We start from the raw sequence: 72089 nt of genomic DNA on the forward strand, positions 1-72089 counted from the left end.
TAAAGTTACCATCAACCTCAGCACTCAGGGCTAATCACTAATGTAGTGCCTTTAAAGTTTAAAAAGTCTGTGCATCACCACTCCCTCGCTAAGTTGACAATATGTTATGAACATTTTTCTAAATTCATTAGATTTTTTAAAGACATCACATTCCCTATTGTGGTATTAGTCATTTTTTAATTATTTATTTCAGTTATATCTTGTTTTCTTCATTCTATTTTAAGCTCTCCAAAATAGGATCTACTAAATTTTTCTTAATTCTTACATAAATGCTATAGAATTTTATAGAAGTTATTCATCAAATAAAGATCTACTTGTTTAGACTAGAAGACAAGCAGTGATTTTTTAAGATTTTTATTTAAACCAAATAAGTATCATTTATATGGACTCATCACATCTGTATAGGGAATTAAGGTTATCTTTTAAGATGCCTGACTGTCCATCATTATAATCAACTTAACTGAGTATAACATCTACAGAAGCTCATATAAAATAAATAAAACAGAAGTTACAGGTCAACACACACCTCTGTCTTAAGAGCTATATTTCCAGATTGCTCTTTATAAAGGGGATACAAATCTGGGATCCCTGGGTGGCGCAGCGGTTTGGCGCCTGCCTTGGCCCAGGGCGCGATCCTGGAGACCCGGGATCGAGTCCCATGTCGGGCTCCCGGTGCATGGAGCCTGCTTCTCCCTCTGCCTGTGTCTCTGCCTCTCTCTCTCTCTGTAACTATCATAAATAAATAAAAAAATTTATTAAAAAAAAATCTATAAGCTCGTAGCAGTATTCAAAACCAATTGTCTTCCATAGGCTTATCAATACTAGAGATGATAAAATTGTATCTGTTGTATAATAGTAAAAATGGAATCCCATTGTTTTAATTTATGTTTTTCTGCTCAAAAGTGAAAATCAGTATTTTCTAATTATGGATAGTCAATCAATTCTTGTGTTATTTTTTATTGAGGTATTTTTATTGAGGTATTTAATTCCTTGTTGATTTTTTTTAATATATGAATGACAAATATTTATATTTAAGAACAAATGTATTTCCTGTTTTCTGATTTCCTGCTTTGGTGTCATGCTAAGAAAATCATTTCACACTGTATAATTATAAAAATCATCACCTGGAATGTATTTGCATATTTTAATGTTTAACAGATATTTTATCTTTAATACATAAATAATAAATCCATGAGGAATATATTTAAACAAATTAATCATGTATAATGTTGGGATATGACTGTCTGTATTACAGAATGGCTCTTCTCAAGTGGGTAGCTTATTTTACTGGGCATTTCTCAATAACTTGAAATATAATTTTACTATATGCTAAATTCAGACTCAGTATTCTGCTCATTGTTCTATGCCTATGCCTGCAATAATACCATAATTCTTTAATAAATGTAGTTTTGTAATACACTTCATATTGAAAACTCCTTGCTATAATTACAGATTCACATGTATGAAATTATATAGCATGATTCCACGTACTATTTACTCAGTTTTCTATGGTGATAACATCTTACAAAACTATAATCCGGTATCACACCCAGGATACTAAAATGTTTACCATCCATGAATCTTATTCAGATTTCCTCTCTTTTACTTGTATTCATTAGTATATCTGTCTGTGTGTATTTATAGGGCTATCATAGGTATCCATTACCACAGTCAAGATACAAAACAGTCGTATCACCACAAAGATTCCTTATGTTTCCTTCTTATATCCATACCTATCTTTCTACCTCTGAACCCCATTGGTGTCTAACATCTGTCAATCACAATTATGGTTCCATTTACAAAATGCAGGTGAGGATGCAGAGAAACTGCATCACATTCATTGCTGGTGGGAATGTGAAATGGTACAGCCACTCTGTGAAACTTGCAGTTATCCTACAACCTAGTAATTGCTCTTTGGTGAATCATCAAGGAAATATGCTGAGTAAAAAGAGCTAATCCCAGAAGATTACATACTACATGATTCCATTTATGTAACATTTTGAAATTTAAAAAAAAAAATTGAGAGACTATGCATAAAAACCAGGGGGCGGGGATCCCTGGTTGGCTCAGCCGTTGGGCGCCTGCCTTCGGCCCAGGGCGTGATCCTGGAGACCCGGAATCGAGTCCCACATCGGGCTCCCTGCATGGAGCCTGCTTCTCCCTCTGCCTGTGTCTCTGCCTCTCTCTCTCTCATGAATAAATAAAAATGTTAAAAACAACAACAACAACAACAACAACAAAAACAGGGGCACCTGTGTGAGCACAGTTGATTAAGTATCTGACTCTCAATTTTGGCCAAAATCATCATTTCAGGTGATTATCTCAGGGTCCTGAGATTGAGCCCCACTTCGGTTTCCACACTCAGCATAGAGTCTGCTTGAGACCCTGTCTCCCTCTGACTTTGCCCTCCCTTCAAATAAAGAAATAGATCTTTAAAAATAAAATAAAATAAAATAAAATTTTATAAATGCTATATTTATATTATAATATATAATACTTATTATTGTAAAAAATAAAAAAATTAAAGATTATGCAATTTAATGTTAGTGCATGACCCTTATCACATTTTATCTAGAATTTTATTGCCTAATCTCACAATTATTTCAGATTAAATTTTTTAATTTAAATATGAATTTTATTTAAATTTTAAATACATTTAATTTAAATGTTTATTTAAATTTTATGTAAATCACCACTCCTAGACCTGCAAGCCTCAGGCTGGCCTTGCTGCCAGAGTTTGATGCAGTGAGCCCTCTTTCTTCGGGAGAGCATGCTGAAACAGGGAGCATGCCTTCCCTCCCATACATGTCCTGTGGTGTGTCAGCCACTATAGGAATTAGCCTGCACCCACTAACCTGAAAGGGGTGCCTGTCCTGCTGTTACCTGTGAGGCATAGTTGTTCTAGCAATTAACCAATGTAATAAATTTTGATGCTATTGCTTGAAAAGGCAGTTGTAGAGCCTCTCCTTCCCTAACTGCACTGTCTAGCACTTACTTATTTGCTATTGGCCCTTGATTCCAGGCCCACATTTTTCTCAAAAAGGCCTTCTTTTGCCCCTGAATTGAGATTTCCCTTTTCCATGTTACCTTTACATAATGAAAATTTTGAATGAATAAAATTAAAATGTTGACTTCAAAAAATAATAATAAAATAAAATAAATAAAAATAAAATTTAAATTTCTTATTTATTGAATTGTGATATAGAGTTTAATTACTCCATTAAAATCAGTAATTTGACCCTGTAATACCAAAGATTGTTGTTTAAGATCTAAGGAATATTTCCAATTCATGTGTTCTTTTATATTTCTCAGTAGAATTCATGGATTCACCGATGATGGTCTTGTACAATCTTACATAGATTCCATGTCACTTCATGCAAAGTTCCTCTTTATTATTTCCTTTGCTACTTCTTATGTAAGTGAAGGCCACTGATTTGTGTACATTTGTTTTTTAAAAATATATTATGCATAATATATGCTAGTATTTTTTCTCAGTACTTATGATTACTGGAGCACCAAGGTTAATATATGGGTTACATACACATTTATGGAAGATTAGATTTGTCTGGTTGCATTATTAAATAGTCCTTGAAACATCATTTGTGTGATGGATAATTTTTATTTATATATATATAATATATTAAAGATTTTATTTATTTATTCATGAGAGACACACAGAGAGAGGCAGAGACACAGGCAGAGGGAGAAGCAGGCTCCATGCAGGGAGCTAGACATGGGACTTGATCCCGGGCCTCTAGGATCATGCCCTGGGCCGAAGGCAGGTGCCAAACCACTGAGCCACCCAGGGATCCCGATAATTTTTATTTATATGTGAAATTATAAAATCCATTGATTATTTGTTTTTTTTAAATTCACATCCACAGAGACCAAATTGACATAAAATATTTTGTTATCTGGGTTAAATCTTTCTTTGGTCTCTTAGAGAAGACATTAAAAAACACTTCAGAGCTCTTTGGGAGTTTGAAGCCAAGATTTAGAATCAGACAATCTGACTGGATATCTCATTTCTGTCACTCATCAATTATGAGACCTTGGTCAAACAATAACTTTCACCAAGTCTCAGCTTCCTCATCAGTGAAGAAAAAAACATCCATTTTAGAATGCTGTCATACAGATTAAATATACATAAATATTTGGCACACTGCCTAATATAGAGTTAGAGATCAATCAGTAGAACAGTGTGGGTGCACGTAGGTATATTGGTAAAAATGTATTGGTGACATATTTCATATGGGAAGACCGATAGTGATGATCTGGATTCTTATTTTAAAGTCATGCAAAAGATATAATATAGATACCAAAGATGAAATCTTTAAAAAAAAAAATTTTATTTAAATTCAATTTGCCAACATATAGTATTAACACCCAGGGCTCATCTCATCATTTGCCCTTCTTAACTCCCATCAACAATTACCCCATCCCCACACCCACTTCCCTTCTGCAACCCTTTGTTTGTTTCCAGAGTTAGGAGTCTCTCATGGTTTGTTTTCCCCTCTGATTTTCCCCCAAAAGATAAAATATCTTAATGGAATTGTGTTTCAGGGATGTTTAACTGTATGCACAGGGCCACCAAGAAATGCCGTGGAGATTGTGCACAACCCAGCTCCCACAGAACCTTTCACACACAGTAAAATGAAGTGGTGACCTTTGTATTTGTGCCGTGTATAATCAGCAGGGCCAAGATTAAGCTGATGTGAATGATGCAGTTAAATATTAAATGATGTTTAATATTGAAAAATAAAATATTAATTTTTTTGTGTAATATTTTTAAAATTCAAGCAGACATATTTTCCTTTTGCTTCAGACTGGCATGATTGCATAGTTAGCTCTGTTACTGATTATTTTAAATTTTAGAAGTTTTGTTCATGATTAATTTTTGGATTCATTTTATTTTAAAAATACTTTTAAAATATTACACTAAAATATTATTCATCTTGATGGCTGGGATTTTGGTGGCCCCTTAAATTTTGCACTAAGTCAAGTGCCACACTCACTTCATCTTAGTTCCAGCCATGACAATCAGCATAACTTTACTTGGTGGTCCTACATACACAACTATCATATTATGATAGAATTGATAATCCCAAACTTGCTTTTCTTCCAGCCACTCCCTTCTCAGTAAATGGCACCACCATGTGCTCAGTCACTCTAGGCCAGAGACATCCAGATATCTGTAACTAATCCTTCTTCCTTTACACCTCATATATATGGAATTTACATATAAGGCACACATGTGCAACTCACATGTAAGCTAATTTAGTAGGTCTTCAAAATATATTCTACATCTGCTCTTTATCATTTCTGCAATACCACCTTAAATTCAAGCCTAAATTAACTGGTTTCATTTTTCTCTGAACCCTCACTCTTCTAGTCAAAATGCACCAGAAGAATATAAAATGCAAACTCAGATCATGTCATTTTTTTCATGATCTGGAGAAACATGATTTGTGGCTAACTATGCAATTAGAGTTCATTTTTTACAAATTGGCTCTCACAGTCTAGATTCTTAATAAACACAAAAATGTTTCTAGCCCGATCATCATAGCTCTGAGTGATTTCCCATTCCAAATGATTCTCGACCTTTATAGATTCTGGCTCTAGTCTACCACTCTTGTCCCCTCTGACTACTGTCAGCTGCCCTCACTCCCAAGTCAGCCACGCTAGCTTACTTCTGTTCCACAACCTTGAATCATTCTTCTTCAGATCAATGAACAGTTTTTGGTATTTTAGTGTTAATTATCTCTCTATATATTTATTATTTGACTTCTACAAGGAAGATAGCATTATTTAAACCATGTAAACTACGAGGATTGCAAAAATGTAATTGCCACAAGATAGAAATTTGTCCTATGCTCACTATGTTCTTGGTGTCTAAAACCCAGCCAGACACGTAGAAGGAGCTCAATAAATATTTTATAAATATATGAATAAATATTGATAACAATGATAATTAGTTCAATAGAAATTAAGCAGAAGACTGTAATCAGCGTACCATTTTTCCCCAAGATAATAGATAAAAATGAAACCGCAAAGTCCTAATCCAGAGGCACTAAACATCTATTGATATGGGCTTTAAATTATTTATGTTTGCTGTAACTAATCATTGTCGAAATTTTTCAGTAAATTATGTAAACCCTGCAATGTTTTTCTATTGGTTCTAATATACAGAACTATTTTTCCCTACAATGAGCAATGGAGAGAAAATAGATACTTATAAATTTTCACTGCTATTATCATCTAAATCAGTTAAAATGCTTGGAAATGCTTGTATCATAATGATGGTAAATTGTCAAGAGGATTTTATAAATTTTACAAGCAACTTTTTATAATTAAGTTGCAAATTTATCCACCATTTCTGTGTCATATTTACAAATACGGAGTTAGAAATATAAAACATCTTCTCATGTGCATTGTTCTTAGAGGAGTAGTAGTTCTTAGACTTATAACTCATCCATCAGAGTGCATGAGTACAATAATAAGAAAAAAAAATGTTGTAAAAAAAAGTTCTTAAGTCGAACAGGCAGAAAGAAGTATTGTTATAATAATGAAAAGTCATAGAAGCAACTTATTTCAAAAGTTTTCAATGTCACTTCACATGTATTTACCTTAAATTTTAGCAGAGGCAGAAGCACCACATATCATCCATTTTACCAGGACAGAGGATGGTACCAGGACAGAGGATGGTTCCTCAAGTATTATTACAGATGATGATTCTTGAAGTTTTATTATACCGTCCAAAAAGCTCTAAGTCTAGACACTAGTTTTATTGACTTATAATTCTGTTCCATCTTCTGGATGAAGTATAAATACAATAATTTATTTAGTATAATTGCCATTTTTATGAAATATCTGTTGCTATATATTTATAGCTATAGTTTATATAGATTGATAAGATATACAACAATACAGCCATCTCTTTAGATTTTGTTCCTATTGGCCTTTGAGATGAGAGGTTGATTAAAAACGTAATTAAGTTTTCAGTTAAATAATTGATCTCTTACTTCCATATGTATTTAGTTACTACATTAACTATTAACCTGCCATTATTTTTTCCTTACTTGAATTAATTACAACCTTAGCACCATCTTTGGGTTTCTTTTGTGTCTTACCTTTAAAATAAATATACTATTTAAGAATTAAAAATAATATATGCCAGCAGATTATTAAAACTGGAACTGAATTTAATAGATAATTTTATAGGTTTTAAATTTCTCAGAACACTACAAAATTGAATAATTTTTGGTTACCCATTTAAAGGAAACTCAAAGTCAGCTGCCACATTTGTTCTAGGTTAGACCGTGCAGAAACTAGTAAAGGCAGATGACCCTCAAAGAGATAAAGCAAAATTGACAACAACAATAAACTTCTATAATTCACAGTTGAACAGAATACTAGATTTTAAATATATAAATTCACAAAAATTAAGGTTACCTCTCAAGGTATGTATTTAGTCTCTTATATGTAATTAGCTTCAATTCCATAATAGTTTTATATTCATTTTGTTTTGTTTTATAGATTGTCATAACTTTAGTTCAAAAATAATGCTATCAGTCCTATAGTGTGTTCTTTTGCTCAGTTTTGGAATAAGGTTAATTTAAAATCAATCATATATATGTATGTACATAATTGGACAAATACTGAATGATCTAATATTATGGTATTTTTAAGAGTTATTTCTGAATAGTGAGGTTAGATCTTATCTTTTGAGTGTTTAGTTTATACATATTGTTTGAAGGTTTAATAGGTTATGTTCATATAATATAACCGTTTATTATCCAAAACAAATTCTAAAATGTGTCATAAAGTCTATGCATAGTACTTAACATTTAAGACTTCATAGGAAGTTATCCTTTGAAATTTTATGAAATTGTAATCATTTATGTTTAAAGATATTTTAAAAATATGACTAGTTGTAGGAAATTTGAAAATGATAGAGCTACTTTGCTTTCTAGTAAAGGTATTATGTGTGTCACAAACATCATTCAAATTTGCTAATAGTTTCATTAAAAAGAATAAATAAACAAGCAAACTTATATTTAATGTATCCCATTTAACCCAATATATCCCAAACATTATCATTTAATATGTAACCAATATAAAATTGATAACAAGAGATCTTACCCTCCATACGAAGTCTTCAAAACATAGTGTATATTTCATATTTGAGAAACATCTTTGTTCAGACTATCCACGTATCAATGAGATATGTATAATAGCCACATATAGCCAGTGGCTACCCTGTTGTACAACAGAGAATGAAAGAGTAGAGAATTAAGTTTTATGACAATTATTTGCACATTCCCAGAAGCTTAGTTAAACTGTTATTTACCTAAAAGTTTAAGAGGGATTTTTTTCCTCAGTTTCAAAATTTCAGATAGAATCTGTCAAAATCATAATTTACTTTTTAAAATAAAAAAAATCTACGATGAACACTGGATGTTATAGCAAATGAAGAATTATTAAACACCACATTTGAAACTAATGATGTATTTACTATATGTTGGCTAATTGAACTTAAATTAAAAAATCTTGTCATGGATGCAGTGTTTTAATTGACATTTAACTTTAATATAAAATAAAACTATTATTTAAAAAAGAAAATTAAAGAAGAGTAGCCTTTAAAGAATACTGGACTATATAGTTTGAAGAACTTTCCTATGCAATATGACCATATGGTAGATAAATGACAAGAAATAGACTTGGTGATGAAATGCTGAAAATTATGAAGGACAATCTTTAAGGAAAGCAGAGAATGAACATGAAGTCGCAGCATACTGGAGACAAAGGCCATACCAGTTGGTCTAGGAGACCCAACCAACCATGGCACTACCTCAGGTTAAAGAATGCAATCCTGAGATTTATTGTTAAGCCAAGATACTCAGTGTACATTGTAGTCCTGATGCAATAATATCCCTTGGCTCCCAATAAAAGCAAATACTATTTCTTTTTGGGAAAAATGCATCATCCATTTGGGTTTTCAGGTTACCCACAGATAAAGTTTAACCAAACATGAGCTCACAATGAAAAAATAAAAGGCCTGGAATGGCTGGGTGGCTCAGCATCTGCCTTGGGCTCAGGGCATGATCCCAGGGTCTGGGATTGCATCCCACATTGGGTTCCTTTCAGGAAGACTGCTTCTCCCTCTGCCTGTGTGTCTACCTCTCTCTCTCGCTCTGTATGTCATGAATAAATAAATAAAATCTTAAAAATAATAAAAATAAAAATAAAAAATAAAAGTCCAAATAACAAATACCATGATTTCATGATAGCTACAAAGATAATTAATTTGAGCCCCAGAGACTTCAGAGGATGGAATTGTTAGAGATGTAACATATGAAAAAATTAAGAAAATAACAAATACATTTTTTAAATAAACAAAGAATAAGAAAACATCCCTCTCCTGTGTGAAAAAGGCATAAGAAGAATAACCACATAGACATTTTTTTAATGAAAATATAATTATTATAATTTTGAATTCCAACAGCAAAGAGAATTAATGCACTGGAAAACATATCTGAAGAAATGATCCAGTGTGTAACCTAGAGAAATAAGAAGAAACATATTGTGGCTCTGATCATCAGTTCTTTAGTGCTATGCCAAGATCTGGCACATGGTAGAAACTCATTCAAGATTAATTTAACCAGTTATAAGATAAAACTAATAAATAGTTTTACATTCAATGTATTTAGGTGGTACCAATTTAATATTTGAAAAATACTCTTCCTCATAATAAACACTGCATGTCATTGTGAAAACATATTCTCAGCCATCTGGATTCACCACCCTGCTATGATATCTAGCAATTGCATCCTTGGAAACATTCAATTAATGAAACATTTCCATAACAATATAACACTTTTTATTATATAAAGACACCTCATGATTTCTATAACTAAGTAAAAAGCCAATATAGTAATTTTTATATAATCATTTGCAAAATCTCTGGAACTAAGCAACAAATATGCTCAGGTATAAAAAACTAAAGAAAAAGCATATAGACTTTCACTGCAATAAGCTCCTGTCTTGCAAGTACAACCAGATGGTAGAAAAGAAACATGCCCTCATTTGAGATTTAGACCTCTGCCTTTAAAGCAAATGACAGAGTTAGAATTTTACTCTGCTGGTAAATTTTGTTGCAGTTCATATTTAAATAAAATTGGGTACCTTCTCAACATTGGCACAGAGCCGGAAAAAAAAACATGAAATTTACAAGTTCTGAGCACAATGTTTTGGGGCACATTTCTACCTATAAAAATACTGATAACAGAAAGATCCAATTTGGCGTCAGTCTTTTGCCTCCCTGTGTTTTTATGTGTTTATTTTCATGTTACTATTCAAATAGTGCATACTTGTAAGACGATATGATCATTCCTCAGTACCGTGCTTACAGTAATATATAATTAAATACATATTTTTGAGATTCCCTAATGTTCAGTTGGTTTACCAAAAGCCTTGGTAGGGCTAGAATTAACCCCACTTGGGAGAGCCTAGAAAGGGAGGGGGTAAATGCCAACAAAGAGCTCCTGAAAAATAAAGCTCTGGAGTTCTGCTTCTACTTCGAAGCAAAGGTCTCATGGAGTCAGGGAATTTGAAATCTTAAGGTATGACCCGAATGAAGCCCCAGGCTCTGGCCTCATGGCCAGTGGGAGCACATTATGAGGGGCACCTCTTGAAGTGCAAGAATGGAAGCCAGGACATTTACATACAGAGTACAGATTCCATTGTGTGAGTAAAAGCTGCTCTTGCTTTGCTTCAATCCCTGTAAGGATCGGTCCAGCCAACTGTGTTTATATGCTCTCCACTATGTTGGTGTTGGCTAGGAAAGGACTGTTGCAAAGAGGTTTTCGTTCAGCTTACACTCTGGGAAACCGTGGGCGTTCATCAGCTTGACAAACAGTTGGACAAGCCTGGCTTCTCTTTCTAAGAACTAAGAGAGGGACCTGTGGTCCATTGAGAGATATATGATAGTAAACAAGGATGTATGGCCTGAACCGCATCTCATGAAGTTCGGTTCTCAAGGGAGGGAGAGGGCAAAGCAAAACAGGGCAGGAGAAGAGAACAAAGTCAAGGCCATGGTATTTAAGGGAGCAGTGCTATAATTATTACTTTGTAGATCAATGGGGCCTCAGTGATTGTTTCAAAAGACCTTTCTAGATTCATCGTTTTGTTATTGAAATCCACTTCTCTTACCTGTCTAAACTAGGAAGATCTCTACTTTAAAAAGCTAGAAGTCAGCAGGTTTGGATAATTGCATGCTATGATTTCTGTTGCCTAAAATATAAGCTTCAGCCATAGCACTACTGTCACAGAATCAGAAAATAGGGTGCCCGGTTAACTCAACTGGTTACAAAACTGGTTCAGATATATTAAGATAAATGTCATTCTTCAAAATGTAAATAACTCAATGCAAGAAAGATGCTCATGTAGGATCCATGAAAATCTTCCCCTATCCCATGTATGTGGAATTTATGTGATTTTTTTTTTCTAAGGTTTAAGTTTGATGTGGTCAACCAGGAGGAAAACCCAATTATATAGCATAAATAAATGTCAAGAGGTCTAAGTGTAATTAGCACTAATAATGCATTTGGTAGTGTCACATCGGCTGTGAAGTCTTAAGGTGTAAATTCACTTTTGAAGTCTCATCTCCTATTCCCATAATCCAACCAAACACAGAGTTTTATGGTTTATCAAGAAATAATTATTCTTACTTGAAAGGATTTTGTTATAAAGAAAAGGCAAAAATAAGAATTTGTTTTTAACATTTTGCATAATCATTTTAATGTTTTCTGCTCATAAAATTGGAAGTCAAGAGAGAATTTAGAAATTACAAGAATTAAATTTGTCAAATGCAAAATAACTAAGACGTTAAAACCAAGAAGCAGGGTGGGAGTATTGACTTAAAAAGTGTGCAAGAGGCTTCTGGACCCTTTTAATGATATTTTTCTTTATATGTGCACTGGTTATCTAGGTTAGTCTCACTTTGTATTTAACAGTAATCAAGTTGCACACATTGTTGTCATATTATTCTGCTACATGTACTTCGATGAAATTATTTTAAAAAATCAAACTCCCCAAATATCCTTTTCTCTCTCCCCAAATCACCCATGAGCATATCCATTGTGAACATTATCATATAGGCTCAGTATCTTCCCCTTTCTCTTTCTGGGAATCATACCAAAGAGACAGGAAACAAAAATAAGCAAACAAAAATAGTACCACAAACTTCCTTTTTAGCAAAATTATGAGATTGGCATGTGACAATTGTCAGAGATTAGTTCTAAGGAAACATAAGCAAAACTACACTGGAAGCTGAAGTGTTCACTCTGAAGTACAAAAGTTATATCCCTTTTTAAAAGAACCTTAGTTAGATCTTGGCATAGAGGACTGATTTCTGGCTGAGAATTCACAGAAGGACATGGAAAGGGAAGTAGCGTAAAGTCTCAATGGTACCCAGGAGGAACAAAATGCAAAAGGTGCCAGGAAATATACATTTCCTAAATAGAAGGGGCTCACTCTGTGATGCAGAACCAATGTCTCCTGTCGGCACCAGCTACTGTGGAATCTGGAAGACCGTGGTTTAGCATTAGAATAAATTATCGTGGCCCGTGTGGTTGAGAAGCAACTGAAGCAAGACACTACACAGGTTCACTGGAACCTAACATCCCTGGTTCAGGAAAGTCCAACTCATGTAATTATGATTAATAAAAATATCACTGGCAGAGCATTAATACAATCATACATTTGCAAAAAGTAGTGGAAAAGGAGAGCAATAAAGAGAAAAAGACCACTTTTTAGAAAATGATGATGCCACAAATCAGAGAAACACAGTTAACAAATCATCTATCATAAATTAAAAAATAATATAATGCAACAGTCTCTTCTCCAGTGCAAGAAAGTACAAATGTGAGAAATCAGAAAAAAAGATGCCCCGACACAGTAGACTCCAAAATGCAAGCGGGCGGAATTAAGGAAAATAGAAGCAAGCTATCTCAGAAATAAAGATAAAATTGGAAAAAGAAAAAAAGGAGAACAGATGATACAGAAGAGAGAGAAAAACACATAGAATATAGAAATAAGAGAAGAAAGCAAAATGAAATGGGAACAAGGAAAGAATGAAAAAGAATTGATATAAAAATGGTAGCTACAGACAATAAGCCAAAGAGATACAACATACTTTTCCTTAACGTTTTAAAGAAGGAGAAAGAGAAGGAAGAGGAAAGAGAGAGAGAGAGAGAGAGAGAAGGAAAGACAGAGAAAGAACAAGAGAGTGGAAGAGATAAATATTTTAAAGTACAATTCAAGAAAACTCGAATCTAAATGTAAGAATGCAACATGTGCCATATCCTGTAAATTTTACTCCCAAAAGTCAGTCCTGAGGCACAAACTCGTAAACACATTGGACATTAAAAGCAGAGAACGAATCCTTTGGACAGGCAGGCCAAGGGATCAAGGATTTATTTGTGAGAAGGAGGAGGCTGCCCACGGACTTTGTGCCAGTGACACTCATTTCAAGACAGAGGAGCAACTCCTCCAAGATGCTGGTGGGAAGGAGGTATGAGATTCATATCCCGTCGGACTCTCAGGTCAGCACAGGGACCATTCTGAACATGCAATATCTGAGGAAATATCCCCCTAAATCCCACGGAGAACACCTCAAAAGGGTGAATGAACTTCAGCCGACCAAAGGGTCACTGAAACCCAGTGGTGGAATTGGTCTCATTGAATCTCAGGCAAGGAAAATCTAACTTTCTTTTCCTTTTTTTTTTTTCTGAGACTCACTTTTAAAATAAAGATATTAAAAAAAATTTTAAACACTTATTGTTTTTTTAAGGATAGGTAAATGTGTACCAACAAAGGCAAATATACAAACAAAGATGTAGAAGCTGCAGCCTTAATACCAGACCAAAGAGTACTTCACAAAGATAAAGGGAATAATTCTCATTGAAGACATACCTCTCTGTGTATTCATGCACCAAATGTCAGGAGCAGGGTCCATGAAATCAAAATGACAGGGGGTGCAATGAGACATAGGAACAAGCTAGCAGGAGAAAATGCTTATCCACTGCTCTCAGCCCATCACAGCAGGAGTAAACAGTAAATAAAGATACTGGATGAAGACATTTAACATTCAGTGAAGTGACTTTCTAGCATCTCTGTATCTATCCACTTGTCCAAATATCCACCTATCCATCTCACAAACTCTACTGAGAAAATAGAAAACTCCCTACACCGAACAGGGAACACGTGGATGGCCCTTAAGGCCTTTGCAAACGCTGCTTACGTGAGTCCATTAAAGCAATCAATCAATTTGAACTTAAGAAAAATATATACAAATACGTGGAAATTCAATTCAAAACACACATGGTTTGTGTAAGGCCATAGGTGATCTGCCATCTTCCTCTTCTCCTGACACCCTTCCACCTGCCTCTCCAACCTGCTGGGGCCACCACCATCCTGCCTTCGACTCCTCATGGCTCACTGAGGTTCTGCCTCCAGGTTTATGTCTTATTCTTTCCTTGGAGGGTCCTCACCTCTAGCCATGTGACTTGCTTCAACATTTCGGTACAATTTTTATCAAATGCCATTTGGGTGAGATCTTTCTTGGCTATTCTAACTAAAATTTGAAAATTTCAAATCATACCTTGTCACTCGTTACCCTCTCCTGATACTTTTTCCTTAGAACTTCCTTTTTTTTTAGCACCCTTGGTATAGGTACTAGCATTCTTGGGTTATAAATATTGATTATTTTCTGACTCCCTCACATAAAAATCATGGAAGTTCAGGGATTGCTCTTGGCGCCACTCACTTTTGTATCTCGGCTTCCTAGAATAGTTATTGGAACTCAGCCAATGCTTAATGAGTGTTTCTGAAATGGATTTCTAAAAGAACAACCACTTGGAATACATGATCAATTAAAGATCACATTTAAGATACCAGGGGAAAAAAAAAAAAAACAAGAATCTAGGAATAAACCAAATGAGCAACGATCTATATTAAATAAAAACAGATAACAAAACTTGAAGTGGTTACTGAAGGAAGATTGGAACAGGTAGTTTTGAGAAGCAGAATCACCATTATGAACACTTCAATTTTCTGAAGGAAAAGGGATATACTTCATCCATTTCACACACACAAAAAAAATACTAATAGGCTCGTTTTTTAAAACCATATCATTCTGAAGTTTGTATAGAAGGAAGTAACAATAGACTATATCAAGGAATAATATAAAAAAGAAGAGTAATAAATATTGATGGCATTACCGGATGTTAAAACTAAAAAGCATCTATTATTTTTAAAAAGTTTTGTACAAAATTTATTTGCCATTTAATTCTCCTGAGTTATTAAATCTTTTGAATTTTCCTTTATAATTTTTGTACTTGTAGAGAGAGAGAGAGTGGGGAGGAGCAGAGGAAGAGGGAGAGGGCCGGGCAACTCTGTGCTGAGGTCCAGCCCCAAGTGGGGCTCAATCCCAGGACCTTGACATCATGACCTGAGCTGAAACCAACAGTCAGCAACTGAGTCATCCAGGCACCCCAGAAAGGTGGGATTTTTATTTCACTGTTCCAGAAAACAAAAAAAGAGGGCCTCCCTTTGATAGAATATCTTTACACTCTACATAAAACTTAGGTTTTTCACACCAGTGGTACCACTGAATAAAAGACAGATCTTTGTCTTTTATTTTGTTTTATTTTCATTAAGCACTTATACCTGTAAGATATGAACAGTTTCAGGATAGAATAAACAATAAAAAAAAGATTTCAAATGAAGTCACTTGACTTTTCACTTGAAATAATTTATAAAATGCTGGTGTGTGCATCTTTTATTTCTGGAAGCCATCAGTTTGATCTCTGTATTTCTGGGTCTGCTTCTGTTCTTTGTTTTGTTTTTTGGGTTCCACATACAAGTGAAATCACATGGCATTTGTCTTTCTCTGCCTTATTTCACTAAGCATAATATGCTCTAGTTCCATTCACATTGTCACGAATAGCAAGATCTCATTTTTTCTTATGGCTGAGTAATGTTCCAATGCATATATACACCACATCTTCATCCATTTACTTGTTGATGAACACTCGCGTTGCTTCCATAGTTTGGTAGCTGTAAACAACGCTGCAATAAACATAGGGGTGTGTGTATATCATTTTGAATAAGTATTTTCAGCATTTGGGAAGCTTTAAAATATTTAAGACTCTATGAAAAATAATTTCACATGGGTATATTAAGCAAACAACTCATTTATAAGTTTGTCATTTATATTTTGCACAAATATTTGATTTAATAGTCATTATAGAAAAAGTGTTTTTTATTGGGCATATACATATTGTTTTCTAGCAATGCTGACAATTTTACATGTTTTAAAGTAATATACTTGTTGATCGAATATTATTCTTCATTATTTGAATGAGCTATTTTCTATATGTGGGTATTTCTAGTTAACAAATTTTCTTCAAACAGTATAAGCTATTAATTCAACAAATATCAAGTGAAATAAAGCTTTTAAAATGGCAAGTCACTACACGATTGTACTTTTAACAAAATCACATAGTTTTCAAGTGATAAGAAAATTCATTCTTAAAAATAATAGGTAATACCTCGTTTTCTGGATCATACAGCTTTACCTTATTTTCCAAGTAGAGTAAGATAAAAAGAATAATAAAAAAAGAATTTGAAAAAAAAAAAGAATTTGAGCAATAAAAGTAAAGAAATAAATGAAAGAAGACTGGAACACAAAGGAGAGGTTGTGAGTAGAAGAATAGAAGAAAAGGAAAAAAATTACTTTTACCAAAGGCTCAGAAATATTATTGGACTATTTATACCTCAATATTACATAGATGATCTGAGGTTAAATTAGAATCAGGAAATAATGCCATATCACCTTTTCTGTGTTCACAAAGATATGACAATTGAAAGAAGATGAAAAACTTCTTTTCTAAACAATAGGTAAAACAAAACTGCCTCTGAAATTGCCAGAGAATAATTCAAAGCATAAGACTTAAATTTAAGATTTTATCTCAACATTGGGATGTTATTTTCCACTCAAAAAAATACATGTTTCGGGGCACCTGGGTGGCTCAGCAGTTGAGCATCTGCCTTTGGCTCAGGTCGTGATCCCAAGGTCCCGGAATCAAGTCCTACATCGGGCTCCTTGTGGGGAGCCTGCTTCTCCATCTGCCTGTGTCTCTGCCTCTCTCTCTCTGTGTCTCCCATGAATAAAAAAAATAAAATCTTTAAAAAAATACCTGTTTGTTCAGTGCAGCAATAAAATATAAAGATAAAAATTATGACAATATTTTAAGCAGATCTTAAAGTCCCTAAATTTAGTCTAAAGAGTCTATATGTATATACATCCAGGGGTGTTGTGGTTCCATCTTCTATTTTATTTTTGTTTCCTTGGAATCCTATAATTATATTTGGTAGTAACTTGAGAGGCAGAGTTAATCCCAAGCAGTTTTTTGTTTGTTCGTTTTTAGCAATGGTAAAGGTATGATTTGTTGATGTGCCATTGTCCCTTGTGTGGTCATTATTACCAGACACAGTATTCTTTCTTTTTCTAAGGAATTAAGACTCTTTTTGGTTTTCCAGGCATTGTCCCAGAGAGCCTTCAAAGTTCAATAAGGGTTCACAACCCAATGGGTTAGATGGGGATCTTCTTAGATGGAAACTCCTTGAGAAATGTAGAGAATAAGGCAGCATGACCAGGTAGAGAGAGCATATATTTTTTTAAGATTTTATTTATTTATTCATGAGAGAGAGAGACAGGCAGAGGGAGAAGCAGGCTCCACGCAGGGAGCCCCATGTAGGATCCCAGGACCCCGGGATCAGGCCCTGGGCCAAAGGCAGGCACTAAACTGCTGAGCCACCCAGGGATCCCTGAGAGACCCTATTAGATGTCACTTTGTAATTTGATGAGCCAGAGGTCGAAGGTCTTAACTTCCTTGACCTACTATTGCTTGTATTGCAAATAACCTTCACAGAACCTTCAGGAGCTTCTTAACTTTCTAGTCAATAAATATTAGCTATTCTTAATATCTTTTTATTAACCAAGCAGCTGTTGAGTCCTAAGGATATAATGGTAAACACAAAGGCATAATTTCTACCCTCATGGAAGAGAAAGAGAAATTAGTTATCCATAGTTTGGCATAAATAAAATCAATTTTTTTACATTTTCAGTCCATTTTTAACTACCATATCCTGGTTAGTATGCTTAATTTCATCATAAATGGATACTTTTGCAGAGTCTCCATTGGTCTTTTGATGTTGAGACCATAGTCTTGTAAAGTAAGCCTCCCCACCTCTTCTTTCTAGGTAACACTAGGTTAGTAGCATATTCTAAGTAACACTCAATATGTTGATTTATGTTAGATTTTAAAAATCTTTGCTGTAGTCCTGAGAAACAAATGCTATTATTTCCTCTTACAGATGAGGAAACTGAGGCATTGAGTGGCATACTGACGTGCCCAAGGTCACAGAGCAAGCATTCTGACCATAGGCCATGTACATATAGGGGAAAGGAAAGGAATCAAACAGCTTCTGTCCATCACAGATAGGTGGTACAAAAAGTTGAACTGATTCAGAAAATGTCATGAGACAGGATTATAATTATTTTATTGTTTATAAGAGTCAAATTTTGGGAATAACCTAAATCTCCAAAAACAAGGGTAAGTAAATAAAAATATAGCCTAACAATAAAACGAAGTAGCATACAGCTATTAGGAATAATTAAGTAGACTTATGCTAAATGACACAAAGAAGCCACATGATATACGGTGGAGAGAAGAAAAAACAGATCACACAGAGCAGCACATAGAATGTTATCCCATCTGTGTAAAACTGCATGTGTGTAGATGCAGAGAGAAATACATGAAAATGCATTTACTAGGGATGATTACATGGAGATGCTGAGAACTCATCTGACATCATGTTTTCATTTGTGTGTTTTTGACATGTGAGCTTATTTTTACTCTAATCATGCATTAATTTTACAAAATTGAGACTATATAATAAATAACACAGAAGAGTGTATATGGTCCTGGCTTTGCATCTAGCTGTTGGTGTGACCTTGGGTAAGTCTCTTGAATTATTTCTCTCTCGGGTCTATCAAGTTGGCTTTAACAATAAGTTTGATAGTCTTACTTTCTAGTGACTATGTCTCATTCATTCAGAAGGCACTTGATTTCTTGAAGAGTCGGACTGGACCACCAGCGTGGACTGAGAAGTACCAAAGACATGTCTCGAAACAACTTTCCCCCTCTTCTACTCTTTCTCCTTTTTCTTCTCTTTAGATTGTTATGTTGACAGTGAACCTTGGATATACAGATAAACAGAATTCATTCATGGTGGCTAAACCAGGACAGGAACATCGTTGTGGTCAGACCCCCACATCTGATGTCTTGGTGGCAGAGCACAGGACTGGAGAGTAAGTTGGAAGGATAAGTAAGTAAGAGCTGCAGGGTTGGACCTGGACTCTCCACACACATGGGACCAACTTTGGCCAGAAATCTTTACAGTTGTTTCGATGATAAAATGGCTACATGAAAAGAGGCTTCGGTGAGTTAGATACAGGAAGTTCTCAGGACCCAGACATATGTCAGAAAAAGCTATTAGAGAATAGTAACCAAATGTAGCTTCTTTGAGTGTTTTATGGGATTCATGAGTAATACCAAATTGTACTACTAAATCTTAAAAAAAAAAAAAAAAAGCCCCAGTAGTCTTGGTATCACCCATTCATTAGTTTATTTAGTCATCAAATGCATATTAAACACCCACTTGTCAGGCACTGTACTAATTGCAAAGATGAATAGTTTCTAGACCTCAGAGTTGGAGGTAAAAGAACTATGAATGTACCGATATTACCATACACTGTGATCCATATAATGATAGTAGACAAAGACTGCTACATCTTTAAGTCCTAGTAAGAGCAGAAAATTAAGTCCTTTGTCTTACCAAAGATTATTTAGCCCTCCCATGTATTAGGAGGATTTCCAGAACCCTATAGGATAGAAGCTTGCCCTGTGCATTATCGTTTACGAGAGAGGTTCTGTAATCTATAATCAGATTCTGTTCATTTGCAAAAAATCTATTACTCACTTTTTCAAAATCCTAAACAATTCCTTAAATCCCAGGTAAAGATCTACAGCTGAAGGTTAAAAAATCCTCAGTTCTCTCCACATATAAACATACAGTGGGACCTGGAAGAAAAATTCAGTCTGGCCGCTGTGCTTCGGTGGCACATGTCCCCCCCGTGTTAGTTTCCTAGGCCTGCCATAGCAAGTTACCACAAACGAGGTGGCTTGAAGCAACAGAACTTTATTCTTCACAGTTCTGGAGGCCAGATGTCTGAAATCAAGGAGTTGGCCGGGTCACACTCCTTCCAGAGGCTACAGGGGACATTCCATTCCCATATTCCAGACATTTTTGCAGAAACCAGAGTTTAGTTGATACCTTCAAGCACATCCGTGAAGGCTCGAAAATAGCCTTATGTGCAACCATTATTCGCTGCCTATAATTAACACCTTTCTAATCCACTGACAAACACCACTAAATATATGACAACCCAAGCCTGATAGTAACTGCAATTTTAAAATGTATTGACTGAGAGCTGTTATACGTTATTTCTCATCACACTCTGAAAACTAATTAAGATTTAGCAGCCTCTCATAATATTAGGTTACGTGCAGTCACATATAGACTTTGAATTTGCTCAAGCATTTCTAGAAGCAAGAAGATATGATCACATAAAGCAGTTATTTTAATAAGGCACTAACAATTAAAGTCATAGCTGAATCCGGGTTGATACTGCCTAAGTCACCCAGTGCGTAGCAGCAATGGACTGTAGAGTTCGTAATATTTTTAGGTCACATCCTTGGCTTATTTAGCCATTCTCATTTGCTAACATAGAACTGTTATTCTTCATTTAACTTTTCCAAGATAGATAATGCTTTGATCTACTGAAAACACAATTACATTTAATCTACTATTACTATTATTATTATTATTATTATTTGTAATTGAGAACCTATTTCCAAGGAAATTCTAAAATGATTTATAGTAATGAAAAATGTTTAAGAAGGAGAATCTTTATCTATTTCAATAAAAAAACAAAAAATAAATAGGAGCCTAGAGACACAGGAGACCTGGGGTAATACTATTATTACAAAGGAGCTATGTCCTTAGTTTTAAGCTTCTTGGGAAAAGGACAACCATCAGTCTATAACCTCTGCACCATCCCCAGCATTGAATGCTGGGAGATGTTGAGCTATTTTTTTCAAGAGTATCCTTCTATTTATTTTTCAAGAGAATCCTTCCTGGCAGGAAGGCAAGGAGAGAATTGTCAAGGAAACACAGCCCAGGCTGTCCCTCTATAGTTTTGCATCTATAAACATACTTCATTTAAATAAGGAGATACTTGAAATCTCTGTATATTTCTTGCAAAACTATAGGTGGACTTGTCCAGTGTTTCCTCAAAGATTTATTCATTTCTTTTTTTCCATAAAGGTCATCAAAATGAAGATATATCCACTGAGACTTAAAACAAAACAAAACAATAAGCTTTTTGTTGCTTCCTGAAGAGGCATTTAAAAATAGTCATCAAAGAGCACCTGGGTGGCTCAGTCAGTAGCGCATCCAACTCTTGGCAGCATTGATTTTTGCCAATGTTAAGTCTGTTCCTTTGGGGAAGAACATCAATCGCAAAACATTGGTTCAATTTTAGGAAAGCTGCATTGTTTTTTTCCTCACCGGGTAAAGTGACTTATTACCAGCAAGCACCGACTGTGGACAAACATAACTGAAGGTTCCCATTAATAACAGTTTGGGGGCACCTGGGTTGGCACAGTTGGTTGTGCATCCGAGTTTTGGTTTTGGTGCAGGTCATGATGTCAGGGTCGTGAGACTGAGCCCGGAGTCCGGCTCAGTGCAGAGTCTGCTTGAGTTTCTCCCTGCCCCTCCCCTCCCCTCACTCTCTCTCTCTCTCACTCTTTCTCTCTCTCAAACAAATAAATGCTAAAAAAAATAAAAGTTATTGAGTTCAGAAAACCACATGCCTTTTAAATAGATGCATAAATGAGATTTTGTTCACTTTGTGGCCATAGATGTGTGAAAAGCATTGCTGATATTGTCATAAAGGTTTCCCAGCCACGCTTCTTCCATTGTGTTCTTTAAATTACCATCCTGCCTTACTAAGGAAGTAGCTCAAAGGAGGGCCATATTATTTTACTTGAAAATTGTGTTTGTATTTATGTAAGCTCTCTTACAGATATTTAATGTTGCAATGTTTCCTGCCTTAAATTGTGGACAGTTTGAGACCTGAAATTCCTGAGTATGATCCCTGAGGAATGCAAGACCCTGAATAGAGCTATACCCGGATAGACACATGAACAAAACAGCTCAAAAAAAAAAAATCCTTTAAAGGGTATTTATTACATCATCCAACACTATAATAATCTATGTTAAGATCCCACTGAAGCCTGAAGACACACAATAGAAAAAAAATTTATAAAATATGTTTCCCAAATGAATTACTTTGGAAAATATTGTCATCTCAATAGTGTTTAGGAAATTTCCAAAATTCTCTTGTACTCTCAGAATATAAAACTATTTTAGATCATTATTTTGGCTATATATGTGAATTTCAGCTATAGAATAATGAGGTGTATTTGAGAAGTTTGCTAATAGAATTAATCTTATTAATTTATACAACTGTATTTAGTCAAATGTACCAATGTTGATTGGTACCCTTATTAATACTCTCTATCATTTAGGTTCATAACTTTAGGTTGGATTATTTTCAAGTAAAGATATTATTAGTTCAGGAAGTTCCAAATAATCATGAGAATCACAGTTTTATTGCATGCATGCCAAAAAAAAAAAAAAAAAAAAAAGATCCTGGTCCTTATATCATCATTGAAACATATCTGGCAAACGTATTGGCAACTGACACATTAGCATCAAAAGTGTGACTAAATTAATTACTAGTATTTCTGTTCCCTTAGGATCATGGACTCTTCATTGGATGCTAAAAGAATATAAAATACTATTTTGGTCATTCCTTAAAATACTTGGTTATGGGGAAAATTGAAGCTTGTTCACCATGAATTCTTTTTACATGAAAATAAAATTTTTCCTGAGTGATTAAACAACATATGTTGGCTGAGTTATTTCCTCTTATGAAAATATTTCATGTCAAGGCCATCAAACACAAATTATTCATTAGTAAAGTTAAGTTATCCTACTCTTCAAAAAATGACATTATCATGTTACTTAGATTTTTCTTGTGATATACATGTCATTACCTCTCACCAGAACACAGAAAAGACTTTTCTGTGGTATTTATTTGACCAGAAAAATCAAGGTTTCTTTCTCGTCTGTTAGAAAATAGCCATATTAATAAGAGTTTACAATTACAGTCTCAAATGGGCACCATATGGACATTTAAATTATGGCATCTATTTTCTTTGGGTGCTTAACAGAATGATATATCATAAGTATAGCGCTTTTACAAAACTATGCAGGCAATCGATGAACGACGTTATTTGTATGTACGATTTTTCATTTAAGCAAAATAACTGGTTATTTATATTCCAGTTTGTACTCGATATAGATTTGATTGTGTGCCATTGTTCATGGGCATTTTGTCATACCTTGATATAATGTTGTTTGGAATCGGTTGTCAAAGAGTTTATAACAACTAATTTTTATCTATCACAGTTCCTACCCAAGGCATAAATTAACAATGAGTTTTAAGACAACAGCCCCTAAAGCTCCCCCTTGAATGTCTTTCAAAAATACAATGGAATTTATGTTGTAATGCAAAAGGCCTGGAAAAAATATATTCATGAAATTTTCATTATAATGTCGGACTCCATTGTTTGGCTGATAACATTTTTAAGGTAACTTGAAAACTCTGTATGTTTTCAGTAATGTCTTTCTTACCTAGTAATTGTTGAAGCTTTTCTGACAAAAATTAAGTCTTTGACTAAGAGACGTTAGTAACTGCTTCTCTCACCCTCTCCTCCCTCCCCCTCTCTATCTCTATGGAACTACTGGTATCTATCAAACAGAATAATAAAAGAAGAAGCTAAGAATGAATTAAGCATAAAATTTTACCCAAAGGGGCTGAAAACAAGGCAAGAAAATTAAGAATCTGCATAAATCGCACGCAATAACATAGTGGGAATAATGGGGTGTGAGTAGAGGAATAAGGGGAAAAATCCATTAAGCAAACCCCAAACAAGAAAATTGAGAAAAATAATAGTGTCAGCCTCTTGCAGATCAATTAAAGAACGGGAACTGAGCCAATGTTTGAGAGGGAAGAATAGTACTATAATTTCTTTTGAAAGCAATGGCAATGGGCCATTTATCATGTTGGTTTTACCTTGGGTTGGTGCCCAGCCTGGACAATTAATAAAATATTCTTGTTACCGCACTGGCAACTTTATCTTGCCACCATTAAACAAAGTGTCACCAACAACTATATGCACAGATCTGATACATATTCTAGGTTCAAATGAAATGAAAAAAAAAATCAATAAAGAAATTCAAAGTAAAGAAACAAATCAGCAAAGGAGACCAATATCTGCTCTTTCTTGCGGTAACCATGTTGAGTAGAAGCACACATCAACCTGAATAATTTTATGATGAGGCTCATGTTTATACTGAAATATCCACGTGATGTCAGAGAATTTGACTGAGTCAGCAAGATAGATTATTTACAGGATTCCAAGCAACTGGATATTTGGAGGTCCATATCCATTAGTCCTCATAAACACCCAGGTATAATAACCTTATGTAAATGTGTTTCCAAATGTATAGCGCATGCTGTCTTTCCCCCAATAACATTTCTAAATTAGAATCTTCATTTGATATTGTCTCTACTTCTCTAAGTATTCGGAAAGGCAACTGACCACAAATACATTAGATTCTTTAAGCTACAAAGGAATTCCCCAGTGCTTTCACTGTTCTATGGTTTTATTCCAATTTATTTATTTACCTCCCAAAGAGTTTTTATGAATAGTGACATTGTCATTATAAACAATGTATTTTATAATAAAATTCAGATAATTAAAAGATTTAATATATTATTTGATGCAATAAATTTTCTTTCTTTTTCTGGTTGTAAGAGTGCTGTAGTTGCTTATTTCTGAAAATTCTTATTTCTGAAAATACAATGTTAGCCACAACTAGGCCAATTTAATGTCTTTCAAAATTAGGATCTTATCCAAGTACAATAAATCACTCATTATTTTAATCATGCTATATAAACATTAGAGAAATGTTGAAAATTCGACTGCTGTCTTTCAGAGCTCTTTTGGTTACCAAAAATAAATACCAAAAATAAATACACTGAATGGAGTCTAAACAATATGATTGAAGAATCCTGATAAAGACACATTTATTTTCATTATCCTAAATCTTACAGTTTTCATATAGCATGACAGTTCACCAAAAACTAAAGATTTGGTGAGTGTGTTGAATTTTAGTGAAAATATTATTTCTTTTCTATATTGTTTTGTATTAGAAAATAAAAAACTTTAAGATGTTAACTCTACAAATAATACCTTGTGTTGTTTTTATTTCCTGATAGAAAATTTAGATACACTCCCCTGTTATATATGGAATTTTTATAATGATGGAAAAAATGTTTTGTTTGATTATCAAACTTACCATTTATACCTGTGAATGTGCATATCTGGTATGAAAATGAGAATAAAAAATCTTGAAGGTTTTAGTTTATTGACATAACAGATTAGACTATTCTTTGGAGATTTAATTATGTCAAAAGCACAAGAAACACCACACATCCCCATATACAGAAAATACCTGAGGCAATAATTAACCACTGAGGTGTAGCTTGATTATTTAATAATTTGATAAAGTATATTTCTATTACGATAGCTTAGATAGTACATAAAGTATGGTCTGCCCAGGTGGTGTGTTTTACTTATACACCAATATGGCACTATCATTTCAAAGTAAATTTTTAAGATAAAAGTTATTTAAAAATCTATAGCTTGCATCAAGGGTTTGAAGACAGGCTGCCAGTTTTCTAAAACTTGCCTCTCTGCCTACTGTAACTCTGGTAGCTTTACTATCACTTGCATTAAACAGCTTAAGTAAAATATTCACAGAAAGATAAATATCACATGATTTCACTTATATTTGTAATCTACAAAACAAAACAAAGGACCAAACAAAACAAATGAACAAACAAATAAAACCACAGAAACACACTCATAAATACAGTGAGCTGGTGGTTGCTGGAGAGGGAGCTGGGGAAGGAGGGTGGTGGTGGGAATGAATGAAACACATGAAGGAGATTAAGAGGAACTAACTTCCAGTTAAAAAAATAAATAAGTCACGGAGATGAAAAGCATAGTATAGGGAATATAGTTAATGGTATTGTGATTATGTTGTATGGTGACAGATGATGAGCATTGAGTAATGTATTAAATTGCCCCATCACTACGTTGTATACCTGAAACTAATATAACATTGTATGTCAAGTATCCTTCAATTAAAAAAAAGGGGGTAATGAGACTGTGCATGAAAGTAACATTCTTAATAATGTGAAATGATAGCAAATCCTCAGAATAGTGGAGGGTGTTTTTTTTGGCTCCTTTATTTTGCATGATTATTTTATGCACTGTTTATTTTAACCAGAGGTTTTTAATTGTTATTGGAATTGTCTGGAATCATGAAAACACCTTTGATGATTTAAATAGGTAAATTCCTATATACCATTGGACCAACAGTAGTTCTTTTAGCAATTGTGTGATGAAACAAAGGACATTTCCTTTATTTACAAAAGCTATGTTTTAATCCACAGATTATTGTTCCTTCCAAGATATTAGGTACAAATATTCAGCTTATCCTCATAAAATATTCCCACTGAAATTAGGTGGGGTTCTGATTGGTTTAACGCTGAAGAGTTGTGGCTCACTGTAATACAGGCATTTGAAAAATTATGTGAAATAATTGAAATTGGAATGGGACACACCCATAATGCTCACTAGAAAACAATATAATTAAAACCACACTGGTATATCATATGACCTTGACCTAAATGGAATCAGTCTTGGACGATGCAGCAAGGCCTGTTTATCTTTGCTTTTTAATATTTTTGCTCATCTTTTTTCAGTACTGAGAAGAAAAGCAAATGGCTTATTTTTGTTGGAAAACATCCAAACATCTGTATGTGGGTTTTTATTCTCTCCTAACCATCCAGCCAAAGCATAGGTCATTTCCTTCTCATGTATGTAGAACTCTGTATACAGACTCTACAAAGTGGAGCAGACCATCCCTGAATTTCGAGTATGGGCATATGACTTAATAAAAAAAGATCATTCCCAAACATTGTATATTTCAGTTTCAACTATTCTCCCATAGTTTCTAATGTTTAATGATTATGTATTTTTAATCTAAAATATATATCTTGTATCTGATATTAATAAAGATAATTCATTTGCTCTTATTAAATGCCTCTCTTCCTTCTCATGCCATCCAGTCTGTCCTAAACCACAAGAGGTTCTTATGTACATACGTGTTGATACCCCAGCCTGCATACACAAGTTCTAGCCAAATCCCAGTAAATAGCTACCCTATGGCCCACCCTCCAGCCTAAAGGTGCTTCCACTCTAGAGTCTGATCTGCCCTCAGAGTGTGGATCTAGTGAAGAAGACTACAAGATCTCTGGAAGTGAGTCTAGCACCTGTGCTGGAGTCCCTAGGTATGGTTCAGAAATGGTTCAGAAATGGTGACAGGAGGCTAGAGGCTCTGGATGAGCAGGTTTCCTTGGTCTATCAGTTTTCTCATTCCATGTGAAGTGGTACCTGGAGGAGGAGCAAAGGAGACACTTCTAAAGTATGGAGGCCCAGGGTAGGGGTACTAACACCTGAAATATAGACATTCTGGAAATGAGAGTTTCAGACAAAGATGGCAAGCCATGTTGGCCCTTTAGAGCTTGAGCAGAGGCAGTTGTAGCAAGAGGTAGAGTGAGCCAGAGGTTGTGCACTCAGCAGGTACCTAAAGTGAGCGAGACCAGACACTTGTATTTTATAAGTTGGATCCCTTACATTTCATATATTCTCTGTGTTTTTTCTTTGAGGCATTTGTTCTCCTTTGTATTTACCAATATGTTGTATATCTTCAACCTATGGTAGCTTTGCTATAGAGCATGCTAATCTATACTTGGTTCATTTAGAGCCTTTAGAGGAGATAGCGTCTACACATGTAAGCAAAGCATAAGAGGAGTAATCAAAAGAAGGGGGAAATTTAGGGAAAAAAATGTAACTAAAGAGAGCAAGGCTCAGATCACTCAAACTTTGTACAAATGTAACCTTGAAAATACTGAGTTTTATTTAAAGAGACAATTTCACTTCTCTCACTTAACTTTTATTTTTTCTTATCACTAGATTAGTCTGTCTAAATTAGTGATACAGCATATGATTTCCTAGTTTAAAAGCTACACATGACTCCCTGTTTACCCACTATCTCATATCTAAAGTTCTATTCACTCATTTAATATTCATTGATCATCTACTATGTATGTATCAATCCCTATGTCCTAGGCATGGGGTACATAATGACAAACAGAAGAAACATGATCTTGGGCAGCCGGGGTGGCACAGCGGTTTAGCGCTGCCTTCAGCCCAGGTCCTGATCCTGGAGACCCAGAATCCAGTCCCACATCAGGCTCCCTGCATGGAGCCTGCTTCTCCCTCTGCCTGTGTCTGTGCCTCTCTCTCTCTCTCTCTCTCTCTCTCTGTGTCTCTCATGAATAAATAAATAAAATCTTAAAAAAAAAAAAAGAAATGTGATCTTAAACCCCACTCAGAATGGGGGAGAGATGATAAGCCCTAAAGGAAAGAGAATAAAGCATGGGGGGCAATGCAGTGAAGGAAGGAGACTACTTCAGATTAAAAGGTCACAGAAGATTACATTGAAGTACCCAAGAAGAGAAGGACTCAGACATTCACAAAGGAAGAAAAAGAATGTTCCAGCAAAACGGGGTGGGCAGCATGTGCAAAGGCCTTGAAGTAGCATTATTTGCCTTTTACTGAATTGAAAGAAGGGCAGTATACCCACAGTGGAGCAAGGAAGAGAGAATGGTTTTGGAACATTAAAGAGGAACCGTGTCAAGCAGCAATATTCAGGAGTTTGATTTTTTTTCTTTCCTTACAGAAGATTGCCACTGAAGAATGTTATAGAAGACACTGGCATAACTGATTTTATGTTTTACAAAACTTAGGTCGGCTGTTTTGTGAAGAGTGAACTGGGATGGGTCAAGAGTTGGTCCTGAGATACGACGAGAGGCTGCAGTGGTCTAGTGAGAAGCCACAGAGTTTAGTTTTTGTTCACAGTAGAAATAGCGTTGGGCAAATTTGCACCTGGTCAGAATCTGACCAGTGAGGTGGAATTTCTCCAGAAAGTCACATTTCATGGATGCAAACCTGGAAAAAGTGAATGGGATTTTTCTGGAAAGATGACAAAGGCAATGAAAATATTTACTGGACAATGGTCACAAAAATAGTCTATGGAATCTAAGTTGGAGAAGAAGGTCTGATAAGAGAGAGCTTACCAGATGGAAGGAGTATGATGGAGTGAATAAATTTGAAATTTAAAGTTTACAGTGTTAATAGAAATCTATTAGGTTTTTACTTTTGTTTTGTTTGCAAACCAAGAAACTAACACTGACTCCCTTAAAACATTAAATAAAACCCTTCTGATCAAGCCCTGGAAAATGCAAGGCAGACACTCATGGAAAGTCCTAGGTGGATAAGATGACTCATTGAAACCACCATTCACCCCTGTTTATCTTTGATGATTTATATTTTCCAAATTTCCAAAAGAAAGAATTTTTGGATGACTTTAAAGTCTATTTATATAGTTGTACTCGTTGACCATCCGTCTACATTCAGAAGACAGGGCTGATACACTAATTCTACAATGAGGGAAATAACCATTACCTACTAAAGCCCTACCAGTGTGAGCAGGAAAGTTGGAAAGTACAGGAAGTTGTGGTCAAAGAGTAGAATATTAGAAAGTGTGATTTCAGAAACAGTGCCATTTCTGGTGACAACAAGGACTGATGAGGGGTGGTGCCTGAGGACCGCAGGAACAGTCCGAGTCAAGGAATCAAAGTCACTAATGACATATTGAACAAAGAGAGAAGAAAGAGTGTTTCTGGTCTGAGGTATGGGAAGAAGTGAAGCAGCCATAATCAAAATAAAGATTATGTACTATATAGAAGATGATTGGGGGCATGAAAAGAATGGACCGGGAATCACATGGGTAAACATATTAAACAAGGAGCAATGCATTAAATGGAGCAATGGGGACAAAGAAGGGAAGATGAGATGCACACCACCGGCTCAACCTTGCATGGCTCCAGTGACCTACTGCTCCCTGTATCCCTTCAGGTCTCTGCACTATCCCTCGTAGATCTCCTACACCCTCTTATACCTTAGTTGCAAGTTCTTGGATATATGAACCCTTCTCAAATTATTCCAATTTGAGTCTATTATTGATTTTCCCTTAGGACCCTAAAGGATGTGTTGGCTAATCCGAAACTTCTTGTCTCATTTTTTTCCTATGTATTATGATTAGTAATAATGATCAAATTTTGAGTAATCACTAATAACCCACCATTATATATATATAATAATAGATATGATATTAATTAATATTTTAACAATTCTGTGAAGTGGGTTGTGCTATCTCCATATTACAGGTGAGAAAACTAAGATTCAGAGATGTTGTTAGTCAGTTGCAGAGCCAGTTGGTTCCAACATTTTTAATCTTTCTTTCTTTCTTTCTTTCTTCTTTCTTTCTTTCTTTCTTTCTTTCTTTCTTTCTTTCTTTCTTTCTTTCTTTTTTCTTTCTTTCTTTCTTTCTTTCTTTCTTTCTTTCTTTCTTTCTTTCTTTCTTTCTTTCTTTCTTCTTTCTTTCTTTTTCTTTCTTTCTTTCTTTTTTCTTTCTTTCTTTCTTTCTTTCTTTCTTTCTTTCTTTCTTTCTTTCTTTCTTTTTTCTTCTTTCTTTTTCTCTCTTTCTTTTTAAAGAGGGAAGGATGGGCAAGGGAAGGGCAGAGGGAGAGGAAGAGAGAGAATCTTCAGCAAACTTCACGTCTAGCAGGGAACCTAATGTGGAGCTCAGTCTCACAACCCTGAGATCATGACCTGAGCCAAAATCAAGTCTGACACCACTGATTGAGCCATGCAGGCATCTCCAGTATTTATGATCTTAAATACCAGGATCCCTCTTTGTGACTCCCACAAGAGGGATACTAAGATGGGTAAGCCTTTTCTCTCCACTTACAGCAGCATCTACACACACACACACACACACACACACACCACACACCCATGACTTGTGATAAAGGCAATGGATCATGAATTTCTTGGACAGACATAAATGCGATGGGAGTTTTAAAAAGTTTATGTTCACTGGGCACCCGGGTGGCTCTGTTGGTTGATTCCACTCAGGTCATGATCTCAGGGTCATGAAATCGAACCCCATGTCAGGCTCTGTTCTGGGTGTGGAACCTACTTATGATTCTTTTTCTTCCTCTCTTTCTGTCCCTTCTTCCCTCCTCAAAAAAAAAAAAAAAAGTTTATGTTCACTACAGTCTGAGGAAGACAAAAGAAGAAATTGTAAAGACTCTAAAGAAAGGGTGTTATTGCCTTGATCTGCATACAGGATGATTTGCATTCTTTGTATATGTAAATTACTAAAATTTTCAAAACATTTAGTTTTAGAGACTGCATATGACTGTTCTTCAAACAATAAACTGAATAGTTGGCATTGGAGAAATACACTTGAAAATCTCCCTGAAGCCCATCAAAGTGGGTCATAACTAAACTGAGGAGTTAGTTGGATGGAAACAACATTTATTTGAGTAGGTGTATGTGGTGGGGAATTTAGGCCACTCTCTGCACCCAGACAGCCATCAAGTGAAAAACAGCTCAGTAAATCCAAAGCATGAAGATCAAAGGTGTTGTAATCACATTCTCTTTCCATTTCACCTTACTTCCTGTGCATGCTTATTACTTTATGCTGTTTATTCAGCCCCTTTACCTATTCCCTCTGGTTCTGAGGTCAACAGAATGGCATTTCCCCTTTAGAGCTTTCCTACCTCACACCCTGTAATTGGTTGGTGGAATTAGAGAAGTCGTGGTTATGGGAACAGAAGAGTCTCCCTTCAGTAAAAATGGAGGATTGTCATGGTGGGATTTACTCTCCCCCATACAAACACTATGCAGACTCATAGGGTTGTTGTTCTTTCTTTCTTTCTTTCTTTCTTTCTTTCTTTCTTTCTTTCTTTCTTTCTTTCTTTCTTTCTTTCTTTCTTTCTTTCTTTCTTTCTTTCTTTCTTTCTTTCTTTCTTCTTTCATTTTTTTTAATTGAGATGTTTGCTATTAAATTAGGCTGGCTAACAACCATTAGACAGGGATATTTACAACTTGGAGGAATTCCAGACACAATCAATTCAGACACTTTTGTTTAAATAAATAAATAAATTCCTTAGACATCATTTACAATTCACAGGACAGTTGTTTTCACATAGGGAAAGTTGTTATCTGCCAAAATTATATCAAAGATAGCACACAATATCTGACAGAACAGAAAATTAGAGAAGAAATGTTCTTTGAGTTTGGAATCTTCATTTTATTTTTAAAAATGCAAGTATGTGTTTGTAAAATACTTTATCTATGATTTGGCATTTCTGTTGTCAATAATTTATAGAAAGTGAGAACAGCGGTTGGCTTATTTATTTCAGAGAAAGTTTTGAATCTTTTCTGAAACAACAGAACTTAAAAACTAAATTGAGAATCTTACCATTCCCAAAGTTCATATCTTCGGAGCAGAAGCCCAGCCAATCTTAAACTATTAAGATTACCCAGGCCAGGTTATCTTAATAGTAACTCTTGGTGCACCTGGGTGGCTCCATGGTTGAGTTTCTGCCTTCAGCCCAGGTCATGACCCCGGGGTCCTGGGATCGAGTCCCACATTGGGCTCTCCACAGGGAACCTGATTCTCCCTCTGCCTGTGTCTTGGCCTCTCTGTGTGTCTCTCATGAATAATAATAATAAAAAAAGTGACTCTTAACCACTGATGACAAGGGAACTTTTTCATTCAATGCCATCAAAAACAGTTGAAATTAAGGAAAAGGAAAATGAAGGAGGTGGGTCGGGTGGAGGGAAGCCACTGTTTTAATCTAATCCACATTAAATCAGACACTGATTTAAAAAATGTTTTAATATTCATATAAATTGGATAGTTCATATTGGCTTTTTTGGGGGGGTCGTATGTTGGAATTTTAGAGATTTTTGTTACTTCTCCTAGTTGTTATGATGTTGCACGATGGAAATAGGAATTCTATGGGTTTGTGATGTGTGTTTGCAAGCCTGTGTATGCCGCGCAGGTGAGAGAAGGAGGGAGAGAGGGAGGAAGGGAGAGAGGGAGGGCAGGTGTGGTGAGTCTTTCTTATTCCTCCACCATGGGGCCAAGAAGCTTTGATGGTTGCCAGACCCAGAAGTTTCTCAGAATCCTCCTCAAAGTAATGGGCTACAAGTAACCATCAATTGATTGGAGCTTGTGTGCAAGGTGAAACCAAGCCACTACTCCGGGCCAGACTGAACGTTAACATCTGAATCTGTGAGTCCAAAATGTGTGGTACATGGTCTGCATTTTTCTGTAGAGCAGAAAAATAATCAAAAAGTGACAGAAAAAAGGTCTCAAATTATAGCTCTTTATGAGTAATTTTGAATTAAACCTATCCTAAACCAACTGATTTCTCAAGTTCCACTATGCATCAACATCACCTGGGAAGATTTTTTAAACTGGCAATGCTCAGGCTCGATCCTCAGGGATTCTAATTCAGTTGTTATGGGGTGAGAACTAAATCTTACTTTTTTAAAAACACCTCTAATGGATCTACAGACAGCGTGGATAACCACTGAACTGTTAGAAACAAAACAGTAGCACCGAACACCACTCCTCTCAGAAGAGCACAATCAACAACAGCAGCAGCAGAGAGAGAGAGAGACAAAGAGAGAGAGAGAGAGGGAGGCCAGTGTAATTTGCTGCAGTAAGGGTCCATGTAGGAGGCAAGAATTTTGTCGGGCTTTGAAGACTAAGCAGGATCTGAATAAATTTTGAGGAGAAAAGAGAAAAAAATTCAGATTGGGGAAGCAGGATAAGTAAAAAGCACAGAAGTACTAAACACTCGCATGAGGAGAGAAGATGCAGGTGGCTCTGTCATGTTGGGGTGTTGGGAAATTAGATGGCCCAAGTGTAGGGAGCTGTTGAAATTGGTCAGCTTTTGAGTGGTGGTTAAACTGTTCTACACACCCACAACGCCAGCGCTACAAAAGTATTCAATCTCAATATTAGTGACTGAATAAATAATCACTTTCCTACTTTTAAAAACAAAATAATTCAAGTTTTTTTGACCTACCCAGCAAGGTAGAGAAATGCATAGTCAAGTAGGAAGAGCTGGTAACTGTAAAGTTTCTGCCCTTTCTTCTTGTTTAGAGTCCAGAAAGAGCTGCCTGAAAATGTTTTCTTATAAAATCAATGTAAGAATTCCACAACCCACGGAAAATAATTTAACTTAGCATTAATGTTAGAGGAAATGCATATCCTAAGGGTCACTTTTCTATCACAGTAGAACCCATTGGGACAGATGATGAAGTGGTTTTATACCTCATGTCATCATAAAATGCCCCAAATAGAGCTTTGTAGAAGTTGGGTACGGTAGTCTCCCCCTACCTGAGGTTTCGATTTTCATGGTTTTAGTTACCAGCAGCCAACTTTGATCTCGAAGCAGATGATCCTCTTTCTGATACATGGTCAGCAGGAGCCTAAACGCTAAGTCACGATACCTGTGCCATTCATCTCACTTCATATCATCACACACATTTTATATTTCATCATCACAAGAAGAAGCAGGGTCAGTACAGTACAATATGATATTTTGAGAGAGACCACATAATTTATATTAAGTATTTTGTTACAATTGTTCTAATTTAGTGATTATTATTGTTAATCTCTTACTGTGCGTATTTATAAGTTAAACTTTATCACAGCTAGTTATATGTAGAGGAAAAAAGATAGGATGTATATGGCTTGGTAGTATAGTTTTGGCATCTATGGGGGTCTTAGAACGTATCCCCCATAGATAAGGGGGGATTACTGTATTCAGTGCATTTCTGAAATTAGGAAACACAAATTTATGGTCCTCCTTTTTTGTTTTTCTATTATTTCCCTTTTGTTTTCTTGCATTTGGGTTCTTACAGTCTTTCTCCTAATTAAGATCTTTTTGTTTTCTTCAAATTTTCCCAGCACAACACACCCACACAGCAAGCCTCTTAGTTCAGGATGCATTTCTAAAGTTATACATAAGAAAATGGGAGCCGTAAATAACTTGAGAACAAATTCACTTAACATGAGGGAAAGTTTAATAGATATAACTAGACCATGAAGAAAGAGCTTTGCATTCAATTTCTTTGCTATTTAACTTTGAGTTTTGTAAGCAGCTAAAAATAACCCAAACACACCTGTGCTATTAAGTGATTCTTTATTGCTATGGACTTTAAGCTATACCATGTTTCCACTTACGTGTTGATAGCTAAGTAGTTGCTTTATTTATCTGGTGCCTTTGAATGGTTTCGAGTTAGTACGATTTTTCCATGATTAGCAAAAATATTAACACGAGTAACTTATGAAATGTGAAACTCTTCCTTTGGTTCTGTCAATGATAAGTGACTGTTTTTAGTCATGGCCTTTCTGCTTCACTGGTAAACAAAACGAAATTGCATTAGGTAACAAAAACTGAAAATAATAATAATAATACTTCACCAAATAATCGCTATGCATAATCTTAGAGAAATGATTTGTTAAGCATTTTTCTCCCTTTTATCAATAAGCTGACCATCAGATATTTTCCCACAGTCTATGAAAATTCCTAAAAATCTCTATGTCAGTGAGTGTCTTCAATTATGTATTTTCAAAAATCACATGCCTAGAAACCATAGGCAGAGAGGACATCAAAAGTTTTACCTTAGATGGGGAGCAGGACCAGGAGAGACTCCAGGAGCTAATGTCAGGTTTGAGTCTCTCTTAAAGGAGGCACATTTGAAAGATGGGTTTGTTAGCATTGCCTGGTGAATAGATGCACTTATATCAGAGCCTCCTCAGTGTTACACTAAGCTGAAATTTTCTACTTCTCATCTAGACTTCCCTTATATTTTGTTTTTAATTCATCCCATAATCCTACTGTCTTTTATAGCAAAATTTTATTTTATTATATATTGCCTTCTAGTCTTAAAATGAATAAAATCTTTTCTAGAAATATGTAGTACGTGTATATTTGAATATATTGTACACACAAAATCTTGTCTTCCCTTGTGTACTTAAGAAAAGTTTTAGCATCATAGCCATATTGCAAAGAGGCTTAGAATGTCCAGTCCAACAATCCATCTGATGGTAGAATCCTCTCCTACTACATTCATAGAGGCATTGTCTAGGTCGGCTTTGGATGTTCACAGTGGTGCTTCACCCTCATTAGAAGTCTTTGGATAACTCTAACTGTATTTGACATTTCTCCCTTACCTCATGCTGTACTTTCTGCTTATGGTTCTTTCTTTAGTCTTTGACAACATATAGATGTCATCTAATGTGTCTTTCACATGCTGGTGCACATACCAGTTCTATTTCTTGCAGTAATTCCTTAAATGACATAGTTTCCAAGTCAATCTTTCATCAAACAACTTTCTCAAGAGTATTACACTGAAGGGATTACATTTCCAATTATAGAAAAATGCATCTATTACTAGATGCAGGTATTAGAGGATGAGGTAAGCATGCAAGTAAGGTCAAGCATTAGCTGGACTGTTTTGTTTTATTTGGTCTTATCTCATTCCTGTTGACCTGTATCAAAGTGTATCATTGAATAAAATCATGTGGTTGCCAGCCAACTGGACAGACACTGTTCATTGTTCATCACTACTAGTTATGTTCACCACAACTATAGTTTATCCTTACCAGGTGAATTTCTTTTTTTTTTTAATTTTTATTTATTTATGATAGTCACACAGAGAGAGAGAGAGAGAGAGAGAGGCAGAGACATAAGCAGAGGGAGAAGCAGGCTCCATGCACCGGGAGCCCGACGTGGGATTCGATCCCGGGTCTCCAGGATCGCGTCCTGGGCCAAAGGCAGGCGCTAAACCGCTGCACCACCCAGGGATCCCACCAGGTGAATTTCTGATGTGTTCAGATATCTAGCCTTAGGAACGGTGTCTTTATCTCAAGCCTAAGGTTAGATTCTAAATCCGTGTTAATTATGATTAATTAGTTTTCCTTGCCAGAATTGATTAAATGGATGGACATGTGACCCAGTTATAGTCCATCAGATGTGTGGGAACAGGAAGATAGGTTTCTGAAATATATTTCCTACCAAGAAAAAGAGAACACAAAAAGGGACAGCTTCCCTTCTGCTGGACATTATCTGACCTACCTGTGATACCTGGAAATAAGGCAACTTACTTGTAAGCATGAGGTGAAGTAGCCACAGGTCAGACAGACACACAGAAGATGACAAAGGAGGATTTTTTTTGTTGTTTATTTTAAAATTTATCAGAGTAAATTTAAATGCAGTGAAAATAGAGATAAAAAAAAAAACTATGAATTTTGACCAATTCATGTAACAATCCCCATAGTCAAGATACAGAATAGTTGTATCACCCCTGAGAGTTCTCATGCATCTTTGTACTTAATCACCTTCCTCCACTTCTGGCCCTTGGTAACTAGTGATTTCTTCTCTGTCATAGCTTTGTCTTTCCCAGAACGTCATATAAATGGAATCATGCAGTATATAGCCTTTGACTCTGGCTTTTTTCACTTAGCATAATGGATTTGAGATTCATCTATATTATTACATAAACAGTAGCTTATTTCTTTTTTTTCTTTTTTTTTTTTTTTTTTTTTTGAGTGTACTCCATGGTATGCATGTGCCATGGGAACACTGGTTCTTGATGAATTTCAGCCCCAGAATTAACCAGATGGAAAGTCATCCTACTCTAAGACTTATTGAGAGGTGGAATAATTTTTTTCCTTTTCAGCTATTTTGGTGTTTGTTGTCTAACTCGTTCCAGCTAATATATCAGATTGATCCATCCTACTATTAATGACAGCAAACATCAGGTTCAAATGGTAGATGATATATTTATTCCTGCAAGGCATTCCACCCAAAGCATTCACTTAAACTCTATCTTGTTGGATTGGGTACACCATATTGGCTGTCAAGCTATATTTTTGCCTCAATTTTGCCATTTAGTATGTGTGCTGTTCTGTTTTATTTGTGTTGTTACAAATCGGGTGACAGCTAATCAAACACAATGATATAACAAAGATTATATATGTTGAAATCTGCTCATATTTACTTTTATTATATTTTTCCTTCCATATTTATATAATTTATCTAACTTTCCCAATAGGGATCAACATGTTATTCCAATTGTTTCTAGATTTCCTCTAAATCATTTTTCTATTTGAAATATTTGTCTTTAATAATGTGGAAAACTGATCTAATTAATTCTTATCTATACTGAACTCAATTATTTTAGCAAAATGTATTAATCATGGCACCTTTCTAGAAAAGAGTCATATTAATCTAGAAACATAATAGGTAACATTTATTCAGTAAGTATAAAGTTGTTTACACTTTCCTAAATATTTTACTTATATCCTCTCATTTATTCTTCACAGCAATTATCTCAACTTTACAAATGAAATAACTAAGCTTAAATCTTATGCCACCTACAGTAACATATCCTAAATTAAATTTTCTATACCTAAATTTGTAAAATGTCATAAAAAATAATGTGCAGGAATGTGCTCCCTTTTTGAAGTGTATTTCTTTTGGCTGGCAGGGTAGTTTCATTTTATTTCATTAATTTCTCCATACTGTTAAAAATAAATATGCCAGTCTTCTACATTAAAACCCAATGGCTGCATTCAATGTAAATGCATCCATATGGTTCCTAATCTCCGTTTTATATTTTGAAAATTGCTGTAGCTAAAAACAGTAGTAGCAACTACATAACCTATTGCCATACATAGGGACCCCATGGAGCCTGGTAACATCCTTCAATAAGCATGTATCCCTTATCACTCACCTGATATGCAGGTTATATGCTTCAGTAGATACGATAGTTGTATCCATGTGCCCAGTCATGCATTTGTCCTCATCTCAAAAAGGATTAATCAAGGAATCCAATCATACACTAAAAGTATACTGATAAAACAATTCTGCAAGTACTTTATAAAACTTCATTTCCAACATGTTAAAACTACCATGATTTTCTAAATCATCTGTGAGTGTTCAAGAGAGAGAAGACATCAATGCCTTTCTTAGCAAGTCATAAAGCAGGTTGCCCTAGAGGGTTTGCTGGTATCCCTGCCCAATGGCCTTTTTTTCCCTCCTAATTTGCTTTTATAGTCAGTGAGTGTATCTAGTCATGTCTCCATTAATCATCTCCAGAAGAATCAGCCAACAAAGGTTATGATGTTCTGCTTTAGGATGTCGGTCCTGGTGTTTGCTTGAATACAAAAATCACCTAGACAATTAGCCATGGCAATTCCAAAGCTGATGCTTAGAGGCCTTCATTCAATTTAGGAAAGAACCCTGGGAAGCTACAAGAAAGGCTACAAAGTAGGAGAATGTCCCTGTTTGAGATAGGCTGAAACTAATGTATAAATGTGTTTAATGATTATGCATGGGGGGTTCTTACTTCAGGAAGCAATTGCTTCTGCCCCAAGCATCAGTGTCTTTACAGTAGCAATGACTGATGCCCCTGCTGCAGCTTTCTGGGCCAGAGCTGCAATAGACAAAGGCCCGTCAGTAGTAAAGGCTATCAGCCTATCATTTTATTGTAGTTTGTTTGACTTCTCTCCATCATCTTAAACAGGCACAACACTCAGGGAAAATAGTATCTAGCTTATAGGGTTGTGAAGAAGACTAAATAAGCTATTTCATGTTAAAGTGCAAAGAACAGGGTCTGGCATATTTTAGGCCCTCAATTAATGGTAACTGTCACCATCATTGTTATTGTATGCATGAATTACAGCTCCACTTGAGGACATAATTTGAAACTTTTTATACCTTTTAGGTACCAGCATTCATTAAAATACTTAGGTTCCACAAATACCAAAACAGTTAAATGTCAAAACCCTAAGTTAGTAATTTCATGAACTAACTAGGATTCACCAAGGAGAAGACTTAACCACGTAATGTGTTCCAATACTTAAAGATACATAAATGCTATTATTCTACTCTATGTTATTCAGTATGAATATACAGTTTCTACATTTGTTTCAGTTGTTTTAAAAAAAAAATGTTTGTTCTCATTTAGAAGGTGCTAATTAAGGAAGGAAAGAAACTCTTGAAGGGCGTCTGGGTGGCTCAGTTGGTTAAGCATCTGACTCTTGATTTTGGCTCAGGTCATGATCTCAGAGGGGTCAGATCAAGCTCCACCTCAAGCTTCTAGCTCAGCATGGAGCCTGCTTGGAATTGTCTCTCTCCTGCTCCCTGCCCTCAAATAAATTAAATGAATATATCAATAAATAAAATCTTAAAAAAAAAAAAAAAGCTTTTGAGACCCAGAGCTAAGAGTGATCTTTATTGTTGACATATTTTACTTGAAATCACTGTAGAAAAGTCATCTTTGCTACATGATTTTTCAATTTCTTTCTATTTCTACTATTTTTTTTACATCTCTTTGCCCTTGAACTAAGAAAGTATAATCAGCTATTCATATATAATACCAATCATACAGTAGGTAATGAGTATAGAGTACACATGAATACTCAATACTGTTGTGAGGTCTTCACACATATTATCTCATGAGGATTTCACAAGTCTATCAGGTCTTATTATTATTATCCCCACATTAGAGATGGAGAAACCAAGGCAAAGAGATTTTGAGGGACTTGTTCTAGATCATATAGCTAGTAAGCCAAAGGGCTGGGACTGAACCCTATAAAACACACCCCTAGCAATCCAGAAGAATCATAGTCAACTCCGCTAGTCATAATCATCCATGTGGCTTGACTGGTCATCCAACAATAATCTTCCTGGTTATTTTATCCAGAGTTCTGTTTTTCTTTGTCCTAATTCCTTTCTAAATATGCTATTTTCTTATTTAAAAATGACAACTATCATAGACTCAAAGCAAGAGGGTTGCCTTTGTCCGATTTCCTTCTTGCCCACAGGTGTAGTAAGCAAATCTTCCATGATCAGATGATCAGACAAAAAAAAAAAAAAAAATGCTGTATCCTTAATCTCAAGATTTATGAGGCTGAACTATAAAGTAATTAAGTTAACTTTTTAACACAGCTCCAAATGAGTTCTGTTCTGTTCAGTTTTATCACAGTGTAGTGGGGATGCAATTACCATTATAATGCCCTCACTATTCTTGGGGGATTTCCTGTTATGTCTGAAGCACATTTTTTTTTTTTTGGTTCGTTTGTTTTTCTTCTTTTAATTCTCCTTAGTATTGAATGGTCATGTACTAAAGGAAGGGGATTAATTTTTGGAAGGAGCCAAAATTCATTTAAACAGAAGTATGGCTGAAAGACTATTTCAGTATTATACAAAGAGAGAAAGGGAAGGAGAAAAAAATGGTTGTTATAATGAATCCAGAATGAAATTTCGAAAAGTGGTCTCCAAGAATATTTTGAGTAGTATTGAGTTGTATACGTTGGAATATACGTGTAACTTCCACATTTGACAGCTGTAAAGGCAACATTCCTTTTGTTAAAACTTTGAGGAGAAAAGTTTTTTAAGTCGTATTTTTTTGAATGGGCACTAAGTCAAAAATCTGAAAATTTTTTGGATCTCCACAGAGGATAGCAGGAGGGTAAAGAAAAGAGGTTTGTTGGAATGTGGAATTTCATATAAACTCACGCTTGTGTCCCTTTTTATTGTTTTCTTAAGCAGTCGATGCTCCATTTCTACATACTATTTCTCCTAAGACCCACTGCTCTGGAATTTTGGGCTCTAATCCAATTACAACTGTGAAAAGAGAATAGTTTTAATAACAATGGAATCTGGCTGTTATTATTCAAACTTTATATCATCCTGGAACCAAAACATGTTGTTTGTAAGATAAGATCTTCCATAAGCCTGTATTATCTATCACACTAGTCCTGGGCTCAAATGGCAAAAGTACCCACTTTTCTTTCCAGTGTATTTCTCACCTGTCGCAGCTAGGTCACCTTCAGAAGTGTAGTCTTCACCATCCTCCTCTTCTCCTTGCCAAATAATTTTTAAAGTCTCAGGAAAGCTCTCTTCGGATTGTGTTGTTCATGGCAGAGTCAGCATTGCTAATTCTTCCTGAGTGTTCTCAAATTGTGGCTTATCTCCAAATCCAGAAATGCAATTTTTGTAGTTTCCTACATGATCCAATTTAAGGTATTTGGGGTACTCACATTTTATATCATTAAGAGGTCTTTCAAAGTTTTTTTTTTTTTTTTTTGAAATGGTCCCTAAAAATTACTTGCATGGTCAGGAATAGATGAATTATGTGGTCAATTAATGGTATTATGAACATATGGTTATGTAACCTCTAAACCCAAAGATCTATCATAAATAAATAACACAGAATACAAATCCTGTGAGAACAAATTACATGCCTCCAGGTTCCCTTAGGAAACAGCTGTACTGAATCAGGTGGATTGATGAAAGCCAACTACGTTTGGCCTTGAGAGTTGGCCTTAATTAGCAGCCATGACTCTCACTAAAATTTATGAGGATAAACTTTCCTTGTACATAAATGTACCTTCTTTTCTGTTATCTCTCATCATGCTCACTGGCATCCACAAAGCACTTTACTATGTCCAGACCTGCTTGTAGGATCTTGATAGCATCTTATTCCTAAGGCTTCTTAGGGTCGTATGATATTTTCTCTAGATATATCAAATCACACGTTTCCATGAAACTAACAGATTGTTAAATGAGAAGTTTTCTTGCTAGCTCGGGGTAATGTGAGTCAAACCCGACATTAGGAAATCCTTACATATGTTTTCACAGACATTTATAGCAGATGCCAGTTGCTAAAGGCTAAGTAGTTCTATTTAGCAAAAATACGAAACAGGGTAAGGTCTTCCAGATAGTCACCACTATCCAAAATTTGATATGCTCCGAGGCTTTGTGAGATTTATATGGAAACAATATCTTTGCAGACAGCTTCAGGAGACGCGCAAGGCGCCAGGAACCACAGTAGGTGTCTATTCCCCGTCAATGATCCCTACCTAGAAATTGACAGACGGTGCTCAGAAGATTGGCTAGATCACTCGATAACCTATAGATGGAAGCGAGAGCAACTTTTACAGGAACAAATGAACATTGCTCAGTTATTAAAGAATACCAGGAATAACATTGGCTTGGTCAGATAATTTAATATTTAGTCATTATTAAATTAATTTTTGTAAGGAAGTTCGAGATTTTCTGATTTGAGAGGACTGAAGAAACAGAACAACTCAAAGTATACCAAATAAGTCAACATCTAATTAGCCAATTACAACTTATTTAATACTCTGATCTCATTTACTTATGCATTTAGGGCCACTTTTGACAATCCTATTTAAGTGAATAAATGAATGAATGGGTATTTGATAAAGCCAGTACTTCATTAGTAGCCTCCACACAATTTTTACATAAAGAACCCTGAGAAAAGACCTAAATTGTCTTACTCTGAGGAGTAAAACTTCACCTGTGGACGTTTGATTAGGAGATCAATATTTTGCCATTTATTAATAATATTGCGCATAAGCATATATCTTATTCTGACTAGCTCTGAACTAAGCTGCTAATTTTGATAAAATTATGTTACAAAAAACTATAGAAAATTTTGAAAATACAATTAAATGAAAAATGACTCATAAGTACCAAGGCATAACCACTCTTCATATTTTAATATATAGTCACTCAGGCATTTTGCTATGCATATTAGATATGTACATAAGTACATATGCATTATAACCTATAAATTTATAAAAACAATAGGTAATTAAACCTACAATACAAAATATGGTATAATGAAGCTTTTTGAGATGAAAAAAAATCATAATTCCACAACACTACTACTCTGGCCATTTTTCATTTTACCTTTTTGTCTGCATTCATATTTCTCCTTTATTGTAATTATAAAATTGAAACTTCAATATCTACTTTGATAAGAAAATTAAAACTGCATTTCTATCATTTTAAGGCAATTCCTTTAACACACATCCACCTCAGATTCTTCCGAGAAATGAAAAACCATGACATTTACATCAGAGGTGTTTTAGGCTTTTGGGGTGACAACTCAGGAGACATAAAAAAAGCAATAACATCAAAAATTCCAAGCATCCTATTTCCATATGGGAAGCAGCTGTTCTTTTTCATGCTGGTGAAGGGAGATTTGCATGCTCTCTGCTCTCTCTGGCCTACTGGGGCCCTGATCACTGAAATCTCACTGCTGCTCAGTTGCATCTTTGAGGGCTGGTGGTGATACAGATAACAGTCGTCGGAATTTATTCTGCGACAAGCACTGTGCGGCGAATTTTACAGTCATTACCTCATTTAATTCTCCAACCACCATTTTAAAGACGAAGGAACTCAGACTTAGGAAGGTCACATATCTTGCCCAAGGTCATACAAATTAGAAGCGGCAGAGCCAGGATTTTCATCTGCATGTTGCCAGAGCCCTTGATCACAGCAGTGTTACCCTGTGCGGCTCTGAGTAGCTACATTCCACCGTTGCCTAGGAGATTAGTAAGTGGATGTCTTTTGCTGGAGCCTTCCATACCCTATCAGTTGTCTTCACATCTTTAAGTAAATACTCTGGCTTTCAGAAGATAGCCGAGCCTTGGAAAATCTATCCTTCTGGTCCTGGGAAAGCTCCTGATACACTCTTCCTTTTCTAGTAGTTTTTTTTTTTTTTTTTTTTTTCTCATTTCTTGGCTCAGTACCTTGAATTAATTCCCTACGCAGAGTCAATCATTAGCTATTTCTACTTTATTCCTCTCACCCAGACCTGGAAGCTTTCTGCCTCCCCCTAAAATCAACTGGCACATACTTCTCTCATCTACAGTTTCTTAGCCATTTCAGACAGTTGAGGGATCTCCTCATCTTTCCAAGGCAATTCATTTCCCAGAAGCCTTCCATCTAGTTCCCCAGTTGCTCAGATCAAAATATTTGGCGTCAACTCTGAATCCTCTTTAAATCATGAACACATTCTATGGGTTCTAATTTCAAAATAATTTCAAGATACAACCACTTCTTACCTTTTTTCATTGCCATGACCCTGTTCCAAGTCTCTCCTCCCTTCTACATATGAGTCCTCTCCTCCCACCCTCATCTCCCTGTTCTATTATGCACACAGAGGCCAGAGGGATCCTGAAACTCCCGTTAAATTGGGCCTCTCTTCTGCTCAAAGCTCTCCTGTGGTTTCCATCTCAGACCAAAAGGCATCTGCCTTGCTCTGGTCCCCACTGTCCTCTGCCCTACCAGTATCCCTCAGTTCTGTTGTCTAGCCAGACTGGTTGTCTGCACTTTCTCAAATAAGCCCAGTGTCTTTATACTTCAAGAGCTTCACATTTGTTTTGCTCTTTGCCTCAGACATTTTTCTGACCAGTAGACACATGACATGATTCTCCACCTCGCTTCGTGTCTTTGCTTATGAGTAACATTTTTTAGAAAGGCCATTCCTGAGCACCTTATATAAATTAGCAGCTGCCAACCTCAATGTGCCTGATTTTGCCTTTTTTAATTTTATTTTTCACTTCCATAGCAGTTATCTAAACCTGACCTATATTTATTTCTTTAATTGCATATTGCATCACTATTACAGTATAATCTCTGTGAGACAAATGAATCTGTTGCTATATTGTCTGCCCAGAATAGTGCCCAGTGGCTAAGCACAGCAAATATTTGTTGAACACATGGATGGAATTCATCTTACTTTTGAGATAACATCATTTTAGGATGCTTCTAGTTCTTTATAAGTACAACGCTCAATAATGGAAGTCACTTTAAAAATCATACTTAAAATTTATCATTTATAATAATAATCCATGTTATATATTGACACTTGAGCCTAGAATTAAATTTGTCATAAAATAATGAAATTTACATAATTAAATAGGTGTCTAAACAGGAAGACAAATTAATTTTTTTGATGATGTGTATTTATAAATAGCACTTGCTTTTGGCCACTCCAGATACATTATTGTCAACATTACATGCTCTGGCTATGTGCCATCTTATAGAGAATGTTCAGAACTGCAATAATGCTATCTTGGCCTCTCTTTGCCCCTCAGTTATTCCTATTTCTGAGATTTCTCAACCACTTTACCCATAGCTCTTCATTAGAAGACCATGCTAGTTTTTAAAGCTGTGATCACAAGGGAAGAAACTCACTTTCCCCAGAGTGGATCAAAACCTATTCATTGTTTCATGTAATATTTTTCTATTTCCTCCTAAGAAACAGTAAATAAATCCGCCAGGAAGAACAATAAGCAGAAAATAAAATCTCAACCCAAAGAATTTGGGCTATTCTTACAAACTGAAAACTTATCAAAATTAAACATTCACTATCCAAGCGGACCTTTAATGCTATTCTGAATAGCATACAATTTCATTTAGTCGATGAACCTAAGATCGAACGGGTCTTTACCCAAAAAATCCACATGAAAGATGACTTAGCCAATTTCTGATTAATATGCAAAGAAAGGAGGAGACGTGAGCTAATTTAAGGGAGAAAAAAAGAAGTGTGTGTGTGTGTGTGTGTTTGTCTTTGGTGTTTTATTATGACCAGGGCTGAACCCATCTATTTACAGTTTTCAGGGAAAGAAAGTATTTTTTTTTTTTCTGACCACAGCTGAAGAGAGACCCTGACAGAGCTTTCCTGCTCCCCATCTCCCATGTCATCAGTGTTTTCTGGGAGAGGAATCTGAGGTGGTTTTCCAGCTAAGTGCTCACAGCTGTTTCCACAGCATCAGTCAGATGGAGTTTCTGCTCATGTTGACTTTGGCTTCAGTCTTCCCCTGGAGCCCAGCAGCATAAGAGCATTTGCTCTGAGGCCTGGGGCTCTGGACAAACATTCCAGTTTCTGAGTTCTTAACATTCACATTTGATGAATTCTTCTCTTAATTTCTCCTGGACAGAAGTCAAAGACACTGGAGAGTCCCCTCCGCCCTGTGACAACTACGGTATTTTCCCCGCACAGAACCCTTTCCTAGTTCATATGTAGCTGGAAACCTGGAAAAGAGCGTGTACAAACTATGCAGGTCCATAAAAATATGTGTTCTTTTAAATATGTTTCAACACATTTTGACGGTTTTTTGAAACTCCAGACTCCTTTGAAGACTTTAAAAGAGAAAAATAGGCTTTAAAGCAAACCCTGAAACATTTGTGTCAAAGGCTTTATGAGAAAATATGAAATGTAGTTACAGAGTTAATTAAAGGGGTCAGCTGTCATAATTGCACTGAGGTAGAATAGCGCTTCTTAATGTTGTTTTGATAACCTTTCAAAAATAGTAAGTCTAATGCTAACTTTTGGTTAAAACGGTTCTTATGTGGATCCTCACACTAATCATAAGAGGCAAACCAATGACTGATCCTCCAACATCGGAAGGATTGCACACACAAAAACTTATAACAAAATGGCATTAGGAAATGGTCCAAGTTTTTTGTTAACTGGCCGGCATCAGATGTGTCCAGACACGAAATAGATGAAACCTGCCTGCATCTGGGACAGCAGTAGAGGAATATGGCTGTGGCTTCCACAGAGAGATTCCGGTTGTAAATAAGGGAGACCATGCTGATGAAGGTTATGAAAACTATCATTTGGATAATAGAAAGGACCTTCGAATCTTTGGCCTGGTAAGTTCCAGAAGCATGGGTTTTAAAATCATTGTGATAAATCTGCCTATATAGTCAAAGTAGGCATTAAAGTGGTGGTATTAAATGACATTTCAAAGTTCCATCAAGTCCACTCCTATGGTATTTATATAATGCTACACAAAGACATAAAACTGTTATATGCCCAGTCAATTTATTTTATACACACACACGCACACAGGCAACTTTTATATATCACAGTGTTATGGTGGATCTTCTTGCGAGTATGTGATTGAGACAATCAACTCTAGCAGAGCATACCCCTTGCTTCTTTTTTTTTTTTTTTAAGATTTTATTTATTTATTCATGAGAGACACAGAGAGAGGCAGAGACACAGGCAGAGGGAGAAGCAGGCTCCATGCAGGGAGCCCAATGCAGGACTCGATCCCGGGATCCTGGGATCACAACCTGAGCCAAAGGCAGACGCTCAACCGCTGAACCACCCAGGCGTCCCTTACCCCTTGCTTCTTATACTGATTCAGGAAATAAAACACATAGCAAATAACCTGGAATCCATGACTATGTTAACCATGTTATTTGCAACATTATCCTTGTGGAAAACAAATAAAATACACATTGTTCATATAATTGTGAGCTGTTTGTACTTCACCTATTTCTGAACAACTTAAAGGTATGAAATAAAAAAAAATAAATAAATAAAATAAAAAAATAAAAAAAAATCTTGAGTTTGACAGCATAGTAGGATTCGTCAGAGTGTGGTCTCTGGAGACAGTTTGCCTGGGATTAAGTCCTATCTCAGTTTCTTGCTGGCCGTTGGTTCCTAAGCCAGTTATTTGTACTCTATGCCTTAATTTTCTCATGTGTAAAGTGAGAGTAATAAAGGATCACGTGTATATTTGATGTAAGGGGCTTACAGAGCACCAGGCATATCATTCATTCACTCTTAATAAAGAAATGACTATTTTTGTTGTTGGTTTATATTCTAATGCAACTTACCTCCCAATGGAAAAAAAAATGTCCTCTATAACATTGTGCCTGTGGTCATTGGATATAAACTTGAATAGTAAGGGTCTACTTTCTGGGAAAGCCCAGGACTTTATGGGATAGTCCTATGGGCTGGAAGTTTCAATGATCAATTTAAGCAATATTGGGATTCTTGAATTTTCTAGATGTACAGTTCAACTCAGATCATTTCTACCCCTTCCCCATTACAATATTCAAATAAAGCTTTCTTTAATTCTACTCCTAACATCTACCTATATTTATTCCTATGCAGGCTCCATGGACTCAGATATTTCTTCTGTTATATGATTTTATTAGTCCCTCATCATCTTAGTGAGAGTTTTAAAAACTCTTTGTTGTTTAGTCTCTGAGCCTAACAGATATACTATCTTCTCTGACTTCTCTGGCTCTAACATTTTGGTGATATTGATTGTGGCTAAAAAAAAAAAAAAACCCTTAACCTCTTTCATATGTATCTTGTAAATCAAACTCCTATAATTCTTTATTGATATTTTTTGTATAAATATTGGCTAGGATTTCTGATTTCAGCAATGACAGAGTAGTTTGTATCAAACCAACCCACTGGCCAAGGATATGTATAAATATTGGATAAAACAACAAGAAAAAATGGCACCATAAATATCCCAGGAGCTGCAGTCATTAGCCATCAAACAAGACAGCCATGACTTGAGGGACCAACATCACTACGAGAAGGAAAATATATTGAGACGCATGGGGGCCATTCTCAAGCACTTCTTTCTCTTCAAGAAAGTAACAGTCTGGAGCTTTTAGCAGTGTCACAAAGTTGTGGAAATAAAAAATACAATGAAGAGCTACCAAGCAGGAAGATCCTCCAGACAAGGGAACCGCAGAGAAGGGATCCTCAAAATTGGTATGTCTTTTTCTCTTCAAGACATTTGCCTACACCCAAGTTTCAAAGGGAAGAGAAGGAAAGACACCCACTAGAAAATGACTATTGAGACCAGAAAGCCAAGCAGAGTTCTTGACATTTTATATGACTGTGGGGAAGTGTTGTTTGGTTGTGCCAGAGAGAAGTTTTGGTAAACACTGAAGGTTTTCAGTTAAAAACCCTGAAAGATTATGATGTAGGAGAAAAACACAAACTAGAAATAAGTCAATCTTCACAGAGCTTGCAACCCAGCAACCAGTCATTTCAATCTTTGATTGATTCAAGTGATCTATACCCTAGTTGTTGCTTTCAGAAAAAAAAAAAAAACAACAACAACACACATAATTTCAGATTTATGTTTCTGAAGGAACATAATTCAAAACCAGAGCCTGTACACTTTTTTAAACAAAATATCTGAAATTCAGTATGCATATATACTGAATATATATATATAATATATAAATATATATTAAAAGTATATATATATTTGCCTTTTAGAGAAATTAAGAGGAAGACACAGTCTTTAATATTTACTGAGTTAACCGAGTCTTGTCTGTCTCATTTCCATTCTACTGATCAGCCTATCTGTTGGGTGTTCTTGTTTTGTTTTTTTGATTCTGTATTTTTTTTTGTTCTAAAATTTTCATTTTTTAAAATGTTCCAAGTCTTTCCTGAGCCTTTCTATGTTTTCATCATTTCCAACATGATCATAATTAGTCATTGAAGCATTTTGATAATGGCTGCTTTAAAATCTTACTAGTTAATTCTAACATCGCCATCATCTTGGTGTTGGCATCTATTGATTATCTTTTGTAATTCATTCCTTCTTGGTATGACAAGTAATTTTCAACTAAAGCCTGGATGTTTTGTGACTCTGGAAATTATTGAAACCTTGTTACTGACAGGTGGGGCTAGAACTCCCGGTTTCCCCCCTGACCTCTGTTGCCATCTAAAAAGAAGGGTTTCTTCATGCTTGATGGGCAGGAATGAGAGTTCCATCTCCTCGTGTGACCTTCACTGACACTATGGAGGTGGGTTGCCTTTCTATCACGGGGTGGTGAAAGTCTGGACTCTCACTAATCCTCTTGTACACCACCCCTGTATATCCCCCCAAAGAGTAATGTGAGTCCATTATTGCTAGCTGCCCCACCTGGCCTCTACTAATATCTGTGGGTGAGGAGATTGCTCTTTACTGTCAACAGATAAAAATCCTGGTTCCCTACTTGGCCTTTTCTGATACTATACAAAGATACCAGGAAAGGATAAGGTAATTCTTTATAGCCTGGAAATAATAAAAGTCTGTCTTCTGCTCTTCACCTTTTCTGATGTGGTTAATAGTGGTTGCTATGGTGTTTGTCTGGATAAGAGAGGTTATTGGATAAAAGTTCTCTGTCTTGTTAGGTTGCTCCTTTTCTTGTCCTTTATATAGAGGAAGCAGGCTTTTGTTGGGAATTTTTTGTCCACTTCCCTTGTTGTTTCTGGGTTTCCAGATTCCTCAGCTTCATGTCTGGGTTATATTAGGCTGGAAACAAACCCAAGGAACTCACCACAGTGGCATTCCTTGGACTCTGAGGTTCCAAGCCAGTCTGCCTTCTTCTCGCCATCTTTCAAGGACTGAGTAATTGATTGACCATGTCCAGCATTTTCAGTAGTACTTAGTGAAAACAATAAGGGGAACTGTGTCTCCTTCGTTCTCCTGGAAGCAAGTTCCCTCTTTATTTTCTTTTATGTGAAAATGCCCTTACGTAGTCTTCATTCTTGAAGCATATTTTTGATGGAATAGTACAATATTCTGGGTTGTCAAGATTTTTTTCTCTTCTGTAATTTAAAGATATTTCACAGCCTTCTGAATTCAGAGACTTTCATAAGGCTTTAGACATCATATGGATTTTTCTTTTTCTCTTTTCTTTTGTTTAAATTCAATTTGCCAACATATAATACATCATTGGTTTCAGATACAGTTTTCAATAATTCATCAGTTGCATATAACACCCAGTGCTCATTACATCACGACCCCTCCTTTAATGCCCATCACCCAGTTACCAACCCCCACCACCCACCTCCCCCTTCAGCAGCCCTGTTTGTTTCCCAGAGTTAAGAGCCTCTCATGGTTTGTCTTCTTCTCTGATTTTTCCCCATTCAGTTTCCCTTCCTTCCCTTATGGTCCCTTGCACTATTTCTTATACTGTATGTTAATATGTGATTTTTTTTCCCTATGGCTATTTAAATGTAATGTTTACCATTGGTTTCCAGAGTCTTACTGTGTGACATGCTCAGTTGTGGTTTTATTTTTATTTATCTTGTTTGGGATTTTCTGAGCCTCCTGAATCTCTCAATCTATGAGTTTGCAATTTTGGAAATAGTTGGCCATTTTTTCTCTGAATTATCTTTACTGCTTTTTCTGTCATCTCTTTTTCTGAGATTCTAATTAGACTATGCTAGACCACTTACAATTGTCCCACACATCCCTGAAACTGTATTTTTTCAATTACCTTTTCTCATTCAGATAGGTAATTTCTATTATCTATCTTCAAGGAATTAATTTTTTCCTGTAATCTCTCTGCTGCTATGAAGCTGACCCAGTTAATTTGCTATTTTACATATCATACATTCGGTTCTAAAATTTTGATTTTTTTAAATTTATATTTCTATATTGAGGTTTCCTGTATTTTCCTTCATAATAAACATATTTGCCTTTAGGTCTACTAGAGTAGAGTTATAATAGTTTCTTTAAAATCCTTTTTGCTCATTTTACTCTGTCATCTCAAGATTAATCTTTGGTACTTAATCTTTTTTTCATGAAACTTTGTTACATTTTCCTGTTTCAATTTGTAGAGAAATTATGAATGCTATGTTGTGGAGCCTCTGGATTTTGTTTTATTCCTCTGAAGAAGGCTATTTTTCTCTTTTTTTTAAAAAATCAAGCTATTAACTTGATTAAAACAAACTTCAACCTCTGTCTTCTGGCAACACCTTAAATCTCAATACAGTTCTTTTATTTTCTTATATCGGCTGTTTGTGACTTTCGTGCATGTGCGCCTGAAAGGTAAACCAAATATTTGAGAGATTCTTTTATGGATTTTGAAGTGCTGTCTCTCCTTTCCAAAAATCCTTCCTTCTTTCCTTTTGGTTTTTGTTGTCTTGAATTCTGTTCTCTGTATTTTTCAGGCCAGGGAAACTGTAGACGTCTCTTTGGAGTTGTAATTGCCCTTTGTAGAGCTAACTTTGCCCTCCCCTGAAGCTAAAAGTCATAGAAATGGGTAATTCATTAATTCATAACTACTTTCAAGTATTTACTCTGCTCCAGAATCTCAGTTTCACTTACTGTCCACTGTTTCCATAGTTGTTTTTTGGATTTCCTACTGCATTTATACTTGTCGTTTACAGGATGATTGGGCTCAATAGAATCTTCAGCAGGCCAGAAGGAGAACTTTGTTAGTTAAATCAGAATATTTGTCTATCAGTAGTAATGGTACCATTAAGAAAATCTTACTGTGCTGTTTAATAAATAAAAGAAATAGCTATCATCTACCTATCTATCATCTATCTATCTATCTATCTATCTATCTATCTATCTATCCATCTACCTTATGTATTCTCTCCTAATCTCAGTCTACTGACTCTATCATCTCTTCTTCCCAAGGTTGCATCTGGAGGGGTCCTTAAGATAATATTTTGAAAAGTTCTATATAAAATCATTTTTAGTAATCTCTAATTTTTTATAAATAAAATTTCTACATAGGAAGACATAATTAAAATTAAAAAGTAAGCCACAAACTGGAAGAAAATATTTGCAAACAAAAATAACAGTGTATAAAAAACAGTTCATGAAGTCTTCCGAATCAATAACAAAAAAGATGGCTGAAAAATGGGATATTAAGATGCAATTCAGAGATGTGGAAACCTATAGAACAATAAATATATGGATAAGAAATACTTAAATTATCTGGTAAGTAAAGAAATGGAGGCTAAAATAAGTTGTCACTTCCCATGTATCACATTGAGCAAAACATAAAAAGCCTGGCAATACTGGATTTGGTGAGAATGTGCAGCCACAGAAACTTTCACACATTAATGGTTGGGGGGCAGGAAATGGCACAGCTACATTGGAAAAAATTGGGAAAAATTAGTAAAAAGAAGATGAGCTTAAGTTATGAATAATAACCCCACTTCTAGATATATACCCTAAAGAAAGCTGTGACCATAAGGAAACCTTCACAAGGATTTTATTGTAATGTGATTTTTTAAAACAAAACTTTGGAAAGAATAATAACTATTTATTAATAGGGTGTTAAAGACTGAATTGCACCTCCCCAAAATTGTACGTTGAAGTCCTAACTCCAAGTACCTCAGAATGTGACTGTATTTGGAGATAAATCTTTAAAGAGGTAATTAAGTAAAAAATGAGGTCATTGGGAGTGGGCCCTAATTCAGTATGACTAGTAATTATAAGAAGCAGACATGAACAGTTACATGAACATGTGACACACAGAGCAGATGGCAATCTACAAGCCGAGGAGAGAGATCTCAAAAGAAACCAACCCCGCTGAAACCTTGATTTCTGATTTTAAGCCTCGAGAACTGTAGGAAATAAATGTCTGTTGTTTAAACCATCCAGTTTTGGTACTTTGTTACAGCTGTCCTAACTAACACATAGGATAAGTGAAACAATAATGTGGTATATTTATTTATTACTATATAACGTTCATAATTATGTATTAAAGCTAAATGCATCTACATGAGTTAACCATTTTGAAGGTGATAAACAAGTTGCAAAATGATACATATATGGAATGATTAAAAAAATTATTAAACACAGAAAACTCAACTTCATGGTTTATGTATACATACTCATGTAGTTAAAGAAAAAAGACACTGATAGAAAAATTATGCTGCAACTTCAGAGTTGTTATTTCTGGAGAGGGAAGAATTGAAATGGAGATAATGAATACAGGGATCTTCAAGTATACTTGTGAGGCAGAGAGGGAAAATTGAGCTGTAGTAAATATGCAAAATATTAATATGTCCTGTAGGTGGTAAACACATTAAATTTTTTAAACAAAATTCTCTAAACTTACATTCAAATATGTAACAGAATAAAAAAGGAGGAGTGGAGCATTATTATCATATATTGACTCATTTTATAGGATTCAACTGTTAATTATTCAACTCCTTCCTTGGCAATTTTTATTCTAAAATCATTTCTTGGGGTTTCTTTTACAATGGGACTTACATGATTGAAAGCGATGCTTATCATTGTTTATCATGTTAAAATCAAAGATAGTTATAAGCACCCATCGAATACCTGCAACTCTTTCTAAAATGCTAGAATTAGAGATGCCTAAAAACACCAACTAATAAATAATATATATTTAAGTGACAGAAAGTTTAAATAAAAAATTCTTCCCTCATCTCCATTTTCTGAACAATGTTGGTTTGCAGATGAATGGGATTATATTAATCTTATTTTTTCCTGCTGTTCCAGTAATATCTATTTCCTTTTAAAGTCTTTATATATCCATTTTCAAAAAAGCAGAAAAATCATTCTTAATTTAATTATATTACTGTCAGCCTATCAAACAGCCAGGTCAGAAAACTCAGTCAGTAATGTGGAAGGAGAAAGAGAAATTGAGACAAATACTATCTTTTGGATTAGGTATTATAATCAACTTGACAAACAATGTTAGAGGAAAAATGCATTAAAATTAAAAATAAAATAAAATATGTCCAAGTCTTTCTCAACATTAGAGAGGGTTATTTTAAAAGATATTTTCTGATAGGGTCCGACTAGATCATCTTACAGAAAAAGACTCAGACTGTAATTTTTATACTGCACAGCTGTGGAGACATAAGAGAGTATTTTTATTCTCTAGGAAAACCCAGTCTATTAGAAGCTTTGAAATCTGATTTTTAGGGTGAATCACAAATGGAAGCAGAAGGAAACCCAAAAGATAATTTAATTTAACCACGTGGCTGCGCTGATGAGGAAACTGAGGCACCCTCAAGTTAAGAGTCTTGATCAAAGTAATAATGAAAGGATTATGAAGGCAGGGCCAGGAGCAGAATTCATTTGTAATCTATAATTCAATTCTTAAAAAGCCTATCCATTTAATAGATCTCTCCATTAAACACTCAGCTCTTCTTTGCCTTAAAAACATCTTGGGAATTCTCAATTGGGATTTCTATGCAAATTCTGAATGCAACCCAAGCCTAATGCCGACCCTTGATTCTGTGTAGGAGATCATTGACATTTTTCAGAGCAGGTGCCTTTGAAGGTGCTCAGATTTCAGGCCACCACCAAATGGCTTGGACAAGCAGAAGCACTGAAAACTACCCCGTTGCTTTTAGAGATGGGTCCAAATTTCTGTCCTCTCTGTCTTTAAAAAAAAAAAAAAAAAATCACTAGACCCATCTGATGTCAGAAGAATGCAGTTAAGTATGGTGAAGAATAAACATCTTTACTATTTCTATCTCCTGTTCTCATTCCTTCTTCTCCATTCTTAAATAATATTCAGAACTGCCAGTTTGCTGCTTTGATAATCAAAGGAGTCACACAAATAGGTTTCTATATCAGTCGAGAAACATTTTTCAAATGCCTACCATATTCCAGCCAGTATGCTAAATATATTTGAAAGTATCATGAGCGCAGGAGAATCTGGACGGCCCAGGTCTTTTCCTAGGCTGTTTTGACTCAAAATCCATTGTTGGTGAATCTTGTCAGATGTACACAATCATCATCTTTCATCCTCCATAGTTTGTCATACTTGAAGACAGAGATCCATCGCAGTTAGCGTTATTGCAAATTTTTGGAAATAAGCCTGGCTCATATTGACAACGGAGACCTTGTTCAATCTTTATCCAGAGTCTTTCTTGGGATATTATCCAGAACCCTGACACATTTCAGGTCATTTCTGCCACCATCAACATCACTGGAACAACCCCTGCTGGCCTTTGAGGATATCTCCTCAGCTCCAAACTGAGATCAAAGTAAAATAAGTTAGGTCACAGAAGAGAGAAACCAATGTGGGCTGGAGGGTAAGAAGGGAACACAGTTACATGCATGTATGACTAGCACAGGGAGTAAGGGAATGTTTGCTTGGTTGGTTTGTTTTTGTCAAATATGTTGTTTATAAAAAAAAAAAAACAGTGATTTTTTTCATTTTAGTTGAAAGAATCCTTTAAGCAACTGTTATGAAATTTGACCTATATGTATTCAAAAATTATCATGTTAGCACAAGCAATGATACCTATTATGCCCCTGCTTTAAACAAGATGGTGTATGAGAATTTGTGGTGTTGGATAAGGAGAGGACTGCTATCTACAGTGAGTTAAATCAAGAAAAGGAAGAACTCAGAGATAACCATTACCATCTGTGTATTCATTCAGCAAATATTTAGGACCCATAGGTGAAAGTATTAAAAAATAAATGAAACATAAACTATATCTTTTAAAATTTTGCATCTAAAATATTACTAATAAGAACTATTAAGTTGCTTAATGCATATTCTGTTTAATAAATATTAAATGGGAAGAATAAATATGTTAGAAAACCATTTTGTTTCCATGTGGATCTGAGACTTAATTAATGGAACATCAAAATAGTTTTGAGAAATACTCTACTAAGTACTCTGATCTCAAGTGGGTATAGCAATTAATTTATAACATTAAGTACAGTATAATATAGGATTCTGAAAAGGTAAAAATTATCCCAGAAACACTGTGGATTTAGAATTTGAATCAGGAATAATTCTTCAAAAATTAGGGATGGATATACACTATGATATACGTGTAGAAACATATATAAATATATATTATATAAATATATATTATTATATAAATATATATTATATAAATATATATATATTTCCTTCTCCAAAGCTTATAGGATAAGAACTGGCTTTATAATGGATTTACTGAAGGAACAGATGACACACAGTTCAAAACCTTGAGCCTTCCAGAATTGGGTGTCAATTTGTTCACTCTAATTCTTTTTGTGCTGCGAGTAGGTCAGAATGGAAGTACGCTGAGCAAGGCTCTGTGGAGTCAGAATGGAGTGAGCAAGGAACTATCTCCTTGTTAAAGGATTCACTATTTGAAATTAAAATATTCTTTTGGGGCCACCTGGGTGGCTCAGTGGTTGAGCGTCTGCCTCCGGCTCAGGTTGTCCTCGTGGGGTCCTGGTATCGAATCCCACATCAGGTTCCCTGCATGGAGCCTGCTTCTCCTTCTGCCTGTGTCTCTGCCTCTTTCTCTGTGTCTCTCATGAGTAAATAAATAAAATGTTTTTTTTAAAATAAAATAAAATATTCTTTTGAAGGGCTAAGCCTAAGCATTTACTTTTGACAATGATCTCTCTTAATCGGATGACAAGATGCCTTCTTTCCAGATAAACCAGAATCATAAAGGAATTAATCGATTGAGGAACAGGTAGAGTGATGAGGAAGGAGGGTGGACAGTACAGTATGTAAAGGAGCAGGAGGGGATGAATACTTGCTCTGCCACTTGCTATCTTTGTGACCACAACAAGTTACTGCCCCAGTCCAAGCCTGTTTCCCATAAGCAATATGATGATTATAATAGTACAAAAGTTGTCGTAGTTGTGAGAACCAAAGGAGAGAACAAGTAAAACAATTAGCACAGTGCTGGAAGAAAGGACAGGCCCTGTGTGAGGGGAAATTGTAAGGTTTGAGGAGTCGCAGGTGAGAAGGGAGGCCACAGAGAACAGAATGACTGTGCTTTAGCAAACTAAGAGGAGTTTAGCTTTCTTCTCCTGAAACGGAGAGGTAGAGCGATATCAAAGTAGGAGGGGGAAAAAAAGAAGCAGGAGAGAGAGAGAGGGTGCCCAATGCAAAAATAAACATATTGGCAAATAAAGGAAGTAGATGACTGCGGACAGAAAAGTGTTCTGAGAAAAATATAGTGTCCTAGAAAGATGTGAAGGTGGACACTTTATCCTGGATGCCTAGGGAAGTTTTGCAAGATGAACTTAATAATTCAAATACACAGGGGAAGAGTGTTGCAAGCAGAGAGGAAAGTGTGTATGAAATGAGGCTAAAAGTTGAAGCAGGAAAAAGTCCGTAATCCTATAATCCAAAAAATGAAAACAATAATAGATGAGGTCTGTTAGAGGTAGGCTAGAGTCAGATCATTTAGAGCTTTTAGGGTCTCAGTAGACACAGTAAAACTTTCAATTTTGTTTTTTAAGACTAGGAGCAGATCACTAGAATCTTTTTTTTTTTAATTTTATTTATTTATTCATGTGAGAGAGAGAGAGAGGCAGAGACACAGGCAGAGGGAGAAGCAGGCTCCATGCAGGGAGCCCCATGTGAGACTCAATCCTGGGACTCCCGGGATCACACCCTGGGCTGAAGGCAGGCACTCAACTGCTGAGCCACCCAGGCATCCCAAGTAGAATCTTTAGTAAAAGATATTTATATGGAAATAAAGTAAAAAGATTTCTTTACTTTTTTATATAATCTATATTCCAAGGTAAACATACTGGCAGCTCTGTGGCATTTTGTCTTAAAAGCAAGACTAGAACAAGATCATTTAAATGGCTTCAGGAGCCTATGCAACAGTTCATAGTTGTTTGATCGAGGGTGGAGATGTGGAAATGATCAGAGATTGTCCATCAGATTCAGAATAGGTGGTAAAGGTGGACCTGACACTACCCGAAAATGAGGAAAAATGAGAAATCAGCCATAACTCCTAAGTTTTGGGCTTGAGAAACAGGATAAGTAAGGATGACATTAACTGATGGAGTATTTGGAAATAAGCAATGTGAGGAGAAATGGATTAATGCAGGCAAAATGGTACAGAATTAGGGTTTTAGTTATAATTCTAATTTAATAGACATTAAATTTGAGATGCTCATTTGTCACCCAAGAGGAGATACTATTGAGAAATGGGGTTAAAATATTGGAGTTCAGGGGAGAGATTCAATCTGGAAATATAAATCTGGGAGTTATTAATATATATTCAGTTTGATGTCATGAGAATTTATCAGATTCCCCAAGAAGAGAGTGTAGATAGGAGATCTTCAGAGTGAGCTTGGAGTACCAGCATGTTTGTAGCTCTGGAAGAGTAGAAGCCAAGAGATCAGACTGAAAAGTCAACATGTGGTATCTTGGAAACCACATGAAAAAGCCAAGTTTCAAGTCAAGCTTCAAGGAGAAAATATTTGTCTGTCAAATGATCTAAAAGGGGCAGTTACAATGAAGACAGACAATTGAGTATTGGATTTACAATGATGGAGTTGTTGACCTCAACTTGAGTAAGCTCAGTGGTGCATGATTATGATAGCCCAAATGTGGTCGATTAAGGGAAAAATGGGTGATAAAGCATGTAGACATGAATTTTAATAGCTTTGCTTATTTAAACAAAAATATAAGCAGTTCTTCCAAACATAAAGTGAATTGCATCCACATGCAATACTCTGTCTTCAGCAAATATGGCTCGTAAGCCACCTTTTATAAGACACCTGCCAAATCCTTATGATTAATTTTCAAAATTGATTCCATGGCTTCCTTAATAGTGCATATTCTCTTAATGGTGCTGAAGCTTAGTGGTGACAGGGCAGAAAACATTCCTGTTCTCATATTTTTCAGAATTTTAATTGAATGAGAGTAAGAAATAATAATGTGTCTCTTTTTGCATGGTGAATAGAGCTTGAAATAGCAATAAAAGTATTCAAATCATTCCAGAGGACTACTTCAATAATTTTTTTACAACATATATAAACATGCAATATGAATTTTTGACCAAAGGTTCTCAAGCTCATCCGTGGCCCAGTCAGATACTTTTGGCCAGTTATGCAAAGCAAAAGGACTCAAAATGCTCTACTTTTAATTCTTGTTCACATCGGGAGCCATCCCAGACACACCTGTTAGTTAATGGTTCCACTTGAACTGTTCCCAGATGCGCTACCTGCACCCAGGCCAAGACAATGTGATATCCATCTCATTAAATAGCAAAAATATTCTTTTAGACATGGGATTGTCTCTTGTGAATGAGTTGTGAATCTTCTATCAATTTCTCCCGGGTGTTTCCTCCACATCTAGTTTTAAATGACTAGCATCCATTGCAATTGGTCTCATCATCTAGCCTCAAAACACAGTGGTATAAAAATGCATTTATTGAAAACAGCGTGTGGCAGTATACAACATAATTCAGAATCTACAGTGGCAGGCACCCTACGCCTTCGGAATCCAACAGCATTCTTCTATAGTTTTGGGCAGAGATTGTTGGCATTGTTGGCAAAAGTTTCCCAAACAAGGTGAATAATCACAAGTAATAAAAACCTAAAATAGAGGTAGTTGTGGAACTTCTTCATTTTTTTTTCTTTTCCTTATTTTATTTTATAAGCAGTATTTGCTCAATGTTAAGACATTTTTTTATAAAGTAGAGAAAAAGAGAAAAAATTATGTCTTTTATTATCATCCTAACAGTTGAAAATATATTTATCCACCTCTGTCTCAAGAGACAGATGGAGATAGAGAAAAAAAACTATAATGTATGTATATCAAGAAGACATAGGGGAGATTTGGGGCAGTTGGCCTGGAAATGCATTCGTCTTAGGGAAAGCATCGTACATCTTCTGGGAGAATTCCTTAACTTGCTATTTGTCTGTGAAAGATGAGAAGAGCCTGAATTCAGTCTAGATTGGTAGCATTTAGTAAACATAATTGGTTAAATGGCTATATATAAGAAAGAAACAAATTTTGGCATTGTTTCTGTCCACTAGAAATGGACAGAATGGACTAGAAACAGGAAATGGAAAAATCTAACTGAGTTTACAATCAAGAGGTCCCTGGTTAAAACTATTTCAATATAATTGGTTTCCTTTGCAATCCTATACACTCTCACTATGCATTAAAAAATCCTCTTCTGAGAAAGGGGTCACAAACTTCACCAGACCGTTAAAGATATTTAAAAAGCATTTTTTTAGACACCCTGCCTTAAGAAATGATGATTCGGAATAACAGCACTGTAGAATAATACCCAAAGGAGAACATAATAGGAAAAAAGTTCCCTCTGGAAGGGAATGGACAGTAAATTTCTAGGGGTCATGGAGCTGTCATATTTGAAGCAGTTTGTTCCCTCAACCGTAATTACCCTCCATTACTCCCAGATCTTTGATTAAAAAGCCCATTACACATAAAATGTTAATGCTCTTTAGAGAAGGAAGGGATGGTAGTACTAAAATGGCAGCAAATGAGGCAAAGCCTGAGGGATCCAACAGAGGCATGGGGTGAGGGGGCAGTAGAGAAAGATAGGGACACAATCATGTGATAACTGTCTGCATCCAAAATGTGCTAGGGGAAGGGGATCCTTGAGGAAACAAACCAGACCTTGTCTATCGACCAATCTTTCTATTATCCACCTACATAAAAGAGATCATATAACATCTTCTAACTTACTTTTCTCCCTTAAACACATATCAGGAAACTGCTTATTTTTAACAACTATTTCTATGCCATAATCAATCTTACTTGGCAAAATGTGTGACTATAATTTTTCTTATCCCATAACTTATTTTCATGCATTTCGACTATTTCTTTCCTTTTACTTTTCCTAATTGATAAATGTCTTGAGTATTTCTTGAATGAACACATTTAATACCACAATAAAAAAATGTTTAGATTAATTTTCCCACATTTGTTCAATTACTTCCTTGTGAAGGTGGAATGCTTAGTCAACCAGTACGGGTACTTCTTAACTGCAGCACTTACGAAAGATAAAAACCCATTTATCAATTTGTTTTGGGTTTCAAGGTATGGTTGACAATTGAATTAAGCAGATTACTTAATCTGGATATAATATCACATTTGGAACGTCTGAGGTAACTTGGTAAATATACCAGCAGGACTTACTCCTAAACATTTCATCTGGGCTATGTATTTAAAGTAAAATGTCGATTATGAAAAGGGGCCTAAAGTAGATTTATTTTTGTTTATAGTTTTAGATATGAGATATAGATCCAATGCTTAAATTGAACAGAAGTTAAAAGGTGAATTGATCTGCATTAAAAGGTTAGCAAATCTTGTTTCCATATAGATAAGCTGCTGTAGACCTGACCAACTGTCATCCTAAGAGCTCCTTTCACTGAACCTTTGAGTTTACTCTTTCCTGGAGCCTGTATTTTGCCTGGATGTGATAGTAACCATTTCAGAAACAGTACATATCAAGTAAACTTTCTGAGTGCTTGTGTGTCTGAAAATGTTTTTATCTGGCCTTTGTGCTCGATCATAGTTTAGCTAGATATGTAATTGGAAACTCAAAAGAACTTTCTCTTTGAGCTTTAAGACATTATGTTACTACATTCTACCATTATAGCATGGCCAATGAGAAGGCCAATGGTCTTCTGATACTGCTTTCTTTGGAGATGATCTATTTTTTTTTCCCCAAGTAGAAAGTTCAAGAATTTTCTCCTTATATTTTATGGACTTTTGTAAGAGGACACCTAGGTGGGGGATCTGTCTTCATTTATCCTGTTGATTCTTAGTAGAATGAATCTAATGACTATATATTTCTCCAGTTTTGCTAACTATTCACCTATTTCTTTTTTTATTTCGATGTACTATTCTCTTCCATTATATCTTTTTTCCCCCTGAATCTCCTATTTGCTGAATATTGCATCTCCTGTATTGATCCTTGATGTCTTTTAAAATTTTGACCATTTTTCTCTCTTTAGCTCTTTGTCTGAACTACCTTCTCAGTTTTATTTTCCAGGCCTTTGAGAGTTTTATGTCAATCATCACTTTTTTTTTAATTTGAAAAAACTCCTGAACTCACGAAATTTAAAGATTTTCAATTATTGTTGCATGAATGAAATATCATATCACATATTTCTATGAATATTACACATTAATTTTTTTTCTCAATTGCCTCTCCAATACACACTCATTGAATGCCATTTAGAACTTTAGGTGTAACTCCAGTAAAGTAGGTCAGCAAACTGTCCTTCTTCCTGAGACATTTGAAGAGGAGAATGTCTGATTTGGAGTGCTAGCATCCACAATGGAAACCCATCCATCCTAAAGAGCAGGTTTCCAGTTGGATCATCTCAAAATGACATACTTGTTACATCAAAGCCATTACCATATTCCAGTGATCCTGAGTCCAAGCTTGGTATTTTTTCCTGAATACTGTTGGCTGAGTGACCCACTAGATATGAATATGACCAATTAGTTTTATACTGTAAAATTTTAAATATTTCACATAAGGCACTGGTCCTTTATAGTCACCATAATCTTTGGTATGTAATATAAATCATATAAAATTATATCATTTTTTGAGGTATGAGTCATTTACAATAATACATTTCTTCACATTTATAGAAGTTTTCATGTGTGCAAATAGTTTATATAAGACATTTTAGTTGAGTAAGCTCTACTGTGCCAAGAATGCTTGGTTTTCCTTGAAATGTCAAGGCTTTGAAATCTAAGGAAAATATTCTACAGCTTCATGGCAGCTGTTTTCAGAGAGAATTATAGTGACTAGTTTATGGTTGCTGTAGTATCCTAGTTAATACCATAGCAAAGAGGCTTAAGTCCTGTCAGGAACAAAAAGTCACTGTATACATAAGGCCTCAGAGGGTGTTTCTGCTCTATGGTTAAGGCCAAGTCAGGACTTTCAGCAATGGAAACTCAGATCTCCTGCTTTCTCAAACAGCTCTCTAAAAGGGAAGGAACATAGATTCTGACCTAGTCACAGGAGCATTTAAATTAAATGTCAAGTAAGTGAGGGACCAAGGGGATGCCTGTCATCTGGAATCCTTGGAAAATTCTACAGTTTCAAGGCCTTCCTGTATAGCGAAAGGATTTTAGAAGGAAATCTGAAAGAACTGATTTTTGGTTTAAACAACATGAAAAAGGACCAAAACCAATATACTTTCTTTGCAACAAATGATTTTTCAGGACAGGCAACTGGAGAGAACTTTTACCCCCTACTTCAGCCACATTGCAAGTTCTCCATGAGGACATGGGTGTTTCCTTGAAGAATCAAATGCCTGCTTCTTAAGAGATAGAAGTGCCATAACGCCCCTGGGAAATTTACCCAATGGGAACTCGTCAAACCTATGTAAAGACCATCAATTCTTGTCACCAAGTAGCGAGCAGATAGGCCAACAACAATAGTGATTTAGAATGTCATGGCGGTCTGTTGACTCTGGAGGTAACTAAAGTTTTAGCCCCACTTTATTTAGCTGTTCATTTCTTGGGAAGATTTTATGTTGTAAGAACAGAGAATGCACTATAGTAAAGTAGTACTCTGGATGGTAAACTTATGTGGAATGCCTCTGTGGATTTTATTTTAAGAAATGCAAAATTAAGAGCAAGAACACAGACGTTTTTAGAAGAATAGTGCACAAGAGAAAACAGACTACAACATGGAACACATATTTTAAATGACTCACTAGCTTGCAAAAAGGTCACAAAAACATTCAATGCATGTGTGGTTGTTCAGGCAGGAAATTCAAGACCCGAAAGAGTTCATCTGTATGGGACAATACCAGCACGCCTATATTGACCACCCTGCAAGTAGGAATGTGCTCTAACTGCCAGCTGTGGATATGCTCTAATACCTGTGCAGGTGCCACCTGTGCTTAGATTAGCATCATCTAAAGGGCAATGATTCGCCTGAATACATTAAATTTATTCCAGCAAGAATATAGACACACCCATGGGTAAAATGACAGATGGCTTGGGTAAAATGAAGTAATTTCTAAACTTGGAGAAGTTAGGTGACAGCAATTTCAGAAACTTCCAATTAGAGGTAATACATGCATTCTTCTGTGTTTTCTGTAATGCCTTGGGTTGTGTTGTTGCCGAGTAAAATTCAATGATATTTTGCCCAGAGTAACTCCGTCCTTTAGTTCAAAGAAATTTTAATTTGAATGAAACTTCCAACATAGTACACAGTCTCTCAAGAAATCAAATTCCATTTGCTTGGTAAAATAAAAACATATCACTCAAATGGAGAGAAAAGTAATATCCCTGTACTGAGTGGCAAAGTCTTATCATTATTAAAAGCTTAATGACATCTAGAGGGGCAATTATCATTGAATTTACCAAAAGATATTTATCATAGAAACAATTCTGCATTTATGTATGTACTTAATTCTGCTTTATGTGATTAAAAACTGTATTTAGTATCAGCCAGTTGGAACACAATTTAAAGTGGACACATAGATCACTTAATAAATGTACATTAACTTATTAAAGAGTTCCTAATTCCACTTCTGAGCAATGCATAAGGATATTCTATTGTAGAATTCTGTTCAGAATTTGAAAGGCAGAGGTTACTGATGTTTGTTTGTTTGTTTATCCATTCATTTAAGGTGGAGTTCATACCTTACATAGAAAAACAGAAAGTAAATTCAAACTTAAGGAATGATTTTATTTTATTTTTTTAATTTAATTAATTTAATTTAATTTAATTTAATTATTATTTTATTATTTTATTTTATTTTATTATTTTATTTTATTTTATTTTTTATTTTATTTTATTTTATTTTATTTTATTTATTTTATTTTAAAGGAATGATTTTAAAAAACATTCAAAGAACAACCTCTGGTATTTCCCTAACTCAAAAATGTCAATTGGCAAGTACTTTTTTGGATTACAAATTCAAGTGAAAAAGTGCAAATCCGGAAGACATAGCCTCTGACTCACACCCTGTCCTCAACCACCCCTGAGCAGCCATAGGACTTCTGTGACTCTTTAGAGGTCCTTGCTACACTTCTTCATAAACCTCAACTTCTCAATGGAAACACAGGAAGTGACAGTCTGGTCACTGCATACTACATATTTTTCTTATCTTTCATCCCAGTCTACCCATTTTTTGGGAGTGGGAGGCTCTCATTCTGTACTGAGTGATATCTCTCTCTCTCTGTTAACACTCTTTAAATCTTGTTTGGATGATCAAATGTGAATGCTAGACTGCTAAAAAGCTTACTTTCTAAAGTGAACAAAAATTTGGGCAGAGGAATAAACGATGTTAATCTACCTTTTCAATGGGAACCGTGAAAGACGTTTTGGTAACAAACAGAGTTTATCTTGTCCAGCACCTGAATGCCTAAAGGAAAACACGGAACCTTTCCAATAGTTACCTTCCTCTGACAGGTGTACTCACACCGTCACACTCCACAGCAGCTTGCTGCTATGGCCGTAACAAAATACCACAAACTAGATGGCTTAAACAACAGAAACTTATTTTCATCATTCTAAAAGCTAGAAGTCTAAGATCGAGGTGTCAACTGGTTTGATTTCTTCTGAGACCTCTGGTCTTGTAGATAGCCACGTCCTCTCTGTGTCCTCACTTGATTGTCCCTGTCAGTGTTGGGTGTTGTCTGTGTCCCAATTTCCTCTTCTTATAAGGACATCAGTCATATTGGATTGGGACCCACCCTAACAACTCCATTTGAATTTAATTACCTTTTAAAAGGCCCTGTCTCTGAAGACAGTCCCATTCTGAAGTACTGGGGGTTAAGGCTTCAACATCGGAATCTGGGGTGGTAGGGATACAATTCAACCAAAAACCCTCTCCAATAACATTCTCTTATTTATTATTTATGATGATAGTTTCCTCATTGTTATGTCATGGCGAACATTGTAGCTGCTATATTGTTTAAAATAAAGCACAAATTATGATGATAGAATACATTTTGGGTTTGATTAATGGGCATTTTGTTTAATAACTATTAGAAATAGTGTGCTTACATTATTATTTAATTCCAGTCCTCAATGAACATCCTTTTCTTTTAAGATTTTTTTTTTAATTTGTTCATAAGAGACACACACAGAGAGAGACACAGGCAGAGGGAGAAGCAGGGTCCATGCAGGGAGCCCGATGGGGGACTCGATCCCAGGACCCCGGGATGACAACCCAAGCCAAAGGCAGATGCTCAACCACTGAGCTACCCAGGCGTCCTTTCTCAGTAATATAATAAAAGCAAAATCTTAAGATGTTACTTCTTGTATTAAACATTTAATATTTTCAAACTACCTTTTTAATTCTGTAGACTACCTTCCAAAAGTTTTGTTATTTAGGAGTTCTTACATAAAATATTTGTTTTCAATATAAATAAAATAGAATATCATAAGAAAGCATGAAAAGGGGATAAAGGAAATAGTAGTTTTCCCACTCTGATAGTGGGAGAAAGAGGAAAAGAGATGAAGAATATAGCCAGAAATAACAAAGGAAATGCAGTTGGTGGGGATGTCCAATTCACCTGAGGCTTGTTAGATGTGCTTCAGGACCACATGTCCATAGCCCTATGCAACATAAATGGCACCACTAACTCAGAAGGTGACCGATGATTTTGACCCTTCAGCATAATGACATTGAGGTTAATTTTTAAAAAATCAATGAGTGGTGATTTTCTGTTGTGTAGCCATTTTAAAAACTATAGTCTCATATTGTCTTGTGCACATAAGGCAGATATTCATAAATTAAAATCATGTCTAATATGAGCCATAAGTGTATCTTTCTCTTTTTTCTGAGAAAAAAAATGAAAATACATTGTCTTTGATAGTGCATGTTTTCCAGGGGGTAACTAAAAATATGAATCCCTGTTTCACTAGAAGTATTATTCAACAAATATAGTATGGAGAGGGTAAAAGGTATTTCTAGGGGTTTATTAGACTTGTGTTGAAGTTTTTTTTTTTTTTTTTTTTTAGGTTGTATGCTAATGTCAGGGTCTATAAGTACATATGGTTTTTACCAATATTATTGTTATCTATTTTTTTTGTATGGATTACTTTTTTAGCTAATAGCTTTACAGTTAAAAGACAAAACAAGCATTAAAGCACATACATGTACTATACTTTAACATATAAGTCTAACCATTACCTTGTTACTGGAGTCAAGATTAAGTTAAAATTAAGAATTCTGCAAAGCTGTAAATACAAGCCTAGAGAGCAGAAAAACATAACCCCAAACTAACAATTTGACCACTCTTAGCAAAAAAATAAAAATAAATGAGTAGTACTGTGTATTTCATTAGCAAAAAAATAAAAATAAATGAGTAGTACAGTGTATTTCATGTTTATGCATTTTCAAAAACAGAGTAAACTTCATCTGTGCATGGATGGGTATTTTATCTCAGTAGTAGTATTTGCAGTGAAACACATAAAATTACAGCACTATATCTCTTTCTATTCATAGAATTTTACAAATTTACTCTTAAAAAATTAGTCCTATTTTTTATGTATATAAGCTAAGGTAGCCTTGGTGAGATTGATAAAAGTAAGAAAGTGCAGGAATATGTACATCGGCATTTATTCTGAGAATGTGTATGTATGTGATGTGCAGGCATGTAAGGCATGTAATTTAACCCGCAAAATAATATATGGAACTTTGAAATTAATTGTGCAGGTGTTTTGATTACCAATAGCTCCAGTAGAGCTTTCATTTAAAATTTTATCTACACGTTATGCCACCAAAGGAAATTACTGCTTTGACTTTTCAGATGGATATCAATTGATTGCTAAATTTGCTAAAGAGGTGCCTAACTACAGTGCTACCAATGGATTTCTCATGGTACCTTTACTGCACTGGCATTTACTTTGAGATTGGAAACTAAAATGGTTTTCTGATTCTCTTCTTTTCCACTATAGTTAAATCTGCAGTGATTTAAATGCAAATCCCATGGTCCTAAGCAAAATTGAGCAAACTAAAATAAAACAAAATTCACAATTGAGCCTCCTCTTTGCCCAAAGCACTATAAGTGACTCAGAGCTATGTAAGACAAAACCTCTGTCCCCAGGGAAATTATTCTTGGGGCTACTGTTCTTGGAAATGCTCTTCCTAGAGACTGTGCAAGGGTCTTTCCTCTCAGGAGATCTCAAGCTTATGGGAGGCAGCTGGTGCAGTGACACTTAATGGAGTACTATTCTCTACTCTCCTATTTTGGCCTGGAAAACAGGGAAGCACATCAATTAGAAATGGAATGTTTTTTGTTTGTTTGTTTGTTTGTTTATTTTTTTTAATTGGAATGTTTTTTTCTTAAATCTCTCCTCTCCACCCTCTCACCCTCACCCAAGAAGAGAAGTAGCTGACCTGATTCAGGGGATTGAGAGCCTCTTCTGCTTAAGCCTAGCCTGTCTTTTCCTGTCAGCAGGGTGTTTGGTTCTCTGCTCCAGGCAGGCCTTCCAGGGACAGATCTCACTCTGTTCAGCTGCCTGGGTCCTTGCATATAAAGCAGGAATTCTGGATCAAATTCTTCCTCAGGTGAATAAACTCAAATTCTAGGTGGAGTGGGTAATAGGATGGGGACAAGAGCAACAAATGTCAGATTATTTCCCCATATCTAAGTATCTAAAACAGATTCTTCAGTTTAGTCTTATCAGAATTAAAGGCAATACATTTATTTGGTTATCACATTTAAATTTAAGTTTTTGAAAAAAAAATAAACTTAAGTTTTTGGTTGGGATTTTAGAGAGTAAAGATATGTAATATTTATTTTTTTCTCAACACTCATGCAATTAAACATCCATTATCAAAAACTTAATGTTCTATATATACCTTACAACTCCTAACAAAGTTCCTATTAATAGATCAGTTGATTAATTTGACTTTGCAATCAGAAATCCATGTTTATTTATTTATTTAATTGAATGGGAACAACATGATGGACATCGCTTCAATGGCCTTTGAATTTACTTATATACATCTGTGTAAGTACTCCAACTTTGGCCTTATCTTGAAAATTACATAAGTTGGGACCCATGTAGTATCATTGCTACCACTGTATCACATTAACTTTGCTGCTCAGAAGACAGAACAAATTTTAGTTGTTAATGCATTATTAACCAAATAATCCAGAAAAGCAATGTAGATTATTTGTAGATCAACAAATTAGAGGGTGTTCAAAAACAAAAGAGAGGGAAATGCCCAGAAGGATAAAGCAATAGAAATGTCTCCAAAGCTAAAATTGTGAACCAGTAATTTGTAACATTCATCTGATACCTTAACAAGACTTACTTTCACTGGCATTTGTTTTTAATGGCACTTAAAGGTCTTTATCGAATCACATAGTATAATAAAATTTGTTTGGAGTGTGTTCTGACCTCCTTCCCTATATGTGTGCTCCTCCTCCCCTTGCATTCAGCTACCCCATGTCCCGTTTAGCACCTGATAGTTCCACTTTCTTAGGTATGATTCACATATGACTTCCATTCTCAGGACTTCCCTGGAAAACCAATTCAGAATTACCCATCTATCCTCCATGGGACTTTGTTGGATTTCATATTTCAGGATTGTTGTTCTTTCCTTCCCTGTCTGAATTCCCTGATACTTTACTAGTTTTTCCTCAGAATATTTCTTAGTTTTACTTTCACATTATTCTTCATCCCAGTGTCTAATTTTGGGAACCTCAACCTAAAATACTGGGCTATGTAAATAGAAAGCATATAACATAAGACTAGCTTTTAAATAAAGCAATGTCTCATTTTTGCCTAGGTTTGAGACCTTAGTACTTTTAAGATCAGAATATTAAGGGTGGTTATTGACCACTTGACTGGTTATGTTTTCTTTTAAGATTTCCATTGAATCAGAAATGTCCTAAGTTTTCACTATTTATAAAAAGGAGGAGGGGAGTATTGAGTTAGGAATATCTGCCTTCTAGTTAAATTGTAACAGCTAATTTATCAGAAAATGATTATATTTTCCTGTGTCATTAGTTGTGGCAAGGCAACTTAGATAGGAAGAAATAGAGTTGAATGGTTAAAATAAATGGAAATCAATGCAAACATGTATGAACATAATAGAATTTTCAGGTGCAGTGCATCTTGAAAAATTTTTGAAAGCCTACTTAAGAAATGGGCATCCCTGGGCTTTTGCATCTGGTAATGGCAGCCTAGGTAATTCAGACCAAATACGTTACTGAGAGAAACTAGAAAAACTGGATAAAACATTTTTAAAAATCTGCTTGAGATTACCAAGCTACCGACAAGGCAATGAAGACTTACAGGTTAAGATCTATAATGAAAAGAAGTCCCAGAGAGTCAAGGCCAGCATTGGGGGATGCTTTATCTCTGGGGACATCTGCCCATTCTGGATTAGATTAAAGCTTTAACAGTCTTCTGGGGTTAAGGCAACAGAAATAGGATTCCAGAATCACCAAGAAGTGAAGCCCCTAATAACTTTCCCAAGATTGGGGTTGAGATCCTAAAGGAATAAACTCTGGAATTAAGGCTAAACAAAAGTAAACAGGCACCAGAAGGATTGAGATCTAGGTAATAAACTCAGTC

General features: G+C 35.4%; 1 long non-coding RNA gene across 1 annotated transcript; it reads right to left on the bottom strand.

Annotated features, from left to right (window-relative positions):
* Positions 1-15699: 15699 nt before the first annotated feature.
* LOC140636211 (uncharacterized) lies at positions 15700-44787 on the bottom strand. The gene is made up of 3 exons (XR_012033511.1): positions 44637-44787; positions 19156-19325; positions 15700-16131 (listed from the first exon to the last, which is right to left on the bottom strand). It is a non-coding gene; the product is annotated as an uncharacterized lncRNA (long non-coding RNA).
* Between the last annotated feature and the right edge of the window lie 27302 nt (positions 44788-72089).

Source organism: Canis lupus, chromosome 7 (genome assembly GCF_048164855.1).
Source record: "Canis lupus baileyi chromosome 7, mCanLup2.hap1, whole genome shotgun sequence".
NCBI classification, from domain to species: Eukaryota; Metazoa; Chordata; class Mammalia; order Carnivora; family Canidae; genus Canis; species Canis lupus.